Here is a 72,089-nt window from a genome sequence, read left to right as displayed (position 1 = left end):
CTGGCATCGTTCAACTGACCTTGACCTCATTTTCATGGTTCATTGGTCAATGTTTAGTTTTCTTGATAAGGTCTGTTTCTTAGGAACTATAAGCAATAGGTCAACTATATTTAGTGTATTGATTATAAGGTGTACATGTATTTCTTGTTAGGTTTAGATGACCTTGACCTCATTTTCATGAATCATGTTAAGTTTATGTGATAGTTGTAGTAAAGCTTTATATTTAGGACTATCAACATAATATCAATGATTAGTAAAGAAGGCGAGACATTTTAGCGTGTGCAATCTTGTTATCATTATACATCAAAGACTATCTCAAACATTCATGGGATGTTAATAATATTGGACAGCAGCTACTGCATCATCAAAGGAGGCCAAATTGTGAAATATTTTGATTTCAGTTTTCTATATTCTATAAAGACAAACGGGCTTAGTTCGTTTTTTGCAGTAAACTTTCACATAGTGTGACCTTGAATATTTTTACACATCTATAACTCAGAAATTACTTTATACATCTTATGCATCCAAAGAGATTTACTGATTTATCATCAACAACGCTTCATAAGGACAATTAGTAGATGTACTATATACAATAATAAGGGAAATAATACAGAAAAGTCGGTTAAAAAGCACTTGAAAATGGAACAAGGTCACTTTTGATATAAAAATATAATTGCCTTCTCAATTTCAATATTCACATCGAGCGTATATGCTAACATAATAAAACACCTATAACGTCCACAAATGACTTTCTATGGCAGTGGGTATTTGAAAGGTAAATTAAAAACAATTAAGTTTCTGAAAGGAATACTTGTCACTCACCTCAGATACGAAGTTGTCATTCCCTTTCTTTTTCCATGCAACTTTTGGTTCTGGAACACCGGAAGCTACACATTGCACATGAAGCGCGAGACCATCATTCAAAAATAGTCTATCATAATCAAATGCGTATGTACGATCAACTATCAAATCTTCTATATCGGGCATAGCTGAAAAATATATTAGTGTCGTCTTTTTGAATAAAATCTGTCTGACGATTTTGCGTAAAAGGTTAGCATTGATGGTAATGAGAGCCACAACTATATTTAATTTTTACATCCTTCAATTTTTCAGTCTGTGTCAACGTATATTTGTTAATACCAGCAGAAGTACCTTTGATTACTTTGTTTGAAGCGTGATGTACATTTTATAGCTATTCCTGTTGGAAAAAAAATTGATATCCCGTAATTTGTCAGGAACAAATACTGTAATACTTTTTCCCAGTGGAAGCAATATTTCAAAATAGATCCGCCATTTGGAATTTAAATTATAAAGGAATCTCTACCTAATGACATTTGCTCGATTCAACAACCTATTTTAAACAGTAAGTTATAAAAACACAATAAACTATATGCTAAATATCATCACGTGATAAGTTGATAATCTTATGATGTTTATAATTCACAACCCGTTCGCTATGCCTGTGTATGTAGTGATATTCTGAATTTCAAAGGACGTAATCTATATATAATAGGCAAACTATTGATTCAAGGATTTCGTTACTATTAAATTATTTAAACCTTTTTAATACATTCTTCCATAGATAGAAAGATTTTGTTTGAAAATTAGGCTGTACCCGTAGAAGACGTATAACAAACGGAATAGCACATCCTAATTTTCACGGTGATGTTGTTTACCAAGCTCTAACATTTAAATAGTTTAGTCTTATATGCATAATTTGTTTTGTAAGTTATAATTAGCTTTGAATTGGCTTTCAGAAACTGCGAGTACTCTCAGATTTGCAATTTGTATTTTTAATGTTATTGTAAGTCTCGATCTGAGGAGTTACGCCCTTTTCAATTGATTTTGCGAGCTTGCTCTTATGTCGTACTACACCACCGTTGAAGGTTATTAGGAGGGTTTGACAAACATGTTTAAACCCTTCAAATTCTGTATATGCAGGTTTCAAGTCTGGTATGTAATACAGTGGTTGTCATTTGTTGCAGCAGCTGTATCTCATTTTTTTTTCTTATTGTTTTGTGAATACATCAGGTCGTTAGATTTTCTCGTTTAATTGATTTACATTGAAGGCCTTATATCTACGCGGTATTGGTTTTGTTCATTGTTGAAGGACGTACGCATACTTATAGTTGCTGACCTTCTGAGTCTTTAAGTTTTTGTTGGAGGGATGTCTCAATTGCAATCTTAGCACATCTTCCTTTTGTATAATGACATAATAATCGTCTGTAACGGTCGTTTATCGATTTTTTTTTATTTCTTTTTAAAAAAAATCATTTGCAGCCATTGCGAATATCTTTTTTAAACAAATTAAAACTCTATCATTTCGTATTCGAAATAATATACATGAAATGATTAAGCCTTACTAGTACATTAACATTTCTTACTTGTATACTTCAGATAGACAGACTTTGAAGACCATTCCAATAGATCATCATCTGTATTTTCACGAACCACACATTGGTATTGTCCTTCATAATGAGGAATGAAATTGTTGAATACAACAGTAACATTACTGTCTGCATCATACCGGACTGTATACCAGAAATCTTCATTAGAGTCACCTGTGAAATCTAAGCATACATCATCATTACTAGTTTCGTAACGTTTACATCTGAATTGAACTATTTTGTTTGTTTGTTTGTTGGTGTTTAACTCAACTCAAGGAAGTCAATTAAGGTCAGAGTCGAAAAAAACACGTGAACACGAGTGTGGTTCGAACTTACAACCTCAAGGGTTAACAGGCTAGTGATTCAAACATTGCAAGTTTGTTTTGATAGTTATGACTGTAACTTCGAAGAAATTTAAGAATGTGAGAAATCAATATGTAGAGAACTTAATGTAATGTTTGTTAGTGTAAATCGGAGGTTGGAACTCACAACCCCAAGAGTTGAAAGGCTAGTGATACAAACAATAAAATAAAATGTTAGTGTAAAGCTGAGTTTACATATTTACATGTATCAAGTGCTCATGAAGGCTGATTAGAAAGTAATATTTGTAAATATTTTATTAATATCCTTTTGGCGTGGTACGGTACTTATGTCTTGCCAATGTGTTGTGCTGTGGTCTTTTTTTGTATTTTTGTCTTTCAGTTTTGCTTATGTGCTTTGTCTATATACCGTTTTTTTTTTTTTGGTGACAAACATGTGTCAAGAAGATGTGGTATGACGGCCAAATAGACAACTCTCTTTCCAAATAAGTTAAAAGTAAAACCATTATAAGGTAAAGTATGGCCTTCAACACAGAGCCTTGGCTATAATATCCCCCAAATGACAGGTGTAAAAGACTTTAAACAAGAAAACCAACGGTCTTATCTCTTTTAAAAAACGACAAACGAGAAACCCTTCTAAGTTGTTTTTAATAGTGATTAAGATTATAACACAATATTGACTGCTGTACCCCTGTTTTTGATATTTTATTTGTTATGTTCGTTTGTTTTGTTCACACATTGTTGTCAAGATAATGGAACTGACTCGACTGTCATCGAAGTCAGAGATTAAGCTAGCTATAAAACAAGATATAATTCACCATTTTCTATCAAAGTAATTGCCTGTACCAAGTCAGGAATATGACAGTTGTTTTACATTTGTTTGATGTATTTGAGCTTTTGATTTTAGCATTTAATAAGGGATTTTCCGATTTGTATTAAGCTTGAATCGGTATTTTTGTTATTTTACTTGTTACTCGTAATCAACCAAATAATGAAATATTCGGGTGGATTAATTAGTTCTTAATTTAGTATCAAATCGAGTGAAAATTTTAAACTGTTTTTGTGTGGATCGTATTAGCGTTGATAATTCTTTATGTTTTAATAAAGTGTTTTGTAAACGCTTGCCTGCTTAGGTTTGGTTACCATGTATTTGCCTGGTGTTTTTGAATTATGATGTTTGAAACTAAACTTGGCATTTTTGACATATTCCCCATTTCCATTCTCAATTAAATGATCGTTTCCCCCTTTTAACAAAGATTTGTTATATCTTACATATCCGCCGGCTGTAGAAATCATTGAAAGCCATAACTACAAGGAATTAGGTGTGGAAGATATATAATAAAGATAAATTTGTATATGTTCATAGATTATATAGTTTTACCCATTAAAGAAGTCGAAACCTGCTTAAACAATATTATTTGATATGAACTGATGAAGCCTTAACATTGCTTGGTTTCAAATGTCACTGATAAATCTGATGCTGACGTAACGCACGTATGATGTATTTTATCATAAGCCTGGTATCTTTTTAATCTATACTTCTAACCATTTTTCATATTGCACAAAAACTATAGTGTAATATATATGTCAAGTTGGAATGAAAAAAATGATATTAGGCTCAATATCGGACTTTAAAAATTTACATTTTACAAAGAGCTATCTATACCGATTGCGTCGAATTACTATGATTGATGATCATATTGATCAATTTGATTGTATTGTGCCGTTCACATTTATCATAAAAAAACGCCAAAGATACTGAAGAAATATTCAAACTAATAAGTCGAAAACAAACTGATAATGCCATAGCAAAACACGAAAAACGACGAAAGACAAACAACAGTACACAAAAAAAACCAAAAAAAAACAACACATATTTGAAAATAAAAGACTAAGAAAAATGAATTTTTTGAATATTTTCGACTTATGAATGTCGCTCTGGTATCTCTCAACTCTCGTTTGCATGAATGTCGCTGCAAACAGTATAAAGACATTTCTTAATACTCATGGTATTATCTAGAGCTCCTTTATTAGTAGTATACGTCTTTTATCTAAACAGCGCGAATTATCAATCATTTACTTTATAAGAAACACGATAAATGGACTACAAATTGGACTTTTTATCTAATTATTTACGATATGTTGATATTTTGAATTATATTTTCTAATTCATATTTCATGTTATAATATCTTTTATGTGTCAACTAATTACCATAGTTACAAAGCTATAGCCATTACAAATGTAGAGTCAGTTCAAAACTGTATGATTCTTATTTAAAATCATTATTTGCAATCAATACAATTATGTATCATCTTATATAAAATCTTATAAATATATATATATATATACCCAGACGTACATTGGAATTAACAGGCATATCTGTTACAGAGCATGTTATGGAATAAAGAGTTGTTTTAAATAATGGATGACGACGGGCTACTTCTTCATATGATATTTCAACTGCTGGTTCAGTTCCCTCAACTGCAATTGAAGGATATCATATATAAAAGACACTTTTAATATATTAAAATAATGTTTGTAATGGTACTTTACATGTCTAACTTGGATATGTAGTTTGTCGACGTCTGCGCTCTATGTTTCCTGGTCCTAAATTTGGCTGAAAAAACTAGTACTTCTCTTCGATTTTAGTTAACTGTATTTGCATTACCTGTTCATATGCGTATTAATTATTTTTGATCTGTTTTGATTACACAGTCTTCTGTACTTCATTGTATGACTACTCCAACTTTGATCTAGGTGGTTTGAGCTCTATCAATGATGTATATATAATTTTGTGTTTTAGATAGAACTATGATCAAATTCGTATCACCATTTTTGAAATCCGTTTGAATTTTGAGAGAAATTAAAGAACTCTCATTGTTAAAAGTAAAATCATATTCAGAGCCTTCCCTTTTCACTGAACGTAAACAAGGGCCTATATCAGATTAAAATGGTGTCCCTGTACCGATTTATTATACATATTTATACGATTTTACATTTATCAAGTCATAATTTAAAATGCTAATTATATACTGATGGACAATTTACAAATGAAATTACAAATATGCCACTTATCTAAGAACGAAGTAGACAGATGTAACCATCATTGTTCAATATTCAGTAATGTTGATCATTATATTATAATAATGGAAATGTAGAATATGTCAAAGAGATAACAACCCGACCAAAGAGCAGAAAACAGCCGAGGGCCGTCAATGGGTCTTCAACGCAACGAGAAAATCTCGCACCCGGAGGCGGGCCTCAGCTGGCTCCTACATAAAAATGTGTACTAATTCAGTGAAAATGGACATAATACTAAACTCTAAAACAATTAAATGAAGTAAAATTAGCTAGAACACATATAAGATTAACAAAGGCTAGAAGCATCTGACTTGGGACAGGCGCAAAAATGCAGCTGGGTTAAACATGCTTTTGAGATCAAATGTATGTTTGCCGTATGCTGACCTATGGTTGTATACTTCCTTGTTCTGTGTCTCTTACTAGTTAATAAGTTTTATCACTGGCGATCACATCATTTTAGTGTTAGATGCATGATTTTTTATTACTTCTTATTGGTTATGAACTAGCTGTCAGTAACTGCGAGTACTCTCGGATCTGTACAAATGCTGTACTTTGTGTCTTTTTGTTGCAAGGAATTTTAAGTACGCTGTCACGTCCACTTTTTGATTTTGTTAGATGTATTTCTGCTTTATATCTATCTGATGAGTTAAGCCTTTTTCAACTGGTTTTTAAAGTTTGTTCTTATGTTGCACTGGTTCACTTATGTCCCAGGTCAGGTGAAGGTTGGCGCCTTCAAACTAGTTAAATCCAGCTCAATTCTATATGTGACTGTCCGAAGTTAGGAGCCTCTTATTCAGTGGTAGTGGTTTGTTGCTGAATATCATATTTGTTTTTCGTTCGTTACTTTAGTATTTGGTTTGTACGTTTTTTCATTTAGGTGACTATGCGGTGTTGGTTTTACGCATTGTTGAAGGCTATACGGAGACATATAGTTGCTAATGGCTGTGTCATTCGGTTTCTTGTGGTTAGTTTTTTCATTGGCAATCATACAAAATCTTCGTATTTTTAAATCACATCTCCTTTTTTTTTTTACTAACTCGTTTTCAGGACCTAAATACCGATATTTTTTTCCTTTCTGATCGTTCTTATATGGCATACTAGTGTACCTATCACAGTAAAACAGATCCCAAGGAGGAATTTCTAAACACGTCTTTTCCCTGTTATTTTCACAATATTAAATTTAAGTTTTCTGTGTCGTTTGGAATATGTTTATTTATCACTTATTTGTTACGACAGATTTGCCCTAGTCATGTTTCTGTCCGGGGCAAATAACCAGTTATTGTGCTCTGTTGTGACGTCATAAGCAGTTACGGTGCGGTGCCCTGTAATGACGTCATAAGCTTTTGGAACAATGACGGACGGAGAACGTTTTTTAAAATTTTGGACAGCGAATTTGTTAAAGAAATAAAGAACATTAAAATTAGATGAATATAAAAGAAAACTGACTTTGACATTACACTGAATATTTTAGGACTACAGTTTTGAACGGTTGGGGAGCTTCGTGATTAGGAGGTTATCTTATATTAAGTAGATAAATTTTTTGCGATAATTATAAAAAAAATTTGAGAATTAAAAACTTTAAAGCACACACTGAGAATAAAAAAATACAAACTGAGATATAAAAACACACACTGAGAATAAAAATTTACACACTGAGAATTAAAAATTACAAACTGAGATAAACATCACACTGAGAAACAAAAATTATAACGAGAATTGAAAATTACACACTGAGATAAAAAATAATGCACTCTGAGAATTGAAAATTCGATACATACTGAGATTATAAAAAGACACGCTGAGATTAAATTTAACCGAAAAGCATACAATGAGAATTAAAAAATTATACACTCAAAATTAAAAATTACATACTGAGATTTCAAAAAATTTATAACATTGGTCTGTTTTCTCTTTTTTTAATCGGTCAAAATTTAGTACACTTATCCAAAATAAAAGCTTTATTGTATGATAATGACCAAACTGCTTTTGTTTTTTAGAAATGATATTTCGATAGATAGTAGAATGTCTAAAACCCAGTGAGAGGATCTGGATAGGTGTCCTTCATATCTTTCTTGGCTCATTTTTCTCTATTTTTTCTTACCCTTATTCACTGTTCTTTATGTTTGACCACGTCCTTATTCTCTATTTGCCTCTATTTCCTATATTTTTGCCTTTTATTCTGCACTTTTTGCCCATTATTCTTTATTCTACAAATCTCTTCAAGCCCGCAGTGGAACTTCATTCATTTTTTTCCAATCGTTAGTTGCCGTGCCAACATTTTGAATGGAGACAGATATGAAAGAAATGTTTTATCTATGAGTAATGTTATCTATTATTATTTTAAAATAACCAATTATTTCTATATGTTAGTAGATGTTCTACCATTTTTATACTCTTGTGTGAAAATATAATCCAAGTACTAGCACTACTGGACGAAAAACCAACTGTCCATACCAGGAACAGTCGTTATACGACTGTCTTGGTCACTCTGTGGAAAACTGAAAATGACTATCAAATCAACTGATAATAAATGTTAGGGTTGTGACAGTTGCCTTATTTCGTTGTAACAGCTAATTTATGTCCATCCCAACACTTTTAGGGGTTGTGAAAAACAAAAATTACTATCCACAGTCATTTGAGGACTGTTGCAGTGGTTTACGGCGTTGGCACAGTCAAATACTATTTGTTACAGTCTTTCCAAAAGTTGTGGCAGTTGTATATTGTTTGTCCCTATTTTTTAATAATTGGGACAGTTGAAATTTGTTTGTGTCAAATTTTCAGACTTTAATGCAGCCAAAAAATGTTTGCTACAACGTTTTTAGAGTTGGGACAAGTGTAAAATGTTTGTTACAACGTTTTTAGAGTTGGGACAGTTGTAAAATGTTTGTTACAACTTTTTAAAGGTTGTCACAGTTGTTGAATGTTTAAATAAAACATTTTATAGGTTGTTACAGTCGGTAAATGTTTAATACAGATATTTTAGCGTTAATGTTGCAGACGTTTAAAAAATGTTTTCACGTCTCATCCTCTCAAGGTTTGGTATAGTTGTGAAATGACCATTGAATAATATTATTATCATCTATTGTGGGTTTTTTTTATTATTATTTATTTACTTTGCGATCTTTGTTTATCTTTTTGTCGTTTCCCGTTTATTGCCAGGGCATTGCCACGGTCCGTTCATTTTCGACTTGTGCGTTTGACTATCCTTTTTGTATCTTTATCTTTTATTCTGTCTAATCAGAGTTGTTCATAACTTGCTTCATCATATGAGAAGCCTCCGTTTAACAAAGAGGTTTAAAATTATTGCAGAAGATGCTAATGACGCTAATGAATTCATTTTAATTCATATTTGTAATTGTTGTGATAAATTATGCAGAAGTGTAACGTTACGACAATGTACCTGATTACTACCTATTCTATACAACATAATAACTGGTTTTATTTGAAATGCTATCCATGAGGGACATTTGTCGATGAATATTAATCAAATCTGTCAAGTTTGATCAAAAACAGATAAAAATCTTCACCGTAAACGATTTACACTCTTTATTTTTGTGTTGCATTCCTGTCGGCAGACCGACCGCGGTCGTCAAACTACATTTTACACAAAATCGTAGAAAGGAAGCTATACAGTTGTTAGACCACGATATAAGCTGAGCGTGAAATTGCATTCGGTGAGTAGAAATGAACAATATTTTTAAGCAAGTCTATCATCATCATCATAGATTTTGAAGGGAAAAATGTACAAATTCTTTCTTTTTACAGGTAAGAATCGACTTTCTATATCGCCGCACTACTGCATAGTAGCATGTTCCACGGCAGTTAGGATTTATGCTTGTAAAAAGTTTATGCTTCGTTGAAAACAAGAAAAGAATCAGTTGGTTTGAAAAAATGCCTGGCCATACACTTGAAACTATGAATAAAGTCATAGCAGAATACATAGGAACTTATCCTATTGAAATAGTTAATAAGCATGATAATGCTAAAATAACAAATCAAGAATATACCAGAACTTCACCTGAGACTAAATCGCAAGTTAGATCAGAGATAGAAGCTGGTAAATCAGTTAAACACATTTCTACTGATAACTTTGACTCTGAACATCAGCCACGTGACTCAAAATATGTTAAGAACGTAAAGTATAATGTAAATAATGACAAAAAAATCCTTTTAACAAACAAAATATTGCTGATGATATGCAAACTGTCATCAATATGAATTCTGCCAAATTTCCTTTTTTGAAAGAAATTGTTCAGACCACGAGCAAACCACCAAGTGTTGTCTGCTATACAGATTTCCAAATGAAACATTTTGCCAGTGCCTGTAGGTCATCAATAGTTGGTGTTGACAGAACCTTCAATTTGGGCGCATGCTTTGTTACGACAACTGTTTTCCAAGAAAACAAACTTAAACGTTAAAAGAAAAACACAAACCCAATAATAATGGGACCAATTTATTTTCAATGGGATGATGCTTGCCACACTTACCAACGTTTCTTTACGCACATTGCCTCAGTGCTTGATACCACAATTACAGATACCTTTCTAGCTATAGCAATCTTGTGATTGATTCAGACGAGGAAAAGGCATTAGTTAAAGCTATCAAATACAGTTTTCCAACATCTGAACTAACATTGTGCACAAGACACTTGAGTGAAAATGTGACTAGGCATTTGCGAAGAAAGGTTGGCGTAAATGATAATAACGCAAAACAAATTTTATCAGACTTGTTTGGGGAAAGTGGTCTGATAGAAGCAGATACTACGGTAGATTTTACCACGAAGGTAACTGAAATAGAAAGAAAATATGAAGACCTCGTTGGTCCATACCTTTCGAAAAATGTTATTCCTACTATTAAGGAATACGTGTACAATGCACGAAAAACAGAGTCAAGAATTCCATTGCAATATCTTGAAACTAAATCAAGATTGGAAGCCTTAAAAACTGCCAGAGTTGATTAATAAAATTCACAAAGAAATAAAGTTGCAAGAAAGTCTTGTCAATGGAGCACTTTATCGACATGGAGACTTTGAGCTAAGCTCCTCAGTTAGCCATTTGCAATGTACAAAATCTCTCTGGCAGATTAAATCGGAGAAAGAAAAGGCATTTGCATTGCAAAAGTTCTTGACTTATGGGAGAAAGGTAAACAAAAATCCTGAGTCCAACACTTCAACAGATGGTGGGCTGACAATCCCAAAAACAAGTGTATGTGGACGTAAGCCTTGTCAAAGGAAACGTACGAACAGTGCAAAAACTACATCTGCAAAAAGGGCTAAAATACAGTAAGCCTTAGTGGTAAAAATGTCTACGGCTCATCAAAATTGGATCACCATGTACAAAATGTATAAAGATTATGTTAGATATGAATGTAAATATTACTATAATGAATAAAATAAAATAAAACAAAATAAAACAAAATATGGACTTCAAGGAAGAACCACGTCCTCGTCGTGGGGTTTGGAAACACGCTTAAACAATAAAGACGGCAAAGCGTGGCTGAGAGTTCTACAAATAAAGCATCTTCAAAAATTGGCAAACCACCATGTACATAGCGTATAATGATTGTATTAGAAATGAATGTAAATATAAATATAATAAAACAAAAATATAGAGAACTCAAGATAGAACCACATCCTTGTCGTTTTGTATAGAATCACGCTTACAAAGTAACAAAGCGTATCTGAACGTTCTACAAATAAAGCATCGCTTTAATATAACAAGAGTACAGTTATAGCATATCATTAATAAGATAAAATGAATAAAGAGATTATATTCTATTATGCAGACTCCATATTTATCTTCATTCGTTTATTCATACTCTGACTTTGCTGAAAACAGTACATACATTATCATGATTATCTTTAGCATATTCTTTATATTTAATAAAAACTAAGACCCGCTTTCAGTGTATTCAACTAGGTAGCTCAGGGGTCAGGGCATCTCTTTATGAGAAGGTCTTTGGTTCAAATCCTAACTTAGTTACACTGAAACAGTAAATACTATAAATGGAATCATAACATGTTTTACATGTATTAATCATTTAATATTTTGCCTTCTTCTGTCTATCTCATGTGAATTATCAATGTATATATAGCCAATATATATGATTTACACCCGTTTTCACAACCAAAACATTAAATTGTGACTTTTTTGTGGAATATTTCAGGATACCAATTCAATATGCAGTGAACATGATACTAAATTGTTGTATGTGTGCTTTTAAGAAACAATTATTTTTCTTTGTTTTACAAGCAATTTGAGAAAACTTGGTACATGTAATTCAGGCTCAAATAATTTGACATTAGTGATACATGATCTCAGTGTATTTAACTAGGTAGCTCAGGGGCCAGAGCAGCTCTTAATGAGAAGGTTTTATGTTCAAATCCTAACCTAGTTACACTGAAAAAGTGTTGCGTTCAGTCTCCAAACAACAGGTTCACATTGTAACTTGCAGCTGATATTTTATATCAATATGTAGAAAACCTGACAAATTATACGTATATACATGCAAATTGATAATCATAGAAACCAAGTCAGGTGAACATTCAATTATTTATTAATGTATTGATATCACTTCAATTTCAGATTTGAACGAGTATTTTAAATTATCAGTTTTTATATTGATGCATAAATGAAATATAAAATATAGTAAAATCCAATGTTCGTGAATGATTTAGGTTTTATTTATCACTATCACTGTCAATAATGGAAGTACGTTTTCGTTTGTTCAATTTGTTCTTATCAGAGGGTTGCTGATCGGATGATGTTCCATTGTTGAAGGTAAAGTTAAAATTTCCACCATGGAAGGTTGCATTTGTAAAAAGACCACTCATTGCAGGATGCAAGTTAGGAAAATTAAAATTCCCATGATAGATAGACTGATTACTGTTACTGTTACAAATAATTTCTGTTGACTGAGACTGTGTTATTGTTTCTACAGGTTTAGTATTTATTTTACTGTTTGATATTTTTGGATGATTTGTCGGGTCACTTGTTGTTGATAGCATTAATGATGTCTTTTTCTGCGGCTCTAAGCTAGTTTAAGAAAAAGATAAGAGACTGTTCACATTTTTATGTCCTGTCCTTTGAACGATTTCAGTGTCCTGAACTCCTGCATCGTTTTGTTTTTGTATTGACCCTTTCCTTGCACTGTTACCTGTGAGCCTCTTGTCGTTGTTAGGCAGTGCTTCAGTTGCCATACTTTTTATTATTTTAGATATTGATTCTGTACCAAGTCTTTGACCTTTATACCACAGTAACTTTGGTCCATAATTATCATCTTGAAATGTTGTTGCTTGAATGTAAAAAGGGGAATCATCTTGTTTCATTGTTTCTGGTCTTTTCTGTCTAAACAGTTTGTATGCAAATACTGGACATCGTGTGTGGTCATTCTTGTTCTCCATTGCAATGGGTCCTGCTCTCCGTAAATTGGAAAGATTGTCACCCTGCCTTATTTTTGTTTGTCGTTCACGACAATACTGGAGATATTCATCTCCATTTGTGTCCACCTTCAATGTAATATCCCCCAACATAAATTGTAATGTTCTGTAACTCCTCGTAGACCAAAGTGGTAGTTGTTATTTATATATATTGTATTTATTAGAGAGCGCTGACTCATCGCACCCATTACATTTTTAGAGTAAAACTCGTTTATGTCATCATCTGTTAATGGGTCAGTGGCATTTGGTTTATTTCCTAATCCAAGAGACTTTAAATTTTTAAATTTTGCACTCAATGTTTGACGGCTTTTATAAAATTCGTCATCGGTCATGATGTTGCATTGGTAATTGCTATCTTTTAGATACCGACTGATACTTTGTTGAATGGATTTCAGTGATGTTGGTTCGTACTCCATTGTACCATTTGTTTGTCTTTCTTTTGTTGCACTGATGAAAAAGAAACCTAAATAGCGGTCTAATTCCTGAGGAGGGATTTCATCAATATTTCTCGTTTCATTATATTTAGTTTTCATATATGATTGAAAGATGTTTAGATCAGATTTAGTTTTTCTGGATGTATTTTTGCTTTCTTGTTCCTTTATGAATGATTCTAAATCAGCGTCTGTCACACATCTGAATCTTTCATGGTCTGTTGATGTATTGGTTGCTTTTTTTTTTGGTTAGATTTTTTGCGATATCTTCAACTTGATTGTCTGAGTGTTCGTTATCATCTTGCTGTTTTTGTGTAATTTGATTGGATTGGAAGTTTACAGGGAGATTCTGATACCGGTCGCTAGATCTTGGTTTTGAAAAGTCCCAGTAAGTGCAACAAGGGCTATCCATTTCACTTAAGAGTTCATTTGTGTCATTTTCTGATTCACATATTGCATCATTATCAGTTTTACTTTGACTTAAGCTTTCATTTGCTGAATTTCCCCCAAATTGAAGTAAAAAAAATGTCTGTTTGATTGGTCTTTAAAAGCATTATCTTTGTCAGTGACCATTTTGTATGTTTGTTTTGTTTTGTTTTGTTTTAGTAGACGAAATAAGTACTTTAGACTTGTCAGAAAGAGGGTTGTTGTATTGTGGTAGACAAATGTTTCCTATTTTATTATTTAAAATGAAATGTTTAATCTAGAGTGTATAATACATGTACATTTAATTAATCAATTTTTATAATTAGGTTTACTGTGAATTTTATGTTCACTATAATTGTTTTTAATCATTTAAACTGCCACCCCCCCCCCCCCCCCCCCCCCCCGCATTGTTGACATTTGTATCGATAGATTGATCTCGATTCATGTCAGATCAAGAGTTCAAATTAGGTCAAATAGTTCAGTTCTGAAAAAAAGTAGTCCTGGCAGAACTTACCAAGACTGCGGTCGACACCATTTTATCAACATCTCGTTTCAAAATGTAAAGTAATTTTAGGAAAAAAGAAATGGTTCATCGAAAAATATGTACTGCAAGTGTAATTTGTTTTATTAAAAGAATTTATTTGGTGACTTATCACCATCACAATACAAGGCAATATGTTGGGGGAAAAGTCCTGCTCACTTGATAATGTCTCATCACTGCACGCGCTAACTTGATACGAGTTTTATGGATATGTTGAGGAAGCTGATATAACGGTAGGGAATGACGTATATGTTAGTTACACGTCCTTGAGTCTGTCAAGCATGCGTGTTGTTTGTTTTTTCTTTACGTTTAGTTGCATAACTTTGCTAAGCAATAAATCCATGGAATACATATGCAGTTATCACTTTTATTGAGAATGTTGGTATTATTAATTTCAATTTTAAAAACGTGTTTGTTTATGAGTTTATGTCAAATACCATATCACTGGAAAACTGTTCCTTTTAGTTTAGATAAATGGACAGGGTATAAAAATTGCCCAATTAAACATTATAACGGTCAGAAATAAAGATGATTTATTTGTCTATATTTATTTTTATTAAACAAAAGATCTTTGTATTATTGGATTTATTTATTGATTATCCCTGAAATTATATCAGAGAATTTGTAAACTAATTCTTAAAATTTTCCGTGATTATGTAAAATCACTGGTAATTTTCAGGGATTATGTATAATTACTAATGATTTTAGTGAGTAATAATATGCATAATCCCTGAAAAATCAGGGATTCTTCATAATCCCTGATTATACAAATTCACTGTAACATATATACGCGTACATTTTATATAGTTGCCAAATAAATTATCGATCCGCGTATATTTCTACCACGCGTACATTTATAAAATATACGAAATACAATATATAGCAAAATTATTCGCTTATGTACATGTATGTTTAATTGGTCCACGCGTTTGTTATCCCACCAGTGATATGAATGGCTACTTATAAACTATGCGTAGGATATATATACTTTCAATTTGTAGACACAAAAGTTTGTGTCTGTCAGCTGTCTAAATAATAAATATCAAGGTTAAAATCTAAATATAAATTGGTTTTATCTGAATATAACATGTATAAACAGATAAAACACAACTATACAAAGCAATGATTTATAACTTGTGCAAATATCTGGAGGAATTTAGCGTAGCCAGGTAAAAAGGTAGGCCTATATAGACTCTTTGTTCGGATCCTAATGTTTTGTCTATAAAGTTGATTTTTTTATTATTTTGACAAATGTAAGCTGTCATTTATAATGCTTAAAACACGAAAGGTCAACTTCCCTGCATGGTCAACTTAACCGAAATTTCAAGTTTTTAAAACTAATGCGTATACCATTCATGTCATTATCACGACGGAAATGTTAAATGATATGTGGATTTGCTACCAAATTCAAAGGAAGGTTTAGGGTCATTAAAGCTGAGCTAGATACAAACCAATAGAAAGCATTCACAGACATGTTCAACCCGCAACATTTTATATGTGGCTGTTCAAAAAAATTCAGTGGCTTTCGTTGGTTGCTGTTTGTAGTATTTTTGTTTTTCGTTTCATGATTATTTTGTCATATCTGTATCTGTATACGTAATTCTGCCAAGCAATGCACACCTCCATATGGAGGAAAGTAGTTCCACCACCGATATTCCTCCACCACTATTTACACATTTCTATATTCAATCCTCATTGTCTATACTTTTATTCAGATTTTTTCATTTAAATATATATATGTACGTCTCGACAGTGTTAAAATTAAACAATTACATTTAATATTATAAAAAAATATGTTAAAAGTATGAGACAAAAAAAATATAATACAATACAATCAAATATTGTTTTATAACACTGTTAAATGAAAATTAAAAAATGGAATAATTATGGAATCTTAAAGCAGGCCGTTGTTTTTTGTTTTTGTTTAAATTGTTTCACATCTTGTCATGTTGGTACCTTTTATCGCTGACTATACGGTATGGGTTTTTGCTCATTATTGGTGGCCGTACGGTGACCTATAGTTGTTTAAATCCGCTTCATTTAGATTCGTTTTGATATAGTTGTCTCATTGGTAATCATACAACATCTCCTTATTTTATGTAGACCACCACAGAGTTCACGATTGATATTGAAAACCCTTCTATTCTTCCATTCTGCATATCATTTGACTGACCCCTCCAGAATTTTTGAAGAAATTATTTGTCATTAATTGTGATTTCGATATATATAATATTTACTCTTTTGTAATTATTACCCACTGAATCTAGTTTATCTGATCTGATATTTGACAAACTTAATGTTTAGATCATGACCAATTCCTTGAAGCAGCACGCCTGTACTAACTATAAATCTTTACACATGTTAAATAAGAAGAAAAATAATACTATATCATCACTTCAAAAACATAAATTTTCTAATTGTTGTATCCACGTGCACTCCATGTCCTGTTTTGCTCGATTGTGACATTACCGAATGCGATTTATCACCGAAACTTCACTTGCCATGAACATCACGATAGGTCTCCCTAGTGATACAGACAATTTTCGAATCCGCCACTACATTTTATGATGACAGATTACGGTTAAATTTGTGCTTGAGTCAAGAACATAGCAAATACAAGTAACAGAGGGGAATATGTCAGTTCTAACTCATTGAATTTGAAAGAAGATAAAAAAAAAAGATGATGTAACATCGACTATATTTTACAAATGAACTGCGTTGGTCATACTTTACCTTTCGGTCCGGATTCAAATATATTTACTGTTACTTCAATAACACAAAGAGTTGTCATAAATTCGATCTTTACATTTGTATCATAATTACGTTAACTTTTGCATATTTCAAATGTTACAAAGGGAAGACTTCATTTCATCCATTAACTTTTTTCATATATGACCGATACGATGTGTCTCATTTTATCGAAATATATTCAATTACACTAAGAAAAAAAGTTTTTGGAAACAAGTTAGTACAGTAACTTTAGAAAAAATAATAAATGAAAAAAAGTCGACTTGCTTATAAAGACAACCACCAGTCCTTTTTAAGGTCTTTCCCCTACGTGAGGAAAGACCTTACTATTTAAGTTCATTATCTATGTTCTTATTCTTTCATATATAAACATAAAATTACCTATATTAATAGTTACATGGTGTGTTATTGACCTAATACGATATATATATATATATCGTATTAGGTCACTAGCACACCGTGTAACGAATTTATCTTACCGACTATCTTCACATGTGGTATTTAGACTAGCGGCCTATCAAAGTGATTAAGTCTTCAATACTTAGTATTAAGAACCTACTTCCATTTGTCTATACAAAAATAAATGCCAACAATAACAACTTGTTAGCTTTAAATTTGTTTTATGAATTTATTTCAATCGTTCATTATCAATTTCTTCGTCTGTTGAAACCTTTCAGATTTCTTTTTTGTTTTGAAAGGGAAGTAACGCCTTACTAACCCCATATGGTTACTAACCCCATATGGTATTTTAGGACACCCTATATCATATATATGTAGCCACCACGTGTAGTCCTTTAACCAATCATATCCCCAGAAATCTATAGGAGGTAAGATAAATATATATAGGAAGCCATAGAATTTTTTTATACTTTAAAATCAACTTTTCATGCTTTTGTCATCTAAATCAGTGCTGTTCTGATTTTTATGTTGAAATGAAAATATTCAGTTTTTGAAAATAAACAATTATAAAAAATCAAAATCAAAAGTCTAATGTAGCTTTTTTTTTCGACAACTCGATCCAGTTCTTTATATTTCAAGGTTCTTATATATATTTGCGGTCTTACATATACATGATTTTTTTTACATTGAATTTCAGCAATGGTTTTCAGCACTTACATATTCAGATCTTTACTTGTTATCTTCATTACGTACCTACTATGGAAAATCAGAGCATTTATTATAAAATACAGACAGTGGCGAACAGCAACATTTCGACAAAGTATAACAACTCTTGGTCCGATTCATCCTATATGGGGCTCTCTTCATTTGGTAAGTGCAAATGTATAAAAGGCAAAAAAAGACTTAAAGAATATATAGATTAGACCGGTGGTTTTCCTGTTTGAATTGTTTTACACTTGTTATTTTGGAGCCCTTTATAGCTTGCTGTTCGGTGAAAGCCAAGGCTCCGTGTTGAAGGCCGTACTTTGACCTATACATGTTAATTTTTTATACATTGTGACTTGGATGGAGAGTTGTCTCATTGGCACTCATACCACATCTTCTTATTTATATGAGCAATGTGATGTGGGTATGTGTCAATGAGACAGCAATCAAACAACAAATAATAACCAAAGAGATCTAGAAGGCAACATACAGTTATCAATAGACAGTTGTAAATACAATATGGCATATAAATCATCAACATAAAACTAAGAAGATGTGGTATGATTGCCAAAGAGACAACTATCCATCAAAGTTCAAATGAAGTGTGTGTAAGTCTATTACACCAGGGTTTTTGATATCACAAACTAGTCAAAACATTTACTAAATTTTTTCATCGGTACAAGGACATCATTCGTAAATATAAAACAACATGCAAAATCTTATACGTTCAGGTATTCCACATCCAATCATTTATGGTAATATTCTATACAAAGCACAAAAATGTCGTCATTCACCTCAATAGCTAACCAAACCTTTAAACAGATTTATACAGAAGGGATATAGTTACGATACTGTTGTTAGGTCATTAAAGATGTCATTTTTTTGGAATTAATATTGGTTCAAGCATAGGGTCTTTGAATCGGAAATAAACACATTTATTCTAAAACCAGTTGTTGGCATGATACGGGTTATGTTCTTCTCATATATTTTATGATGATATGATACTAAACCCCTAACGGGAGGGATTGTGCTTGATTTTCATATGATGAAGACATAATCTTTCAATCAGTTCAACTGAGGTATGGAGCTGGCATGTCAGTTACTGCTAGAAGTCCTTTGTTAATTTATGTATCACTTTCATTTTGCTTAGTTTCTTCTGTTACATATTCTGACATCGGACTCGGACTTCTTTTAAACTGAGTTTTACTGTGTGTATTGGTGTGTGTTTTTTATTCTACATTGGCTAGAGGTATAGGGGCAGGGTTGAGATCTCACAAAACATGTTTAACCCCGCCGCATTTTTGGGAGCCTCTGTCCTTTGTTAGTCGTGTATGTTTTTTAAAAATTTTAGTTCATTAATATGTTTCAGAGTTTAGTGTGACGTTCATTTTCACTGAACTAGTACACATTTTTAGGGGCCATCAGAAGCTCGCCTCCGGGTGCGGGATTCTCTCGCTGTGTTGAAGACCCATTGGTGGCCTTGGGCTGTTTTCTGCTCTTTGGTCGGGTTGTTGTCTCTTTGACACATTCCCCATTTCCATTCTCAATTTTATCTATTAACGTTATAATTACTTGGAAAAATGAATCATGCCTTTCCTCATATTTAACTGAAAGATTAAACAAAGAATGAAAGAAAAGAAAGAAAAAACACCCTGTCTTAATCCTGATTTTTTGTACTGCTCTTGCCTTGCCAATCCCTGTTGACTTTATTTTCTAATAAAAAAATTATGATATTTATCCACACAGAAACGACATTTTTTGTGTTGCATGTCGATTCATAAACATGTTTGTCATACATGTATTAAATTTTGTTTATCCTTTCGAAGAATTTGTTTTCGTCATTATTTGACTGATGTCGTTTTTTTGTAAATGAAATCATCGATAAAATCGCAACCCTCAGGTAAAAGACCTAAGTTTGTTTTTGAAAAGCAGGACAGATGGAGAGACAAATATTACCCACTCTGCCCAAATGATAAAGTTTGATTAAGGTTTTGCAGTGACTTTGTTACTGTTTCGTGCGAGAGAGAAAATAATAAAAGCGGAATAATTTCGATTCATTGCACTTTTTTAAAACTTCATAATGATAAAATCAAAAATGATAATTATTTTCTTTTCTGTTTATAGTTTCATGATCTTGCTTCATATTTCAAACTCCTTGGAAAGATTGTTGAAAAGGAAAGACCAAAGGTTTATGTTTCTTGGATTCTGTTTTTCTATCCGATTTTTGGAGTCTGTCATCCGGACTCGGCACAGATACTGTATAAATCATCAGCACCAAAAGCGTTTGCTGTCGGAGGGACCTACAGATATCTAAGAGATTGGATAGGTAAGAATTCTGTCAGAGGGGCATACAGATATCTAAGAAATTGGATAGTTAAGAATACTGTCGGAGGGGGCCTAAAGATATCCAAGAGATTAAATAGGTGTGAATGCTGTTGGAGAGCCCTACATATATGTAAGAAATTGGATAGGTAAACTTATACTGTCTGAGGGGCCAAAGGTTTATGTTGCTTGGATTATGTTTTTCTATCCGATTTTTGGAGTATGTCATCCCGACTCAGCACAGATACTGGATAAATCATCAGCACCAAAACCGTATGCTGTATTACATATATCTAAGAGATTGTATAGGTAAGAATGCTGTCGGAGGGGCCTACAGATATCTAAGAAATTGGATAGGTAAGCTTATACTGTTGGAGGGGACTACAGATATCTAAGATTTTGGATAGGTAAGTTTATACTGTCTGAGGGGCCTACAGAAATTAAGGAGACTGGAAAGGTAGGCTTGTACTATCGGGGGGGGGGGGGGGGGGGGGGGGGGGGGCTACAGATATCCAAGAGATTGGATAGGTAAGCTTATATTGTTGGAGGGGCCTAGAGATATCTAAGAGATTGGAAAGGTAAGAAAAGCATATAAATTCCTTACACTCGGTAGCAAAGACTCAATCTGTGAGGACATAAATTGTAAAACTTGGGAAATTGATATACATGATATATGAGAATAGATGCTAAAAATCCCACACTTGGTAAGAAAGACCAACACTGTTTGAATGACCAATGCATGTCAGTATGATAAGATATTAGAAAATAAATATCTCAAAATCCTTAACGAAATGGGTTTTTTTTGCTTCGCGTGTTTCGCGATTTAGCCTATACGACATTTCGTATCTACTCAGGTATGCGTATAAATGCAGTGTTCATTTTGTTTAAAAGATTGGAAAAGTTGAATGTAGTTTTTTATCAGTCAATTTCTGGTTCTCAAAATTTATTTTTTGTTTTTGTTTTATTTAAACACCCATGCAACCACGCATCCCATATTGCCTGATAGGACCAGACACATATTTAATGTTTCGCGATTAGAGCTTGGGATAGCCATTGAGAGATAGATAACTTTGTTATCTCTAGAATATATAAATCATTCACATGTATCAATATGTTCATTATTAAATTCTTCATCAATATATATTATGACAGATCTGCGATCAACAGGCCCAACTGTCACATTAATATAATAGACTAATCTACAATTTTGAATTAGTAAGCATGTCACCTGATCTCCTACGATTGCTATACAAAACTGTTTGTTCACCGTCAGAATCTTTACACAGTTTTCGTCAAACTGCAATAAATGTCATTATTCCATGTTGGTACTATTTTAAAATTTTTTTCTAAATGAATTGCATTTTGAATAAAACAGCATACTCATCGGAAAAAGGTGATAATTGATAATCACCTCGCTAAATATACGTGCATTTATATGCAAAGTTATGGTAAAATGGAAAAAAAATGGTTTACAATTGGTTTAGGTAAATAATTGTCATTATCTATTTTGTTTTCTGTCAGAATATGTTGTTTTATTGACTTTAAAAAAATGATATTCACGGATATTAATTTAGTAAATAAAACCACATTTACCGCAGAAAAGACAGTAATTGTAAAGCGATTCAAAATACGCTTTTATTTTACGTTTATATGGGCATATTTAGTTATAAAAACCAAAAGAATATTTTCTTTTTCCTTCGAATTTCAATACTGTAATAATTTAAAGCATACGTAAAACTACATTATTATGATGACAATGGTAGGAGGGGGAGACGGGAAGGAGACAACGATGATGATGATGATGATGATGATGATGATGATGATGATGATGATAATGACGATGATGACGAGAACGATATCGACGGCGACAGTGATGACGATGAAGATGACGATAACAATGACCATGATTAACGTAGTCACTCTATAAGTCAATGAAATGCAATTAGTATTTATTAAAAATTCAACGTTTAGAAATTTTGTCTATCTAGGCGATGGTTTGTTGATATCTGATGGAAAGAAATGGGAACGGAATAGACGACTTTTGACCCCAGGCTTCCATTTTGAAATACTTAAACCATACGTTAAAGTGTATAACAGTGTTACAGATGTATTCCTTGTAAGTATAGCAGTAAGTTGTGATATAATCTGGCATATTTGTTAAAATTGAACCAATGTAAAAACAGGCAATACCGAAGAACAAGTGATCACAATATAAGAGTTTCTTATTGACAACACATTTGTTGAGTTTTGAGGTAGCATTTCCCAGTTATCCTATCGGAACCAATTGTGTGCCTCTCCTTGCAAAGCGTCTTATATTGATATGAGTCGGAGTTACATTAGACAATGCCAAAAAGAAAGATCCCTCTCCATTTTTATCCTCGATCAGAAGATTGACAAGTATCTCAAAAACAATAATGTAAAACTCAGCATGAGAAAAGCAATTAACTCTATGCTTACGCTATTATAGAGTATTAACTCAGACGGACTATAATACTGTATCAATCAATGCTCGCACTAACTTCGTTTTTAAATGTTTTCCTTTACTCGTTTTGTGCTGCTCTAGAAGCAGCGGATCTTAAATTGGCAAAATATACAACGGCAGAATGTAAAACTATAAGTCAAAGTATGGCTAAAAGAAAATCGCAAGAAAAAAAACCCCAAATAACAATCTACAAGACACTACAAAGAACACTAAAGATTACGAATAGAACTGTAAAGAAGAAACTACTAGTATCAAAAAACGAAGGATGCTTTTCATTCTACGGAAAGTGAGCAGTTTATTCCCCACCGGTGGCAAGTAAAAACTCAGGGATGAATTGCATTCGGTAATATCACAATAGTTATATATTTCATAAATGCCCAATTGTAGAACAAAATGGGCAACATGTAACTGGATACCGCTGTAAATTGCATCCGATGTCAAATTCGAAAATGTCTATAAAAATCTGACTTCTTTTGCATGATTTAATAGGAAAAACTGAAGGTGTATGCTAAAAGTGGTGAGGCAATAGATATATTCCCGCGTGTAGCTCTAGCAACTTTGGAAACTATATTAAGATGTGCCTTTTCATACCGAGGAAATATACAAGATCAGGGGTGAGTAGTTATTAAAAGAAAATATAACCAGAGCAAGTGATAAGCTATACACAAACGACAAGATGCAAAGCAATATTGAATTATGAAATGATTAAAGCAGAATATGATTAACCAGTTTGACAAATAATAACATTATCATATCTATACTACTAAAGGAAGAGACCGATTTCATTGAACCGCAACTCCTCTGGACCATACAAAGTCGGAAATATTTGTGATATGACGTATAAATGTAGTGTTTTGTACTTCCTAAATTTGTATTTGAAACAATATTCTATACAAAGCACAAAAATGTCGTCATTCACCTCAATAGCTAACCAAACCTTTAAACAGATTTATACAGAAGGGATATAGTTACGATACTGTTGTTAGGTCATTAAAGATGTCATTTTTTTGGAATTAATATTGGTTCAAGCATAGGGTCTTTGAATCGGAAATAAACACATTTATTCTAAAACCAGTTGTTGGCATGATACGGGTTATGTTCTTCTCATATATTTTATGATGATATGATACTAAACCCCTAACGGGAGGGATTGTGCTTGATTTTCATATGATGAAGACATAATCTTTCAATCAGTTCAACTGAGGTATGGAGCTGGCATGTCAGTTACTGCTAGAAGTCCTTTGTTAATTTATGTATCACTTTCATTTTGCTTAGTTTCTTCTGTTACATATTCTGACATCGGACTCGGACTTCTTTTAAACTGAGTTATACTGTGTGTATTGGTGTGTGTTTTTTATTCTACATTGGCTAGAGGTATAGGGGCAGGGTTGAGATCTCACAAAACATGTTTAACCCCGCCGCATTTTTGGGAGCCTCTGTCCTTTGTTAGTCGTGTATGTTTTTTAAAAATTTTAGTTCATTAATATGTTTCAGAGTTTAGTGTGACGTTCATTTTCACTGAACTAGTACACATTTTTAGGGGCCATCAGAAGCTCGCCTCCGGGTGCGGGATTCTCTCGCTGTGTTGAAGACCCATTGGTGGCCTTGGGCTGTTTTCTGCTCTTTGGTCGGGTTGTTGTCTCTTTGACACATTCCCCATTTCCATTCTCAATTTTATCTATTAACGTTATAATTACTTGGAAAAATGAATCATGCCTTTCCTCATATTTAACTGAAAGATTAAACAAAGAATGAAAGAAAAGAAAGAAAAAACACCCTGTCTTAATCCTGATTTTTTGTACTGCTCTTGCCTTGCCAATCCCTGTTGACTTTATTTTCTAATAAAAAAATTATGATATTTATCCACACAGAAACGACATTTTTTGTGTTGCATGTCGATTCATAAACATGTTTGTCATACATGTATTAAATTTTGTTTATCCTTTCGAAGAATTTGTTTTCGTCATTATTTGACTGATGTCGTTTTTTTGTAAATGAAATCATCGATAAAATCGCAACCCTCAGGTAAAAGACCTAAGTTTGTTTTTGAAAAGCAGGACAGATGGAGAGACAAATATTACCCACTCTGCCCAAATGATAAAGTTTGATTAAGGTTTTGCAGTGACTTTGTTACTGTTTCGTGCGAGAGAGAAAATAATAAAAGCGGAATAATTTCGATTCATTGCACTTTTTTAAAACTTCATAATGATAAAATCAAAAATGATAATTATTTTCTTTTCTGTTTATAGTTTCATGATCTTGCTTCATATTTCAAACTCCTTGGAAAGATTGTTGAAAAGGAAAGACCAAAGGTTTATGTTTCTTGGATTCTGTTTTTCTATCCGATTTTTGGAGTCTGTCATCCGGACTCGGCACAGATACTGTATAAATCATCAGCACCAAAAGCGTTTGCTGTCGGAGGGACCTACAGATATCTAAGAGATTGGATAGGTAAGAATTCTGTCAGAGGGGCATACAGATATCTAAGAAATTGGATAGTTAAGAATACTGTCGGAGGGGGCCTAAAGATATCCAAGAGATTAAATAGGTGTGAATGCTGTTGGAGAGCCCTACATATATGTAAGAAATTGGATAGGTAAACTTATACTGTCTGAGGGGCCAAAGGTTTATGTTGCTTGGATTATGTTTTTCTATCCGATTTTTGGAGTATGTCATCCCGACTCAGCACAGATATACTGGATAAATCATCAGCACCAAAACCGTATGCTGTATTACATATATCTAAGAGATTGTATAGGTAAGAATGCTGTCGGAGGGGCCTACAGATATCTAAGAAATTGGATAGGTAAGCTTATACTGTTGGAGGGGACTACAGATATCTAAGATTTTGGATAGGTAAGTTTATACTGTCTGAGGGGCCTACAGAAATTAAGGAGACTGGAAAGGTAGGCTTGTACTATCGGGGGGGGGGGGCCTACAGATATCCAAGAGATTGGATAGGTAAGCTTATATTGTTGGAGGGGCCTAGAGATATCTAAGAGATTGGAAAGGTAAGAAAAGCATATAAATTCCTTACACTCGGTAGCAAAGACTCAATCTGTGAGGACATAAATTGTAAAACTTGGGAAATTGATATACATGATATATGAGAATAGATGCTAAAAATCCCACACTTGGTAAGAAAGACCAACACTGTTTGAATGACCAATGCATGTCAGTATGATAAGATATTAGAAAATAAATATCTCAAAATCCTTAACGAAATGGGTTTTTTTTGCTTCGCGTGTTTCGCGATTTAGCCTATACGACATTTCGTATCTACTCAGGTATGCGTATAAATGCAGTGTTCATTTTGTTTAAAAGATTGGAAAAGTTGAATGTAGTTTTTTATCAGTCAATTTCTGGTTCTCAAAATTTATTTTTTGTTTTTGTTTTATTTAAACACCCATGCAACCACGCATCCCATATTGCCTGATAGGACCAGACACATATTTAATGTTTCGCGATTAGAGCTTGGGATAGCCATTGAGAGATAGATAACTTTGTTATCTCTAGAATATTTAAATCATTCACATGTATCAATATGTTCATTATTAAATTCTTCATCAATATATATTATGACAGATCTGCGATCAACAGGCCCAACTGTCACATTAATATAATAGACTAATCTACAATTTTGAATTAGTAAGCATGTCACCTGATCTCCTACGATTGCTATACAAAACTGTTTGTTCACCGTCAGAATCTTTACACAGTTTTCGTCAAACTGCAATAAATGTCATTATTCCATGTTGGTACTATTTTAAAATTTTTTTCTAAATGAATTGCATTTTGAATAAAACAGCATACTCATCGGAAAAAGGTGATAATTGATAATCACCTCGCTAAATATACGTGCATTTATATGCAAAGTTATGGTAAAATGGAAAAAAAATGGTTTACAATTGGTTTAGGTAAATAATTGTCATTATCTATTTTGTTTTCTGTCAGAATATGTTGTTTTATTGACTTTAAAAAAATGATATTCACGGATATTAATTTAGTAAATAAAACCACATTTACCGCAGAAAAGACAGTAATTGTAAAGCGATTCAAAATACGCTTTTATTTTACGTTTATATGGGCATATTTAGTTATAAAAACCAAAAGAATATTTTCTTTTTCCTTCGAATTTCAATACTGTAATAATTTAAAGCATACGTAAAACTACATTATTATGATGACAATGGTAGGAGGGGGAGACGGGAAGGAGACAACGATGATGATGATGATGATGATGATGATGATGATGATGATGATGATAATGACGATGATGACGAGAACAATATCGACGGCGACAGTGATGACGATGAAGATGACGATAACAATGACCATGATTAACGTAGTCACTCTATAAGTCAATGAAATGCAATTAGTATTTATTAAAAATTCAACGTTTAGAAATTTTGTCTATCTAGGCGATGGTTTGTTGATATCTGATGGAAAGAAATGGGAACGGAATAGACGACTTTTGACCCCAGGCTTCCATTTTGAAATACTTAAACCATACGTTAAAGTGTATAACAGTGTTACAGATGTATTCCTTGTAAGTATAGCAGTAAGTTGTGATATAATCTGGCATATTTGTTAAAATTGAACCAATGTAAAAACAGGCAATACCGAAGAACAAGTGATCACAATATAAGAGTTTCTTATTGACAACACATTTGTTGAGTTTTGAGGTAGCATTTCCCAGTTATCCTATCGGAACCAATTGTGTGCCTCTCCTTGCAAAGCGTCTTATATTGATATGAGTCGGAGTTACATTAGACAATGCCAAAAAGAAAGATCCCTCTCCATTTTTATCCTCGATCAGAAGATTGACAAGTATCTCAAAAACAATAATGTAAAACTCAGCATGAGAAAAGCAATTAACTCTATGCTTACGCTATTATAGAGTATAAACTCAGACGGACTATAATACTGTATCAATCAATGCTCGCACTAACTTCGTTTTTAAATGTTTTCCTTTACTCGTTTTGTGCTGCTCTAGAAGCAGCGGATCTTAAATTGGCAAAATATACAACGGCAGAATGTAAAACTATAAGTCAAAGTATGGCTAAAAGAAAATCGCAAGAAAAAAAACCCCAAATAACAATCTACAAGACACTACAAAGAACACTAAAGATTACGAATAGAACTGTAAAGAAGAAACTACTAGTATCAAAAAACGAAGGATGCTTTTCATTCTACGGAAAGTGAGCAGTTTATTCCCCACCGGTGGCAAGTAAAAACTCAGGGATGAATTGCATTCGGTAATATCACAATAGTTATATATTTCATAAATGCCCAATTGTAGAACAAAATGGGCAACATGTAACTGGATACCGCTGTAAATTGCATCCGATGTCAAATTCGAAAATGTCTATAAAAATCTGACTTCTTTTGCATGATTTAATAGGAAAAACTGAAGGTGTATGCTAAAAGTGGTGAGGCAATAGATATATTCCCGCGTGTAGCTCTAGCAACTTTGGAAACTATATTAAGATGTGCCTTTTCATACCGAGGAAATATACAAGATCAGGGGTGAGTAGTTATTAAAAGAAAATATAACCAGAGCAAGTGATAAGCTATACACAAACGACAAGATGCAAAGCAATATTGAATTATGAAATGATTAAAGCAGAATATGATTAACCAGTTTGACAAATAATAACATTATCATATCTATACTACTAAAGGAAGAGACCGATTTCATTGAACCGCAACTCCTCTGGACCATACAAAGTCGGAAATATTTGTGATATGACGTATAAATGTAGTGTTTTGTACTTCCTAAATTTGTATTTGAAACAATATTTTTTCCACAGAAAACGCCAATTTTTGAGAAAATATCCAAATTTGGAGACCGTTATCGATCCGTGTCTTATACGCTTTCGCGCATGCTCAGTCGACGTACTGCCCGTGAAATCTATTTTACCTTATCTGTACGCCGTATCTGTCAGGTGCACCACCAAACGGTGTATTTGGGATTTGCTATATACACGGGTCATTATACAGGGTTGACACTACTAAATTCAATCATTGTCACATTGATTCCTATTGTAGTATTTTATTCAGCATAACGTAATAAGATGAAAATACTAATACTAAAAAAGTAAAAATCCAGACTTAAAATAAGGCATAGGTACAGTTTCCAATTTGTTAGCCGGTATAACTTAAAAACCGCGAATCAAATAATTCATATTTATATATAACTAATATAGGACAATGGTGTTGATTGAAAATTACAGAATTCCAAGCCTCTTTGTTTTCCAAATAATTAATATTATCAATAATTAATAAGTTCCAGGTCCACGGGTTCAAGCAGAAAGATTTTGAAAGCAGAGAAAACTGTGCATCTTATAATCACATTGACAATAGCAATACTAAAATGTGTTCTAGTACATTGTAAAACTAACCGGACAACTGCATAATAAGAATCAATACAAACACTTATTATTAAGAATTTATTCGGTTAAGTAGCGATTAAAAGTAGCCAAGAGGAGGTGAAAAGTAATAAGACGTGGGCATCGTCGAGGTAAAGATTACCACATAAGAAAGAGCATATAACAACAATCTAACAGTCTATATACTTTGCAATGAATACTTTGATTATTTTAGTTTAATTAACGACTCCGAACTCTACATATTGGATAGACACCTGCCTATTGTTGAAGACCGTATTTTGAAGTCTAGATGTCTTTTGAGATTTTTGGTAGTAGTATTGCTGTTTAATTGACTTATACCCACTCCTTCTTTTATTCACACTGTTTGTTCACCTGTTTACAAGAAATAAAGGAGCGACAGCTTATAATTCTCTCAGTTTTTATCGTTACAGATCGAAACATCCCTACGTAAATGCTGTTAACAGATTATCATATTTAACGTTGTCTAGGTGCTTGTAAGTATATATGTGTCGTTCATTTATACCCCGAGTTGCTCATCCTGCCTTTTTGTTAACTCAAAACTCCTGTCCTGCTTTTTTTCAAATTTCATCCTAGTCCCCCCATACAAATCAAATGGTACCTTCATAAAGGACAATTCCTAAATTTCCTTTTTTATACAAATATGTACGATTGTCTATAATTGCTTATATCTTAGTCATTTCAACTCTGGTGGATAGTTGTCTCATTTGTAATCATACCACATCTCTTTATATTTATATTTTACCGTAATAATGTTAAGACTGAACTACATTTCTATCAAACTCCTGTAGCTAGAATCAGTAGAAGTTTTTATCAAATCAATTTCCACTTTTACTGTGCATATTAGAAAGGCCTTGTTTTTTCACAATATACCAATTATCTTTAAAGTTTCTCTGAAGTTACAGTTTGAAATCATCTCATTAAACTGATCAACTTGTGTTAAACAAAATACAAAATTGAATAAAAAATAACTCAGAAGCTTATCTTAAAAAAACAAACAAAAACAACCCAAAAACACACACATCCACACACATCGATGACAAACTAAACATTCTTTTTCAGAAATCCTTGGTATCAAATTGATTTTATATATCGATTTTCTAATGAAGGGAAAGAATTGAAGCAGCTATGTGATTATTCACACGAATTTTCGAATGGAATTATAAAAGAAAGACAACAAACTCTGGTAGGTAGCACAATTACGTTATACAACAGAAAAGAAAGAATTCGGTGTATCCAGCCATGTCACAAAATCAATACATGCACAGCAAACAACACAAAAAAGCGAAGGAACGTCGTTTTTATTGATGTTCTTCGTCACAAAGTCACAGTGAGGCCTTCAACACGAAGCAGAAAAACTCACACCTCAGTGCAAGTTTAAGACGACCCCTAGCACCGGTTTGAGGGGGTAATACATCATTTTTTTTGTCGTAGATAATCATTTGGGCGAGAAAATGATACTACCATCGCTAGTTGCAAAAAGAAGAAAAACAAAAAGACAAACAACACGAAAAGTAAAATAGAATAACGATTGAACGACATAAACTCCTTCCTGAGTCCTTGACTTCGTCCAAAAGTTGTTATTGAAACCATCACAGGTAACCTACGATCCAGTATCAAAACAAAAATGTCAATCAATGCAAGATGTATCACAATTGCAGTCGACAGCCAAGGTTTAGAAATGTTCTGTCATTGACACTTAATGTTAAGCTATTTCAAAGAAATAGACAATATACCACTAAAATGTATGAACATATTATTGCAGTTTTGAGTATCCCATTGGTATCTGCCGCCTCTTCTATTGATATACGGTTATGAACTTTCTTAATAAATGACAATAACACTTTATAAATTTGGCGCGTCCGAATTAAACACTTTCATGGCGTGATCACCACGAGGGATGCACTAACTCAACGACTTATCTACATTGCAGAAAAAAGAAGGAAAACCTACAAAGCGTCATCTTGATTTCCTAGATATACTTCTTACAGCCAAAGATGACAATGGAATAGGACTTTCTGATGAAGATGTAAGAGCTGAAGTGGATACGTTTTTGTTTGAAGGTGAACGTCTTGAGATGAACAATTTATATTTGAATTTAAACTGGTAGAAAAAAAGTAAATAGCATAAGACCAGTTATAAATTACATGACAATTGAGGTAAAACAAACAATACAATGATCTGCAAAATGCAATATGACAATATATTACAAAAAGTAAAATAACAAAAATACCGAACTCCAAGGGAAATTCGAAACGGAAAGTTCTTTATAAAATGGCAAAATCAAAAGCTCAAACACATCTATCAAATGGAAAACAACTGTCATATTCCTGACTTGGTTCATGTATTTCCTCATGTAGAAAATTGTTGATTAAACCTGGTCCACAAAAGAGGTCTGGTTTGATAAGAGCCTAGATACATTAAACTCGTGTAACGGATTCATTTAGACGAAGTTAACTTCAACCAAAGGTAATTTCATTAGCGAACCTGCAAAAATGAACTTTTTTAACAGTTAAAAATAAGTCATAAGATCAGTAAGAGTCAACTGTAGTCTACCGCTCGATGTTCAAACCTTAGAAATCCATTTAAAACATACGCATCATGGTTAAAACTTAATATGAAGGAATGTAATGAACTCCAAAAGGAACGAGACAACGTGGGTTGACATGGTAATCGTCTAATGATAAGCGTGCATCACCCGCTATGCGAATACACATATCAAAATATCAAAATCGGAAAAGTACACAATTGGTAAATTTACAGGTCAGAGGACTATTCCGGCATCTGAAGATCTAAGATCGCGAAAACATTTTGTTATCGAGTTTAGAATAGACGCAGCTTATCGACCAACCAATTCGTGATGTTGACCATATCACTTAAATATGTAGTGTTAATGTCAGTCGGTCTCCCTCTAAACCCATTTGGATCAGTTTTTGTGTTAGGAGCACATCTTTTTTTAATGAGGTCCGTATTATGTGAATATGAACGAGCGTAACATATCAATACGATGGGGCAGGGTTATTGTACTGCTGCGAAAGGGGGTTGGCAATGAGAAAGTTGCAATCATCACTTTTGTCATATATTCTAGTTTGAAGTCGTCCATTTGTGACAATATCCCCGCAAAAGATCAAGATATGATGCAGATATTTTAGTTTCGGTAGTATCATTTATTTCTAGGTCACTGGGAAATATGAGTAGCTAGCACTCACTGAATGTGGAATAATTGAGTGACAGGACATCATTAACATATTTTGAGGTGAACATACAGAAATTGGCAAGACGTTGATGTTTTGGCTTTGAAAAGCTTCATTATCAAGTCTGCTTCTCATTTAAATTTGAATTTTGTTCTAGGAACAGTCTGATCTGTTAACACATTCTATTACAATTTTATTTAGACCAGTCAAAATGTCAGGTCATCAAGTTAACGTGCTGTACAAGCTATCTTTAAATGTACGTGTAAGACTTTTTTGCATACTAGTTCTTTGTAGGTCATGATACCACTGCGTCTGCAATTAGCTGGACTATATACTGTTTAGGAAAATATACCGAAGAGCAGGAAAAAGTATATACAGAAATATCAAAGTTATTAGTAGATAAATCAGAGGTAACTTGGTACGTTAATTTAAAAATTATAGAAGGTTGTGGATTATATTTAACAATAGAAACAAAACAAAAATACTATTAGATAATAATTTAGCCTCTGATGATTTCTTATCATAAAGCAAGACGACGGGTGTCACGTGTGGAGCAGGATCTGCTTACCCTTCGGTTTTTGGTTGGGTTTTATGTACTGTTGATTGTCTTTACGTCGTTTTTAGTTTTTTGCCATGGCATTGTCAGTTTGTTTTAGACTTATCAGTTTTTATATCCCTTTGGAATCTTTCGCCACTCTTTTGCAGAGCAAACGAGTTTACTGGTGTATAATTTTTATTCTATAGTTTCCAGAGTAAGAAAATGTTTGGACCTTTTCTTTTATAGCCATTTCACTATATGTACTTCTTTGACTTATGATTGATATCTTTTCATTTTCAATGCTATTCATTCTTTATACTCAGAACATAGAACTATACTTTATCATACGGTGCGATTTATGTCAAGAACAGAACTGTGTATGGCTTGTTGATAAAAAATTATTACTTTTACACTGGCTGATCCCGTATGCAGATAAAGTTGACACTTCTGACTGTCAAGTTGCCAGGATTTGTTAACTAAGATTCGCAGTTAATCTATCTGTCTGGAATACATATGTTCAAAATGAAAGAAGATCGACATAATTTTCCCCCTTACATTACAAATACTGTAAACGTTACTTGTTCCTTGAAAAACGTTATTGTAAATGAACATGGTGAAATAGTTAGTTTAGTACAGAATGATTTTAGTTTGTGGCAAATTATCCATCGCATTTTTTTTTTTCGTATCAAAAAAGTTTGACGCACTGAAGAAAATATATGAGATGAAATGCAATATAATTTACATCTAGCAGAAAATTGACGTGTGAACATCTGCAGAACGTTATCCCATAGAACTACGTATCATACTTTGTGCTAAAAGTGTTGTTGACCCATAAAACATTTTTTGTATAATTCAGGGAAAATCTGCAGGAGATGCCGCGCCTTACATCATTTGTAAAAGAATCTATGAGGATGTTTGCACCAGTGCCGGTAACAGCACGACTATTGATGTCGCTAATGAAGTTTGGTGACATAGTTGTACCTGCTGGTGTTCATATAGATATTAATATTCACTCGATTCATCATCATCCAGATGTTTGGCCTGAACATGAGGTAAATTCATAACCTATTTCCGGTTTTATTTTAAAAGGTTAGGGTTAAAAAAGGAAAATGGAAACCCTTTTATTCCTCTAGTTACAAAATATTACACAGCCCGTTTTTTTTAAAACAAATGGTTAAATAAGTCAAAGGTTATTCGGGGAATATAAAATAACTCACCACTGAAGAAAATACAGCAGTATGTACTAAAAGAACAGACAAATAGAGAAATAACAGTCTACAAAGAATTCGCATAAAGCCCAAGGATGCATGAGCAACAAAAACAGAGCTGTGTCGAACTCGAATGAGCACTGGAAAGGGCAAGCTGTTTTTCATCCGCTCAATTAATCTTTTCAAATCTTACACAACGTAATTCTAGAGTTAGTACTTGCTTATCAGTATGGACAAACCGTTCATTTCCAAATTTTTTCAACGTTGTTACAGATCAAGGTACGACACACCGACAGCAGGACTTCTTTTAAAATGAGTTTTACTGTACGTATTGCTGTGTTTGTTTATTCTACACTGGGAGGGTTGAGATCTCACAAAACATGTTTAACCCGGCTGCATTGATGCACCTGTCACAAGCCAGGAACCTCTGGCCTTAGGTAGTCTTGTATGTTTGTTTTTTTAAATTTTGGTTCATTTATATATTTCGGAGTTTAATGTGACGTCCATCTTCGCTGAACTAGTATACATTTTTTAGGGGTCAGCTGCAGCCCGTATCTGGGTGCGGGATTTTCTCGCTGTGATGAAGACGCTTTGGTTGCCTTCGGCTGTTTTCTGCTGATTGGTCGTGTTGTTGTCTTTTTAGCACATTTCCCGTTTTCATTCTCAATTTTAGTAATAGCAAAAAGTTACATTAGTGTTACCATCGTGTTTAAAGTATTGCCAATTTGATTGGCAGGAATCTAGTTTAGAATTGGTAATATGGGGTTTTGCTTCGTTTCATAATGTCGGAATGTTGATGATGTTATGTAAAACATTTAAGCACGATTTCAATAAAATTTTTGATTATGGAAAAAGTAAAATAACAAAAAAAAAAATCAAATGGCAAAATCAAAAACTCAAAAACATTAAACGAATGGAAAACAACTGTCATATTCCTGACTTGGTACAGGCATTTCCTTATGTAGAAAATGGTGGATTAAACCTGGTTTTATAGCTAGCTAAACTTCTCACTTGTATGACAGTCACATAAAATTCCATTATATTGACAACTATGTGTAAGCAAAACAAACAGACATAATAGGTTACAATGGCAAAAATTGGAGTACAGCAGTAATTATTTTGTTATAATCTTATCTTCCCTATAAAAACAAATAACTATTTCAACAACAAAAATGGCATATAGACACTCTTTAGACAAAGTACATGAGCAAAAATGAAAGACAAGAATACAAAAATGACCATTCCACAATAACAAAATGGCGGGATGTATAAATATCGAGTCACATCAAAAGTATATTACCAAAAATGGACTAAACAGTAAAGGTTAAAAATACCCTAAGACAAATAAAAAGAACAATATAACGCAGAATTCAGATGATAAACAACGTCAGTACCTAGAATCTACACTTCAAGACCATCATGTATTATTTGTGAAGTTGATACAGAATATTTATCAACAATGTCTTGGTATCTTCCAATAAACGTTTTTTTTTAGAAAAAGGACAAGACGTTCTTTGGCATTACCCTGGTTCATCAACTTTCTGCTCAGACACTGGTGACGTTTTATAAAGTTTGAGTAGCAACTGCAAGCTCCAAATTAAAATCGCCTCGTTTGTCATAAATGCTGGTACTGAGATGACCACTCATGTCAAATTCGAGATATAAGTCTAAAAATGAGGAGGAGGAAGCCGTGTCTGCTGTTTCTTTGATTTCTAGTTCTGGAGAATATATTAATGGAATTGGTTTTGAAAAACAATTTCTGCATTAATAAATATGGTGCATTTTGAGTGATCATTTGATGAAAGCAACTGTTTGTTCTATCTCACCACCATTTTAATTACTAAGATTTAAGTATACTACCATTCTTGTATTTGCATCGGTTGACTTCTCGGAAGCGTGGTATTTCCGGGAATTACAAAATTGAGCTAAGTATCAATACATGTATCATATATGGCATATTGGTTAATATCTTAAGCTACCTTCCCTCGAATATCGACTCGAATCATTGCAAATAGTTTTCTGAAAGATCACATTCAATATTTCTCTCACGGATTCCTTCAGAATCACAGTAGTTTTGTTTACTATCACTTCGAACTTTTGATTTTATTTGCAATGGAATCCAATTCTATACTTAAGGCTTTTTTGTAACTGCATTGCTAAACTGTACTTTATTTTGCTTATTTTTTTTTCATTAAGGCGTACTCAGAGTCTTTTGAAGACGAAACGCGCGTCTTGTGTACCAAATTATAAGCTTTAAATCGTTAATGCGTTTTGTTCCGTCTTTGAAATAAGTGAGTTTTTAATAAAATGAGACGTCTCTGATTTGTTATTCCCGTATGGAATAGATATATAATACATCACTCATGGGAAGACAAAATATTTTTATTGGTATCTTTATTATTACTTTTTCTAATGTTTGATGTCATAATACAGGTATTTAGACCGGAGAGATTTTTACAGGAAGACATAACTGACAGACATCCTTACAGCTACATACATTTTGCTGCTGGATCAAGGTAAGTGAGATATATAGATTTCACCACTGCATCAAGTGTTTTACGATATTTCTCCACTGAAGACAGTTTAATTTTGACATTTAAAGCGCGAGGCTTGCCGAGCTTTTTAAATAATTAAAATCTAGCTGTTGAGAGTGGAGAAATATCGTAATACACAAGTTATAGTGGTGGAAAATCTTCTCTGATGATTTTTAGACGATATCTAAACAAAGTTTATTCTTCCTTTTCAAAGATTTGCAGAAAGTTATGTTCTTTATATGTGACGTCATCAGACAGGGTCGCCTTTTTTATGACGCCACAATAGCAAATTTAGAAGACACACAAAAAAAAAATTGACGTCATAGTTGAATTTTGACAAATCATTTGCCGAGAACAAAGTTTTCTTTAGAGATGAGAAATATTTTTCTCGCACCGACCGATAAATGTGAAAAATGCATGTAAATTAGAGAAAAAATACGACATATTCGTTATATTAAGTAATATGTGAGAATTCGATGAATATGAATGATTGAATTATATGATAATCCATAGTTTTATCCTTTATCGTGAATGTTTGTGCACTAAACAAATATGGACTCGTGCCAATAATAGTTCAAAGTAAAATAAATTACATAGACTTATGCTTTGGGAGTTCGATTGCGAGAAGAAATAAAACCCTTTTATTCGTAGATTGCGAAAGAAATTATTAAACTGTAATTTTGTTGCTTTTCTTTGTTTGTATTGGACTACTAGGATTTCTGACCCCCTAGGTATCTTTTCAGTATCTGTTAAACTTTTTCACATCTTTTTCTAGATTCGATTTGATTTCAAATTTAGTGCCTCGCCTTGATATATTGCTCTGGCCCTTGTCTATCGTTTATTGCTTGATTGTCGCTATCTTAACATCCAAAGTAATCGTTGAAGTCCTCAAGTTAAATCAAATGCCATTTGTTTGTGTCCTTACATTTATGCTGTTGGTTCGTTTACTTATACCCCCATCATTTTTATAATGCTTATTCATATTGCAGGAATTGTATTGGACAGAATTTTGCAATGAACGAAATAAAGGTTATCATCAGTAGATTAGTTCAGAGGTTTGTAATTGTTAATAATCAATAAAAAAAAACGTATGTTGATAATATTTTATTTCATTTTATAGTACGGATTTGGATAAAAAGAAATAAACAAACACACAAAAAAAACCTAACAAAAAAAAAAAAAAAAAAAAAAAAAAAACCCCAAAAAAAAACAATTATAAATAAGACAGATGTTTATCTGTGCAATATCAAAATTATTAAACCCCACGCCACACTGACACTTTTAAAGTAAATACTTTATTTGGTAAGTATAGAGTATATTAAGATTTTCAATACCGTTCTATAATACTTTAATGTTAAATGGGGATACAAATTCCCCTACCTTCTTTTCCCCTTGTTATTCAAATATACTGAATCAGTTCTTGTCCAAATACCACTCAGTAAATTGGATTCGTTTTGAATAAAACCTGCTGTGCTATAGTTAAGATAAAGATATCGTGCATCTCAAGTTGTTATCGTAAGTGGGTATAGCAACATGTGAATTAATAAACGACCTTTTGTATTGCTTTTTCAGATACAAAGTATCACTATTAGATGGTCATAATTATGATATCAATCCAGAACTTGTTATGAGGGCAACACATGGAATCAAAGTAATATTGGGAAATCGGTAAATGGAGAATTGTGGCAAATCGGTAGATGGAGAGGAGTGGCAAATCGCAAAAAGCTATAGGAATTTTAAACAAAAATATTTTTACTCAAATGAAGTACCAAAACATAGTTTGATAATCATCAGAAATACTTACAATGTTTGCAGAAAATGTATTATTTTAAAACTAATTTATCAGAAATTCTTATGTTAAATGTAAAATTGTAGCATTAAATTTTCTAAATTTTTATCTAGGATATTTTAGTTTAGTTCTTCCCAAGTCATTTGGTTACTTTGTCACCTTTTTTTCAAGAGTTAAGTTCTATGTGAAGTGTATTATAAAAGAATCACAAATATTTGTTCAGGCATTTGGGACCCTCAAGGGGAATAGAAGTGAAAGAGAAGACTATTGTTTGGAAATAACTTCTTCTAACCCTGACATATGATACTATTACCTCAATTATTCAAATGTGTTTATAAATGGAACGTTTGTAGAAATAGGTTAGGAATATCTTAACGGATAAAAAACCAAAAGAAAAACAACAGACATCTAAAGGTAAACCGGTGTAGGACATTTAAGCGATTAAATGAAAACTACTAAAATGTACTAGTGGACATTTTATGGCTCACAGTAAACTATTTTGGCGTAGGATAGATCCTTTCAATTGTATTTTTGTTAACCTACTTTAGTAAAAACTTACCTAGTTGAACAATACTCACCTTGGTTTCGTTTAAATTGAAATAAAAATTGTTAAAACAAATGAAATTGTGATATTCCAGCGTCGAATCGACAAATTAATAAAATTTAGACACAAACAAGAGAATGTACATTTATTACTGCAATTCTATGATTTGTATTGTAGATGGGATATAAGAGCCAATTATGGAGGATCACTAGAAAGTAAGTTCCAAGACACAACGGAGATGTTATATCTAAATTTAGAAACGCATAGTGTAAATTAGATCATTGGTTTTATTGTGCTAAGTATTCGGACTTTTTGTGCTGCATTTTAATGAAAACCACAATTCAATATTATGGTGTTTTCACATTATAAAATGTGATTCTACTATTTCATATAATAAAAGTGTAAAAATGTATAATTTTTTGTCGCTTTGATCATTGATTTTTTTAGTTTTCGCTAAAATGGGCTATTCTTCGGCGCTAAAATTTCATTTTCCGATGAAATGTTCTATCGATTCGATAAAATGTTCTTCCCTGAGGTCAACGTACAGTATTTCGGAAAGTTATCAAACAGTATGTAAATTTCTTAGTTGCCTCTGGTCTGGAAAGTTATAAATAAGTTGAACATACTATAAAAGACCTGTCCGTCAACATCACAAATCTCGTAAAGAACAATCACTAGATTCAAATATTAGTAATGGTATAAAGATACATAAATCGACCAAAAAACAGGAATTAATTGAGGAGGTAAAATTTCCTTTCTGTTATTTGATAAACAGATATTTGTTTGGGGCAATGTTATTCATCAAGCAAATAAGGAAAAAAGAACTGTCCTTCAAAACTTTTTTGTGAGTTTTGATATAGGTTAACAATTGGTAATTCTTGTTTCTCGATAATTCGATTTTCTAATTTAAACATTGAAAGAAACGACTTGCAATACGATATCATAAAACTGTTATTTTTTACTAAATTGATCTGAGTCTTTTGCAAAATTCTAACAGATGTTATATCAAATCACATAACAGTAGCATATACATATAAAGACTTGCACACTTCAGCCAAAATAAAAACGTATAATGTATCAATACATACAGTACGTGTTTTCTGGGGGAAATGAGCATAAAGTAAGCTCAAAACATATTTTTCGGGTATTCAAATGCAAAAAAACAACATAAAAAAACAAACAATCGTGAACAAACTAACTTAAAGGGTCTAAGGAGAGAAGTTCAAACCGTCTAAAGTCGTTATTCCTAAATGTCGTGTCAATCTTACGTTAAGTGCAATCCCATGATTTATAAACTGAAATTAAACTCTCAAAATGTATCATTTACACTATTCCAGTGACAAAACACTGGCTACCTGACGTATGATATTCTGATTATGATTATGGGAAACTTAAAATGAAATGAAGAGAAACACCACCCTTAACGAATGCTATAGGGTTAGCTAGAACGATTCAAAACATGTTATTTACGTTTATATACATTTGAAATTAAAATTTGCTTATCTAAAGATGACAGGTTTGCATCATACAAATGAACTTAATCTTAGTTGAAGGCCTCACTGTGACTTTAAGATGAAGAACAGTACTAAAAGCGCTGTTCCTTTGATTTTTGTGTGTTTTTTTTTTGCTGTGCATGTACTGATTTTGTGTCATGGATGGATACCCCGTATCCTTTGTTTTTCTATGAAATAAATGTACTTTTTCAATGAAATATCTGTCCGCAATTTTTTTTTATAGAATTAGCTAGATAAGATTTACCAAATACACTTTTTAAAAATGTTTATTTCAAGTTAAAACATGTCACCAATCGAAAGGGACATGAAATATCAATGATATTGGACATAGGGTACTTAGGTCAAATAAAAAGAAAAAAATCGAACTATGGCAAATTATGAATCATTTATCCATCTGGAGTAATGTTTATTTATTTTATTTACATGTGATAAGGTGCATGTCCATACTCTTATCTCTGTATTACAGTCCCAGCAGCTAAAAAAAAAAAAAAAAGTATTGATAAATATGATAGCACTATCTTTTTAAAAGATAAACGTCGTTTTTATTCAATGATAAAACAAAACTCATCAAAGATTTCGGGTTTATTATTTGGTACGCAAGTTGTGCGTTTCGTTTACATAAGATTCATCAGCTGCGCTCGAATCAAAACAGTTGGAAGGTCAAATCAAATACAAAGTTGAAGGGCATAGAAAACAAAATCCCTTAAAGTTGTGCCAGAAAGGCTAAGTTAATCTATGCTTGGGAGTAGATAAAACTTTAGTATTTCGAATGTTTTAACATTTTATAAACAGTAAATTTACAGAAAATAAACATATAAATAAACTGTTATCTCCTTACAAAAGATGCTGACTACTGAATAAAATTCCTAACGCTTCAATTTCAATTATTATCCATTTATATTTAATCTTACCATTTATTGTAAAATTTAATTCAGCAACACCAAGACTATTTTCTGCCTTAGCAACATAGGTGCCTAGCTGGAACTCCTTGAGGCCTTCTATTATCAGCTTGTGATCTGTCTCGGTCTCAGGATAAGAGAAAAAACCCTCATAAATTAGATTACGATGATTAGAAGTACTTTCTCGCATAATCCGCTCTCTTCCGCTTTCAGTCTCCTTCCACCATGTGACGGTTGGGGGAGGTAGACCTACAAAGAAATAATTATTGGATACATATACAGAAACTAGAGGTTATATGATATCTAAATGACTATAGTTTGAATCTAATCACAATTTGCATGCTTATTTTCAATAGACACCTATCTATTGTTGAAGATCATATGCTGATTTCTAGATATCTGGGGTTTCGGTCGTATGGAGATTAGCCCCACGTCTCCTTTTAGTTACAGTAGTTAATTTGTGTTGTATGATTGCTGTCGCACCGATGTTTACCAAATGACCAATTTGATTAATAAATAAAATGGCTAGATGATATACACAACAAGACATTCTGGTTCTTTGTCATTGAGACAGTAACCTGACAAAAGTCCAAGTAAACGGACGTTAATACGCAGGGTCTTAACCATCCACGAAATAAAGGCATCTTAAAAATTTATATTCAGAGGCTTACTGTGGGATGTTTATTATACATTTGTCAATTTTTAACCGGATTTTCGAAGAAAATATCGGTTATTGATTTGGGGATGTACGGCGGGCGGGCGGGCTGTCGGGCGGCTGCCAAACAGTGTCTCTTCAATAACATGAAAACGCTGTGATGATTTTTTTCAAATTTAGATATGTTGTTTCTTGTGACTAAATGAAGGTCAAGTTCAATTTTCATGATTTTAGTATTTCTCCTTTTTGAGTAATCGCCTTTTTTAATATCCAAAAGTGGTATTTTTAAATATTTTTCTCTTGTTATCATATTATGACTTAGCGTATGGTAAATGTCTTATCTCACAATAAAAATTGGAGTGACAGATTTATTTTAAAATTTTCTATTTCCTAAGTGGTGAAGATTATAAGCTATATTATTAGACATTTTCAGTATGATTTTCATTATTAATTAGATCTGGGAAATATCTTAGCATATGATAATCATTGGAGTGACAGATTTATTTGAAAATTTTCTGTTTCCTGATCTGTAGGACTGTATGTATAAAATTTTAAATTTACTAGTAGGACTGTATAAATGAAGTTTGAAATTTACTGTTCATTATATGACATTTTGTAGATAATTAAGTCTCCCTAAACCATATATAATCTTACCCCCATTCCGTTCAATTTGAGAATGTGCTTTTATCTTGTAAACGGTCTAGATCCCCACCCCTAAACCATATATATTCCTGTATGGGACAATAAAACAAATCAAATGATATATTGGGGGAGTTCCCGATTTCACCCCCACCCCCCCTTCTTTTTGAAAATTGGTAAACGGTCAAGATCCCCACCCTGAAACCATATATATTCTTGTATGGGACAATAAAACAAATCAAATGAAATCAAAGGCGAGTCCCCGGGGTTACCCCCACCCCCTCCTGTTTGAGAACTTGTAATCGGTCGAGATCCCCACCCCTAATCCATATATATTCTTGTATGGGACAATAAAACAAATCAAATGAAATATAGGGGAAGTCCACGGGGTAACCCCCACCCCCTTTTTTTTGAAAACTTGTAAACGGTCGAGATCCCCACCCCTAAACCATATATATTCTTGAATGGGACAATAAAACAAATCAAATGAAATTTAGGGGAACTCCCCTGGGGTAACCCCTACACCCCTTCTTTTTGAAAACTTGTTAACGGTCAAGATCCCCACCCAGAAACTATATATATTCTTGTATGAGACAATAAAACAAATCAAATGAAATAAAAGGCGAGTCCCCTTGGGTCACCCCCACCCCCTCCTGTTTATGAACTTGTAAATGGTCAAGATCCCCACCCCAAAACCATGTATATATTCTTGTATGGGGGAATAAAACAAATCAAATGAAATAAAAGGCGAGTCCCCTTGGGTCACCCCCACCCCCTCCTGTTTAATAACTTGTAAACGGTCGAGATCCCCACCCCTAAACCATATATATTCTTGTATAGGACATAAAAAAAATGAAATATAGGGCGAGTCCCCTGGGGATCACCCCCCCCTTTTGAGAACTTGTTAACGGTCGAGATCTCTACCACTAAACCATATATATTCCTGTTTGTCATTTCAAGAAGATTTGAATGACATACAGGGTCAATCCATAGGCGTCATTTATGCATATCACAAACCAATTTGTACTGGACTTTGCCCAATGTCAGGCGACTATGGGAATGACGAATTATTGGAGCTTTGTTTGGGAGACGTAACAGCATCCTCTTCGTAACAGCATCCTGTTACAATTATTTCTTGTTACTCATAAGTTTTATAGATTTTGAAAAGACATTGTATTAATGATAAATAAAATTTTGGATTTTTTCTTCTTTTCTTTGGTAAATTGTTTGAAGAATTTTGTGGCAAGTTTGTTTGTTATTCTGTAAAAACTAATTTTCTGAATGCTATATTTTTTTTTTGATGAAGTTAACTCCTTTAAAAACTAAGCTTTTATTGTCTATTAATAAACATATATTTAGATTTCTGATTATGGGCCCAGTTTTCAAGTTAGTCCAAATCGGGCTCCAAAATTAAACTGTTTGATTTCAACATAAATTAAATATATATAGGGTATTTGAAATGCTTAATCTAAACCTGTATTTCTTTTCATTATAAATAAGATTGAGGTCCAAAGGGTCCTAAATTAAACTTTTGTTTAATTTCATCAAAAATTGAATTCCTTGGTTCTTTGATATGCTGATTCTAACAATGTTTGAGTGTTAAATCATATATAATTTTAGAGAACTTAGTCATCACTGGTTGTTGTTATTATATTATTGATTATGATTTGAAAAATTGCATCATATCTTTTTTTAGAGAACTATTTATCCAGTTTGAGATATTTCCCTTTGCACAGAAAATAATAGATAAAATTAACCTGTGTTTCATTTCAACATAAATTAAATATATGTAGGGTTCTTTCAAATGCTGAATCTAAACCTGTATTTAAATATTAGATTTTTGGGCCCAGTTTTCAAGTTGGTCCAAATCAGGGTCCAAAATTAAACTTTGTTTGATTCAACAAAAATTGAATTATGGGGTTCTTTGAAATGCTGAATCTAACCATGTATTGTGAGATTTTGGATTGTGGGCTCCTTTATCAAATTGGTCCACATTGAGGTCCAAAGGGTCCTAAATTAAACTTTTGTCTGATTTCATCAAATATTGAATTCTTAGGGTTCTTTGATATGCTGATTCTAAAATGTACTTAGATTTTGGATATTGGACCCTAATAGGTAAATGTCCAATTTCAAATGTTTCAGTTCTTTAATCACATTCATTTTGTGTCACAAACCTGTGCTGTGTCAAATATTCAATCACAATCCAAATTCAGAGCTGTTTTAAGCTTAAATGTAGTGTCCATACTTGCTCAACTATTCAGGGTTCGACCTCTGCAGGAAAATCCGGTTTGCTGTCACTCTGACAGCCTCTTGTTTAATCATTGGTTTATCTATATAACTTAAAAAATAATCGTAACCATTTCGTTTCAATTAGTGGCTGTTCGTGTATGTACTTTCATAATTTATAATCCTGGAATTTCCAACAAAGTTGAAATGAAATCATGCCGAACACAAAGAACCCCTGATTACCCCCCCCCCCCCCCCATATCCCCCCCCTTTTCCCCCCGAAAAAAGAAACCCGCCACCCCGCATACCAGAAATGCATATAAAACTTTTTGAAACTCATCAAATCACCAGGCTTACTCTACTTGTGCGTAAAACTGAAATAATTTACGCGTCTGGCGTATCAAATCATAAGCCTGGTACCTTTGATAACTATCAACTTTGAATAAAATGAAATGTGGGATATACCTTAGGAAGACAGGATCTAAGCAACAAAATAAAACCAGAAAAAAAAAACATTTAATCGTTTACTGTAAATTAATTGTTAGTTGATTGAGAACATTTCAGTATATTGATTGTTATTACGCAACTGTAAGAAAATGCATCTCAAAAAAGAGGACTGATCGATTAATTGTTGTTTTTTTACGCAACTTTCAGCACGCTTAGCTATATCCCGGTGGAAGTGGTGGAGGAAGCCGGAGTTCCCGGAGAGAAACACCGATCTACGGTAGGAAAACTGACAATCCTAGTCAATTAAGATAGGAGTCAAAAGCAGCTGCCACGAGCGGGGTTCGAACTTACAACCTCAGTGTTTACAGGCTAGTGAAAGATGAACTACAAAGACCAGACCCCCCTCAGTGCTTGTGTGTTTCATTTGTGGTTTATTATATGCCATATACTATTAATTTACCATTAACCAAGACCTCCATTTCGGTAACCACTTTCGTCCAGTAATGGTTTAATTCTTCTGTTATTGTTATAACTGGTTCCGAAGTATACTTCATTTTTGGTGGAAAGAATTCCAATACCTTAACTTCTAATTCTGTACTTATCACTGGATCGCCTATACCATTGTCAGCTTCACAAAAATAAAACCCACTATCAGATTTGGTCACTGATGGCACATCCAAAACAGAACCCTGAATCATACAGTTAAAAATTTATCCTTAATTTCTGTCTTCCTTTATTGAGATAAATGAAATGTTTTTATCTGAACGCTTGTATTTGTCTTGCTTCTTAGCTTGATAGGGGATTCATTTGGATTAACTCATTTACAGTTTCAAACACGACTAAAATATTTGTGTTTTAGTTAACTTTAATTCTGAATCGATGTTGACTTTTGGAAATGCACAAGAAAATATTTTTTCCTGTACTGTTCATTATTTTGACAAAATACATTTTTACGTACAACGACCGATATAAGAGTAATCATAGGCAAGATACCAAGTAAGGCAAATATAATACACTTAGCTTATATATAGTAACTACTAGTATTCTTTGATAAAAGCGAAAGCGAGACATATCAATCCTACATCCCGTCGGCATCATCAACATTTAGGTTCAGTGTGTGGTCAATTTTCTTTTATTGTTATTCACCAAAGACTATGCCAAACATTCATCTGATTTTAAGAATCTTGAACAGCATGATCAAAGGAGCCAAATTGTGAAACTATTTGTTTTCTGTTTTCTTTATTTTTTACAGATCAATGAGTTTAGTGTATTTTTGCAGTTAACTTGCACACTGTTTGGGGTTATCTATTATGAATTTTTGACAGAAGCTTTTTATAATACAGATATAAGATCTCAAGCAAAGTTTTGAAAACGTATGAGGCTGAGGTATATCAGGAATACGTCGAAAATAGACGAATGGAAAGAGCTTTTAATTAGCTTTCTATGCTATAGTATTTGCACATTTTTAAATCAATATGCATCAAACATATTCAGTTGTACAAAAAATAGTGCATAGTACATCCAATGCATTTGTCTTGATAATGATTTAAACCAAGGAAATCTACAAGTACGCAAATGTAACACTCATATTTGAAGTACGCAGATAAACGATGCAAGTTAGATAAATTTTATAATCATGATTTCCTAACAACATTCAGCAGTAAATAAAAGATTGAATACCAAAAATTAAAATAAAACAATTTGAATTTTTTAGAATAATATTAAAGCGGTATCGACACAGCGATAGAAATAACGCTTGATAAATCTGATGCATCCGAAGAGATTTTCTCAATTTACCACCAACGTTCCATGAGGACAATAAGAAATATACATATCATTACTGGATTGTTTGTCACGTAATGTCTTTGTTATTCAATAGAAAAATACAGGAAGAAGAAATAAATTGTAGCTATAATAATAATGAGGGAAATAATAAAGAAAAATCTGTTAAAAAGCACCCGAAAATGGAACAAGGTTAATTTTGATGTATAATTGATTGGCTGCGACATTTTAATATTCACGTCGAGCGTGTATGCATGATATACTAAAAAAAAAACTATTAGGTCCGCAAATGATTTTTCATGGCATTGGGTATTTTGAAAGTAAAATAAAAACAATATAGTGTCTAAATGAACAGTTGGCATTCACCTCAGATACATAGTTGTCATTCCCTGTCTTTTTCCATACAATTTTTGGTTCTGGAACACCGGAAGCCATACATTGCAACTGAAGTGCAGCACCATCATTCAAAAATAGTCGCCTATCATAATTAAATGTGTATGCACGATCATATATCAGATCTTGTATTTCGGACATAGCTGCAAAATATATTAGTCTTTTTAAAATAAATTTCTCTAAAGGTTGTGCGTAAAAAGGTTAGTATTGACAGTAATGAGAACCAAAAATATATTTCGTTTTTACTTGTTTTAATATTTAAGCCTTTGTCAACGTATAATTGTTTATCCAAACAGAAATTTCTCTGGAAACTTTGTTAAAAACAATGATATACATTGTAATAGCTATTTCTGTTGAAACAAATATTGATACCCTGTATTCCGTCAACAAACACTGTAATATTTTGTCCAAGTTGAAACAATATGTCAGAATAGATCTTCCATTTGGAACTAAAACTATAAAGGAATTTCTACTCAATGACATTTGCTCGATTTAACCACCGATTTTAAATAGTAAGTTATAAAACACAATAAACTGTATGCTGGTCTCTACTAAATATCATTACGTGTATTGTGGATAATCTTACAGTGTTTATATTTCACAACCCCTTCGCTATGTCTGTGTCTGCAGTGATATTTTTGATTTCAATGAACTAATCTATGTATTACTGGTAAATTATTGAATCAAGGATTTCGTTACTACAAATTACTTTAACCTTTTACTAAATTCTTCCATAGATACAAAGATTTGGTTTTGGAAGTTAGGCTGTACCTGTAGAAGCGAGATAGCACATTCTATTTTTACGGTGATGTTGTTTACCGAGTCCGTAAAATTTAATGTAGATATTTTAGTCTTAGATACATGAGTTTTTATAAGTTGCTAATGGCTTTGAATTAGCTTTCAGAAACTGCGAGTACTCTCACATTTGTACTATGTATCTTTTTTGTTATTGTTAGTATCGATCTGAGGAGTTAAGCCCTTTTCAATTGATTTTTATAGCTTGCTCTTATGTCGTACTGTTACTACACTGTTCAAGGTTAGGAGGAGGGTTTGGCAAACATGTTTAAACCCGCCAAATTATGTATATGACTGTCCCAAGTCATGGTATGTAATTCTGTGCTTGTCGTTTGTTGCAGCAGCTGTATCTCATATTTGTTTTTTCGTTTATTGTTTTGTGCATAAATCGGAAAGAATGTGAAAACTCATGTTTAGAGAACTTAATGTAAAGTTTGTAAGTATTAAGCGGATATTGCGACTCACAACCCCAAGAGTTGTCAGGCTAGAAATATAAAAAATACAAGTTTGTATTACAGTTATAACAGTTAATTAGAAGACATTTTTATAATGTGAAAAACTCGACGTGTAGTATACTTAATGTAAAGTTTGTAAGTATAAAGCGGGGTTTACATATCAATCAAGTGCGCATGAAGGTTGAGTAAAATTTATCATCTTCTTATTCATATTTGTTAATTTTTTGGTAATACCCTTTTGGCGAGGCTCGGTAATTATGCATCTCACCATTGTGTTGTTGTGCTGTGGTCATTTTTTGTATGCTTGTCTTTTATTTGTGCTCATGTGCTGTGTCTATATGCCATTTTGTTTTCCTTTGTTGACATATTTGTTTGTTTTTATAGTGATTAAGATTATAACACAATGTTGACTGCCCTGTTTTTGACATTTTTACCTGTTATGTCTGTTTGTTTTGTTCACAAATTGTTGTCAATATAATGGAATTGATGGGACTGTCATACAAGTGGGAGATTTAGCTACATGTAGCTATAAAAACAAGGTTTAATCCACCATTTTTTATATAAGGAATTGCCTGTACCAAATCAGGAATATGACAGTTGTTTTCCATTCGTTTGATGTGCTTGAGCTTTTGATTTTGCCATTTGATAATGAATTTTCCGATTTGAATTAAGCTTGGAGTTCGGTAGTTTTGTTATTTTACTTTTTACTTATTATTAAACAAATATTCGGAGGATTAATTACTTAATTTAGTATCAAAGAAATAGAAATTTTCAGAACTGTTTTTGTGTGGATCGTGTTAACTTTGCTTATTCTTTATGTGTTTGTAAAGTGTTTTGTGAACTGTTGTTTGTCTGCTCAGGTTTTGTTTCCATGGATTTGCCTGATGTCTTTGACTGATGATTTTTGAAACTACACTTAGCATCTTTTCTCCCTTTTAAAAAAAAACTTGCTCTATCTTACATTCGACATACCCGCCGGCTGAAGGAATCATCGAAAGCCATAACTGCAATAAAAATTAGGTGTAGAAGATATATAGTAAAGATAAATTGGTATAGTATTACCCATTTAAGAATGTCATTCTGAAGGCATTAACTTGAATCAACAATATTATTTTATATGAACTGATGAAGCCTTCAAACTGCTTTGTTTCAATTGTCACTGCTGATTCTAATGCTGACGAAACGCGTGTATGATGTACTTTATTATAAGCCTGGTATCGGTTTAAATTTAACTTTTAACTATTGTTCATATTGCACAAGTGTGATATATCTGGTTGGAACGAAATAACAATTTAAGACTCATTATCGGACTTTAAAAAATTACGTTTTACAAAGAGCTATCAATCCAAATTGCGATCAATTATCATGTTTTATTATCATATTGATATGACCAAACTTAAACATTATCCATTTGATGGTAGTGTGCTGTTTACATTTATTATAATGAATTAACAAAGAATCGAACGATACCAAAGGGTTATTCAAACTCATAAGTCGAAAACAAACTGATAAAGCTGTAGCAAAACACGAAAAACGACCATAATACAAACAACAGTACACAAAACACAACTTTGAAAACAAGACTGAGAAACACGAACAACTACAAAAACTGCGGTGATCTCAGGGGCTTTGGAAGAGTAAGCAGATCCTGCTCCACAAGTGGCATCAGTCGTGTTGCTCATGTAAGTTCAAACCTGTTGATGATTCTAATTAGGTAACCCTGCTTTTGGTCTTAAATCATGTAAATTTTTTGTACACAATGATCATATTCCAAAAACAACAAAGAAAAACAATTCTATTGCTTCTCTAATTTATTATTCTATTTTTTGAAACATTATTATAATTATAATTTAAAAAATAAATAGTAAGAATTCAAAATCTTTTTTGTTGAAAAGTTAGTTTTTTTCGTATATTTGAATGGTTGCCTGTATGTCGCTTCAAACTGTACGAGGACCTTTTGAAATACTCCTGATATAATCTAGAACGCCTATATTAGTATACGTGTTTTACCTAAACAGCGTGAATTATTAATGGCACCTTTAAGTTTTTTGGTTTACTATACATGAAAAACCGATATATTGGCTGCCAATTGCATTTTTATCTAATTATTTACAATATGTTGAAATTGTGTATTCTATTTTCTTTTTCATATTTCAAGTTATTTTATGTTTTATGTTTCAACCAATTACCATGATTACCATAGTTACATAGCTAGAGCCGTCACAAGTGCAGAGTAATTTCAAAACTGTATGATTCTTATTCAAATATCCTTATCTTCAATCAATACAATAATGTGTAATATTATCATTTTATATCAAAATTATATATATATACCAAGACGTACGTCGGAATTAACAGGCATATCTGTTACCGAGCATTTAATGGCATAAAGAGTTGTTCTAAATAATGAATGACGGGCTACTTCTTCATATGATATTTCAACTGCTGGTTCAGTTCCCTCAACTGAAAATGAAGGATATCATATAAAGAAAAAATTACATATTACCATTGTAATTTTAGCGAAATCTGAAACAAACTTACCAACTGTTTCATATATTGAAACAATAAACGCGAATGGGTGTATATTCAATTACAAAGGAGTCTATTTCTTTCGGAATATTGTTGCGATATATTTTCAAAGAGATGTCTTACAATTGGAAGATGTGATTTAACACGAAAAAAAAAGAACCATAGAGTTGTCAAAATGACTTATACATGTTATAAGCCAAAAATAAACTAACAACGCCATGGCTAAAAAAGAAAAAAGACCAACAGACAAACAACAGTACACAAAACACGAACCCTATGAAAAACCGGTGGAATCTCATGATCAGGTGTTCTGGAAGAGTAAGCAGATCCTGCTCCATCACACTATATACATATATTAAAGAAATAAATTAAGACAAAGAGTTACTGAATGAACATCAGTTCCCAAGATAGCAGTTTGTCAAACATCAGTATTCATTGTTTGCATTTTCTCTTACACTTTTGTTTTTAGGGTTTTAAACATGTTTAAGTAGTTGCATTCGATGAAGATCGAAAAACTTAAACATGGCGTCATTTAAGACCTTGTCATTAATGTAAAATATTAGACAGGACCTTAAAACAAAAAGATAGTATGCTACAAGATGTCATAAACAAACATCTTATTTTGGTAAAATGTAATTTGATTAAGGAACATATTTTGTAACACTCCCCCTCCTGACAAAAAAGTAACTGTAAAATAGCAGTTTTAGTGCGAGTTGATCAATTCTGACATGTTCATGACATCATTGTTACACCACAAATGACATTGTTACCCTAAAGTGTCAGGATTATATATATCATCCGATTCATTTTTCATTAAAGGAACACAATTTTGAAGGATTGAGGAGTTTTACTGTTTTAGCAATCGCAGGGACCACGTCATGGCTCTAATCATACCTCCTGCTTTATAATAGTGTTTTAATTGCGGTCCCTGGTTATAACAAAATCAAAACGTAGGACTGTTCTATTATCCACACACCTATCCCTCATTTGAAAATAAAAGATAGTCTTTGTCTTCTCATTAAACATGTTTCATATTCACAAACCTTCAACGCATATACCAGTTGTTTGTCATAGGTTTGGACAATATAACTTTGATGAGAACTAAGCTGTTGTAAAAAATCGTACAAAGAGGTTTGGGAAATATCAATAAGCTAGCCATTTTAATCCAAAATGCATGTGTTGACTTTTAAAGTGTGACATTCCAACAATTGTTCGATATTCCAGTAAATACTTAACAGTCCTTCCGATCAACTATGTGTCTTTCTTTTTGTTTTAAACATTTTTGGTGTAACAGTCTTATATACTGACATACGATATATATGAAGGCAACAGTAGTATACCGCTGTTCGACATTCCTTAAAATGAATTATTCGTATAACAGTACACGCGTTTTCCTCACTTTTTACCGTGAAAAAAAAATAGTACTTCTTACCACTTTTAGTTTACATATTTAATTTTGCTGTTCGTCGGCTTATTAATTGCTTTTGATCTGTTCTGTACGTTCACAGTCTTCTGTACTTCATTGTATGACTCCTCTATCTTTGACCTAGGTGGTTTGAGCTCTAACACTGGTGATTATACAATTTGTGTTTGAGGTAGAAATATTATCAATGCATTTATGATATTCGTATTATCATTTTTGAAATCCGTTTGAATATTGAGAACTTAGGCATTAATTAAAATATTACTTACCTATATGAAAAATTCCCATCGTTAAAAGTAAAAGTAAAAGTAAAAGTAAAATCATCTTCAGAGCTTTCATTTTTCACAGTACGTAACTAAGGACCTGCATCAATTTGAAATGGTGTCCCTGTACTGATTTTTTTTTTAAATATTTATACGATTTTATATTTACATCCTCGTCAGTTAGTATCTAATAGATACTTGTCTAGTTTGAAATAACACCACATCTCCATACTTTTATGTTTATAAATAGACGACCCGTTACAAGAATCAAATTAGAATATCGATATTTTTCTTCCTTCATATCGGTTGTACATGGCGTACTAGTGTTGATTGATAGCGTTTGATTTTTTCAGTTGGTATGGACTTCCACTTTTGAATTTGCTTTGGAGTTCGGTATTTTTGTTATACTTTTTTGTCTTAAAGAAACGACATTCCCATAAATAGTAGGACATATAAGCCCCAGTTTAGAGGGTCGAGATAGGGGTCCCTCATTTCTCTATTCTTTAACTTTTGAACATTTTTCTCTATTTTTTTTTTATTCTCTTCCTTATTCACTTTTTTATATATTTTAGCACCCCATTATTCTCTATTCCTTTTTTTGAATCTATTTTTCTCTATACCTTACATTTGCACTTTATTCTGCACTATTTGTCCCTTGTTCTATATTCCGTAAACCTCGTTCGGACCCTCAGTTGAACGTCATTTATTTTGTCCAATCGTTTGTTGCCGTGCAAACATTTTTTATGGAGACAGATATAAACGAAGCGGTTTTTTTTATGACAAGTAATGTAATCTAAGAATTATTAGAAATACTTATTATTGCTATGTTAGTAGATATACCGCCATTTTTATACTCTTGAGGGAAACTATAATCCAAGTACTGGAGTCCCCAACTTCAGTCTTTTAACACCATTATATCATTTCACACACATGTTATTTTTTACAAATAACCTTGAAATTGGCAATCGATATATTCTAAAGTTCAGAAATGAAGGTAATTATTTTAATTTGAAAGATAGCTGGGAAATATTTTAATGATTTGAAGGTTGGTAGTTAGGCAACTTTCTTTCGCTAGAGAACCGTGGTTGGATCAAATTCATTAAGTACTATAATAAAAATGATAAAATGTTTATTTTCCCCATTTCAACATTATCATTGGACACTTGAAGTTTCATCGTACTTTTCAAGTTCATTTTTCAGATATGTATTATAACAACATATGAAATGATTTCTTTGCAAATTTCTGGAATATTATTTATGATCTTTCTTTTTAATTAAAAAGAGATTTCGTGGGTAAATGTCCATTAGACAGCAATCTAACAGTATGATAAAGACATCTACTTTTAAAGACGGTATGATGACATCTAGATTCCTTTTTTTCCTTTGTGTTATTTTGCGTTGCTATCTTATTGACATTTACCCACACATACTATTTTCATCTAGAGGTCTACATATGAGAGTTTAGTTTTCTATTTCGTGTTTTGTGTACTGTTGTTTGCCTGTTGGAATATTTCTTTTTTTAGCCATGGCGTTGGGATGTGAGTAATAAAAGTTGGAAATGGGGTATATAGGGGTAAAAAAATATCTGGGATAAAGGAGGAAGAAAGTAGGAGGTTGTGAAAAATTACAAAAAAAGATAGATTTGGGAAATGAGCATCCCCGTGTTACTCCCTCATATCAAACTAAGTCAGACATCACGTGACTTTTGTGACGTATACTAGCCGCCATTTTGTATTATATTGCCCCATATAAAATGCATAGGTGCTTCAATAAAGTTGAGTTTTCTCATGAACCTGACCCGTTTTCTAACTTTTGCAAATCAATCCTTGATATTCAAACATATTTCTATCAAACAATGTTGGTCCTAACAGTTTAATTTTTGATTAAATTCTGTCACTGGAGAATCGTAAAAACATGTACTTTTTCTCGTTATTTCTCCGTTGACTCAATGCTAAATTACCGATACCCATGTCTACTTGTATAACAAATAAAGAAATTCCGTTAATAAAAATAAAACTTTGCAACTCGATTAAGTATTTTCAAACATATATCTGGCGAAAAATACTATTTAAAACAGTTTAATTTCTGGGCAATTTCGGTCAAAAATCGATTTAAAAAAGTGAATATTTCGGGATTTTTCAAAATGGCGGATGATGTATATGGAAATGTTGCATCAAATCGAGGATTTGTATAGTAAGACTTTCGTTGATTTAATTTAATTTTCATGTAGAATCTCTGATGTTTCTGTTATTTTCTTTGGTGATATTTCGATATGATTGATTTCAAAATTTATTGATTAAAAAAATATTATTTTAAGTGTGACACGGGAAAATTTTATTTTGACAGATATCCAGGATATACTGTTACCAGAAAATAGTTAACAATAAAATTTATAATAAAATTTTTTCTCTTCTTTTTTTAAAAGGTTTTTTTCCTGTTTTCTGTATAATTTATCTTTCTTTAGAAATATATTTATACATTCCTTTTAGAACAAAAAAATATTTACGTCCCAAGAGAGAAAAAAATCCCTACAATTATTATAGATAAATATTCCATACCTTCAAAATCCCATCACTTGACGAACAGGTGAACTCTGACTTTGGATGTAATGTTACATAACAATATATTGTCAGGTAGACGTGCAAACCAAAAGCAACCAGGTGACATTAAACATCCTGTGTATACATGTATTACCAGAGTTTAAATTTTGTGATATACAAAAGTTTTCATAACTGTACAAATAAATATCTTCTCTTCCCCGTGTCAAACCAGAAGAAGTATGTATCATAATAAACTTAAAGAAAATATGAATATTATAATAAAAAATCTTTAAAAAAATAATTTTTGCTTTAAAAGATAATCAAACTAATATTTATGTTTCTATAATTATTTTAAAGAAATATTTTGATTCAAATTTTAATTTAAATGGATTTTGTATTATTTCGTAAAAAATTAAACGAGATTTCATTGAATATGATTTTATTATTTATTTTTTTAATTCAATATTTTAAGCAAAATCCAGGCATTCAATAAATCGATATAAAGTTAAACTTGTGTAAAAAAATTTGTTATTGTATACATTTCAACAGAGACATATAATACAATTGCTCTGATTTCAACAACATTGTATACCCGACAATATTTATCGACAGAGTTATCGGTCCTGAATAGGACTGATATAGTTGGGTATGCATATTTGTTCCAACTATGCATACATATACTCATAAACGACTTTGACTGTTTTACTTATGTCCTTCTGATTTTGCTCAGTTTTTGACTTTTTTCCTTGAGGTTCTGCTGAGGGTTATTTAAGTAACATATGTCATGCACAATGTAATTAAAATCAAATTCGTATATCAAAGCGAAAGCGGGAGCCTCGATGGCCGAGCGGTTTAAGTGGTCAAACTATTGTATCACTAGCAACAATAAAAACTAACCGCCACGAAATAGCACAATAGCCCTGAAGCCGCGTTAAAAATCAATCAATCAATCAGAGCTAAAACCAAAGCCAAAATAATATTATTGAAAAGGAAAGACACAACTGTAAACACCATCTATAAATAAGAAACGTTTAACGCGTTCTGGATCAAATAGTGCGCGAGGTTTTATTGGTCAGTAACTTAAATATATTCGGAAGCTTATTTAGTTAAATTAGTTCTGATACAAAACTTGGGGACTTGCTGTACATTACGTGCGGTATCATGACTTCGACATCATATTATTCACGGTGTGTAAGGTTGTCCTGCGAGAGAACGTTCTGCGCTGGTGATTAGGTCCTGATCGGTGTTGGTGATCGTTCAAAAATCTTAACAAAGACGAAAATGATGATTTTTTACGATTTATTGAATAACGGATGAAAATAAATAGGAACATGTAAGATGTTTCAAATTTGTTTCTTATTGGTTCAAAAGCTAGCAACCAAAACATAAGCCGTCTACACTGCTGTAGTATGATAAACACAAAAGTGCTCATTTTCAAAACATTTGGAACAGAAAAACAAAAACAAAAACAAAAGTGCGTTTTACTATACCCAGAACTGTTTGGCATAATAATTTTGCAAAAAACTGTAGCGCTCTCTTACAATTGCACATTTTTATAGATTATTCATGTCCTGATTGTGTGCTGGTGGGTCCTGACATTGTGCTGGTGGGTCCTGATACCAAGCTGGTGATTTTTCACAAGATGTTAATATCATTATGATTCAAACTTTGCTAAATCAACTATCTTTTGTACAGACTTATGTTAAAACTTATTTATGACACCTATTTTAACCCTGGACATGTCTTTTGATTGTAGTATTAGCGTTTTAAAATAATCGTAATTACATATTACTTTTAACGACAAAATCTTTAGTTCAATATCAGATGAAAGCATTTTTAATTCTAGTATTTTATTAAATCTATAAGATACCTTTAACATGTTTATTTCAATTAACATTGGATGCTTTCTACAGACTGTTTAAAAAGGTATCCAAATACATTTAAAGCAACACTTTGAACGACAATGATTTTTGGCTCTTCTTTAATTTATTTTTTTCAATAAATTTGATCAAATCGTGAGACAGATGAAAATACAATACTGTCAAAATGTATGTTTCATTTTCTGTAAATTTACGTAATATGTATAAAATGATGAATCCTTCATAACACCCAGGTTTTTCTACCCAAATTTAGATTGCCGTAGCTGAAATTGGCACAACCTTTTGGAAAACTCTACAAGTTCGTATTTTGTCTACCAACTGATTCAATTCGAACGCCACTGATGAGTCATGTGTAGATGAAACGTGCGTCTGGCGCACACAGCTATAACATGTATAAGCCTGGTATCTTTGATGAGCTTTTATGTCATTACCATGCCGAAACACTGGTTACCTGGCGTAGGGTATCTCTGTAGAATTAAAAATGTAAGAACTTGATTAACAAATGATATTAGGGCAAGGTACAGCGATTCGCTGTTGTCTGAACATATTATTTTCAAAAATAACTTTCCTGTACAAACGATGAAAAAGTTGCAACAAATAAATGAACATTACGTTCTTTTTAAACAAAATTTCTCTCTGTAATTTTTAATAGAATAAGACGGTGAAAAAGATTTAAAAAATACACATATTACAAAATCAGACTCCTTTTTAGTTCAAACCGACACCCACATTGTCACAAAGAAACATGACAGACGTATTACATTGTATATAAGGAACATACGTACTTAGGCCATAATAGCAGAGAAATTTGAACTATAGCAAATTTTCAATCATTTATTAATCTGAAGAAATGTTTATTTACTACATGTATCTTTAAATGTGGTAGGCTACAAATCCATTTTCCATCTATCTTCATTAGTTGCTGTAGCTAAAAGACAGAAAAGGAAGCATTCAACAAACACTATTTTACCATCTGAGGACGCACGTCGTCTTCATTTCACGACCGATAAGAAATATAAAAAAAACAATTTGATCACTCCATTTTCATGATTTTCAATTATTCTCTAAATATATTTAAAAAAAAAGTGGTAAACAAATATAACTGTCTTTAGATAAGCGTTGTCTTCAATTCATGACAAATATGAAATATCAAATATCATGCAAACAGGATAATTTCAATTATTGTCCCTTATATTTAGACTTATCTTACCATTTATTGTAAAATTTAATTCAGCGATACCAAGACTGTTTTCAGCCTTAGCATAATAAGTGTCTACATTTTGTATCTCTTTTATTGTCAGCATGTGTTTTGTCTCGGTCTCAGGATAATAGGCAAAACCTTCAGCAATTCTGAAACGACTGTATTCTCCCTGAATTCGCACTCATTTGAATTTAATCTCATTCTGCCCTATGTTGTTTGGACGAAACTGAATATCTCTCCACCACGAGACGGTTGGAGGAGGGAAACCTTTAAAGAAAAAGATGCACTATTGTCAGAAACATATGACATGTATGAAGATAATAGAGGTTATATGATAAATGACTTTGGTTTAAATCTATTTACCACTGTTTGACTTTTATCGACAACTTTCTATTGTTGAGTATCATATGTATATTTTTTATATCATATGTCTTTGTGTTGCTGTTTAATGAATGTTGAGTATCATATGTTTCTGTTTTATGAAAGTATGAATCTCGTCTTTAAAAAAAATTAGAATGGTAAACATGAGATGTGTTATTTCTGTCGTGCCGATGTCTATCAAACAACTCGTTAGATTTTATGAATTAATTGGGTAGATGATATACATAAGACAGACACGATGGCTCCTAGTCAATGAGACAAATTAACCAATCAAAGTCCAAGCAAACGTTCAAAATTTTCTAAAGTTCGCATGCACACACAAGGTCAAAATCATCCACGACTTTAAGTTATGTTAGAAATTTTACATTCAGAGGCTTACTGTTTCAGTTATGATTCTACCTCGTATAAATTACACACATATTTTTTTCAATCATGTAAATTCAAAATAATTGGCTGATTGGTTGTTACGATGAATATCGGAAAGTTAAAAAAAAAAGAACTTAAAAAATCTATTTCGATATTTTGTGGAATGGCAGACTAGAAATTTTCAGAGGTTGAGGACTAATAGACACGGAAAATGAAATTTCTTTGAAGCTGTGCATCTTACATTTCAATAAGAGTTTGACGTAACGGACAATTAGTTAAAAAAATAGTTGTCTCTTCACTGTCTTATTTTGATAAGATTAATGCCCATGTTTAGTATTTGATGTTGTGGTTGCCAAAGGTAAATTATTATTTTTCTGTTGCTTTTTGTTCGGTAGAATTTATGCTTGTGTATCTACAAGATCCAAAGCTATAAATTTCAGCTACCATTATTTGCTGTATTGTGATAATTTGGCTTTAACTAAAAAGTTTAAAAATATCTCTAAGAACAATACTTTAATTTGAGTATTGGCACGCAAATCAATGTACATGTATATAAGATGCAAAAAATCATAATTTTTGCTCCTACATTAAATATAAAAAAAGGATATGGTGTAAAGTTGGCCATAGAAACAGATGTAAACAATTTCAATATAAGGACTCGGCCATTTTTACTTTCTTTAATAAAGAGTTCTATTTTGGGGGGTTTAATTACAAATGAACATTAGCCTGGTTTTATCTAATGTTTGTAATTAATATGGCTTATGTGTCCATTTAAAAACAAAGGTTTATTCTATATATTTTGTAATCTTTGTTTTTTTATTGTGTTGTTTTTCTTTACTGTTAGAATAATCACACTAAGATTATAATCATGTCTAATATAAATTATAATCTAGTTATTTTTACAAAGTTGAAATCATACAGAGTAAACGAACACACCCAAAACTTGATTCCAATTGTGATTTCAACTATAGTTTTATGAGTCTCGGCTGGTAACTATCGTACCGACTGTGCGAGAATCTAATTGGTAGTCAATTTTGTTAAACACCACCCTAGTGGCAGTACTATAGTTTTGCTAAAAATTTGAAAAAACAAAATAATTTTGAAAAAAAAGTTTATGTGGTTTAATGTCACATAGACAGGATTTAAGCAACAAAATAGAACCAAAAAAAATCAGTAGGAAACTGTTTGCAAAATTTCATTATAGTGATTGTTATGACGCTCCTATACTGTTAGATAAATGCAACTAGAAAATATACAATGCTTTTTAGGTTTCAGTTTACACGTGTGATTAACATTGAGTGATGTTGTAAAAATACACCAAAGAAATAGCGACAGAAGAAGTGTGAGGGATATCAAAGCGATTTTTCTTCAATTCTTTAAGTTGCAAAATTTGTTTCCGCGATGTACAAATAACCTGTATGACTAGTTAATGATTTTGTTACTTTAAAAGATACGGTCATTTGATTGTTTTCATCGTTTAAAGAAATAAGTAGTGCTTGTTCGTTTCATTTTTTTGTTCATTATATAAACTATACTGTTAATTTACCATTAACCAGGACTTCCATTTTTGCAACAACATCTGACCCAAACATGTTTAATTCTTCTGTTATTGTCACCAATGGTTCCGAATTATACTTGATTGTTGGTGGAAAGTAGTGGACAATATTAACTTCTATTTCTGAACTTTTCGCTGGATTGCCTATACCATTGTCAGCTTCGCAAAAATAAAATCCACTATCAGCTTTTGTCACTGATGGTACCTCCAACAAGGGACCCTGATTTATACAGTTGCAGAATAATATTTTATTTTTGTCTTTATTAATTGAAATGATTACAAACGTTATCTATACACTTGTCTTTCCTCATGCTTTTTCGCTGGATGGGGGATATATGGTGATTAACTCATTTACAGCATAAAACACAACTGAAATGAGGGTTGTGCTGTTGATTGTATATCTGTAAAAATTAAGGCTAAGTCTGTGGTTAAAGGTTTTTTTTGAGAACATCAATATCAGTTTCAAGCCTTTATGAACTTTTACGAGTCATGGGCAGGAGCTCCCTTATGATAAAAAGAAACACCAAAACTGTAAAATCATGTTTTTTCTTTTCCTCTCGTATTTTACACACAAACGGATTTAATTTTTTTGCAGTGACCTTGCATACAAATATTGGGTAAAAGTTTTGTACACATCATCCATATTTTTCCATATTTGAATTCTTCAATTAGTTATTCTACAATTAGATATTGGCAGTTTATTACACTTTACCATATACATTAGCAAACGTAGGCAAGATTGCAGATGTTTGTTAATTTTTATTGGGCTAGAAAGGAGGGAATATGCTAGACCTTGAAGTATTGTACGGATATTTGTTAATAGTAATGATATAATACATAAATTCATTTTTAGAACTAAGATTCTGATACTGGAATGTAAATCTGCACCATTTCTTTATGTACAGTTTAAGCTAACATTCATTAACTGCAACGTTGTTGGTGGCATTGCTTACAATGGTACATGTATTTGCATTTTGTCGTTTATAACACATAGTATACTATATAGTACGTTTTGAACAATACCTATAGTCATAAATCTTCCGACTATAGCTAAGGGGGAAATAAGATGTTAGAACCCTTACAACACCTACACAATCCCTCAATACAGTTGTAGGCATCTCTAAAGCCATGACAGACTCTTTTATTCTTAACTACTTGCCAGAACTTGCACATGGTATGGACACGTTTTATCATTGACAATGATATGTTGAACTCTAGATTATCATGTAATTGATATGCCGATTTATTACCAATACATGCCTCCATGAAAGCCTTCGACAAAATACTACACAGTAGACTCGAAGAGAATATTGAAAACAAAATGGGATGGCTAATCCAATCTAAGACTGGATTACGGATGTTCTTACATATAGAAAACAAAGAGTGTCTGTGAATGGTGAAACTTTTGACTGGAAGGAGATAACATCAGGAATACACCACTATTTACTGAAGACACTGAAATTTTCAGGATCATAGAAGATAAAACTGACCAAGATATAGTCTATGTATAGAAAAATGTTAACCTATAAATATACGTAGAACTTCAAGGGAAGATAGCACTACAAACAACCCATTAGGTCAAAAGATTGGCAGATGCAAAGAATAGAGGGATGTAGGTGTGGTCATATATGAAGATCTATGATTTGACAAACATTTATGCAAAAAGGTCAGTAGAGCCAATTCAATTTTAGCTGCACTAAGAAAGTCTTTTAAAAATCTAAATTCTGAAATCTTCCTTCCACTATATACAAAACATTAGTGAGAACACACTTAGACTATGCTAGCTCAGTATGGGCACCTTTGAATGAAAAAGAAATATATATATAAAATCTAGAATGAACAAAAACGAACTACGCGACAGATACCAGGTTTAACAAATTAAGTTACCCGGAAAGATTGAAGAAGCTTTGACTATCGACGTTATCATATAGAAGAATCAGATGAGACATATAAGATTATAAATGGAGTCTGGTGAAGAGGAACCGTGAGGATCCTCTATCGGAAAATAACATTAAGTAACATTAAGTAAGTATATTTCTTATTCATATGAATCATTTGACATTTGAGCTTGTATTTGGAGAGGGGAACCACACAAGGACAACTTTTATTCTAAATTCTCTATACTTTATACAAGAGATTCAAAGCTTATTGCACATAAGTCCGTACAACATTCAAATGTAACTTTATAGTTTTTCGGTATTTGATATACCATATATTGATTGGTTGGTGTTAAATGTCATTTTCAGCACAATTGGCTTATAGTTACGTTTGGTTTTTATTGGTGTATGAAGCCGAAAAGCCTGTAATATCTAAATATACACAAAATTTTATGTTGCAGGCATATTTTGCATGCAGAATATACTTTAATTCTGAAATCGTGGTATCCAAATAGGTTACAAACCAGGGGACACCACTCGTCAGTCTAGATTAAACTTTTATCAGTACAGTCATGATTCTACTTCGTCAAAATTATCTCCCAATTACGCCACCTAATTTTTATAATCATAAACACGGAAGCCATTGTAGTGATGAAGCGCTGTCAGTTTAGCTCTTAAAAACCGATAAATTTATCTACATAGCATCATTATGATCCGTATATGCCAGTTGATTTTTAAAAGACAAATGTATCTACTAGCTATTTATCATCTTTTAATGTACTTTTATGCATTTGGTCAACTATTGTCTGATCGGTCGTCAGGCTGAATTTTCGAAAGTTCAAAAATATTTTAAAAAATCTAATTGAATATTCGTAGAAGGGCAGACTAAACAATTTCAGAGGTTGAAGATTAATACTGGTTCTCTGTAACAATTTAAACTCTTATATAGGGAGTGTGGCACGCATGGTCATGGATTTTCTTCAAACGTCACACACTTACTAGTCTTGATGAAACAAACAAAAAATGGCAAAATTTTGGTTGCTAAGCATATCGGTTGCCATAGCAAACGATGACCAGTTTTACCTCTTCTGAATATCTATGATTTTAAGCTGAAAAAGGCTATTTTCAACATAATTTTTCATAATAAATAATTAAGATAATGAATATTGTTTTATGATTTTATTAAATATATGCATTTTATTAATGTAATTTAATAACTGATATTTTCATATTCCATTTCAATCATTATCACATATACCCCCCTTTTTATGTGGTTTGCATTAGGTAAAAAATACCCTTTTGAGGTCATTTTTGAATGCTCACCATAATTGTTTGCGGACACCTGAGTTAATGTCAACCATGAATTCATAAATATCATAGTCTTATCTTATCAATGATGCGAAAAAGTAATGGGGAAGTATGTCTCAATATTTTGTTACCATGGATACAAAATGCTGAGTTTTCACTTTTTCAGATGAAAATTTTGAAAAAAAATGTTTTAAAACCTAATTCTGCAGTCAGAAAAAAATAAATAAATATACAATATGTAGAAATTATTGTGATCATAAAAATTTTAAACATACTCATATATAACGGTATTATAGTTTTAACTGTGTTGCTATGGAAACAACTTCATTTTGATACACAAGTTTAAAACAATTTTGAAAAAAGTTTCAGTTAGTTTCTTAAATGTGCACAAAAGTAGGAAAACTAAAACACTTAAATTCACTGTATACACACATGTGTATATATAAATGATTTTGCTAGTATAGTATTTCGATAATGGTGTTACCACTTGAAGGAAACAAACACAATTTCTCTATTCTGGATAAAAGTGCTGATTATAAAGAAATTTCAGTCTGTTTTCATGATCATGAAAAATATACAAGAAAAACAATTACTCAATCTAGAAAAAAACAAATAAAATCATGTAAAAAATTACATATTCAATTGTACAATATTTGCCATTGAATGTGTTGCCATGGAAACAAGTAGTTCATTTGCAAAAATACAAAAAGTACTATTTTTTACAAATGCGTTTTAATGAACTTCGATACATATAACAATGAATGTATACAGTTTTGCTTACATAAGCAGGTTTTCTTGTATTTGAGAAATATTAATAATATTCCAGGCATTATTAGTGATAGTGTTGCCATAGAAACAACAAATTACATGTATATGCATAAAACGCTTGAAAATAGACTAAATCTCTCATACAAAAACTCTCTTCTGTAAGTTTTCAATTTAATGCAGTGTCAAAGAATGATGGATTTTACAAGTCAGTCCATCAACTAGTATTCAAATGCTGTAGTGAAGATTAAAGATCAAAGTGCCACTTGGTGTTGACACTTTGGAATTTTAGCTACTAGCTCCTAACTATTTATACATAAGATTAAGAAGATACAATCAGAACATTGACAGTTCAAGAAAGGCCAAGCTTAAAATTGTTTGTGTGAGGCACAGAAATAAATACTTATCACAAATGAAAATAATCGATATCGTTGGGGGGGGGGGGGGGGGGGGTAATATTTTGTAAAAATGAAATGATTGATTAGTTATGGTTTGCTTTGTGTCCAGTGTCAAATACATCATGCATATTTGAGAAGAGAACAAAATCAATAAATTTAATAGGAACATTGTTGATCCAGTGCTAGTCTACTGACCCAAAATTAATTAAAGGTAATAATTTGATACACTTCAACACAATAAAAAATAGAACAAAAAGAGTCAGACGTTGGTCCTCTAAGTAAATGATAATTGACCATCTAACCTTTCTTTCTATAAAGGAAATAATACCTATATTATGAGCTGTTTATTTTTCTTATTCATTATTAAACTCGATGTTGAAATGGCAAAGCATGTATAGCTATACGTTTTGAATATTATTGTATTATTGGATGATGAGTATCTACATGAAGATCATTTTTGAGGTGAAATTGAAAAAAATAAACAATTTCAAAAAGATCCGGAAATATGGGTAGGCTGGGATGAAGGCGGACAATTTGAAATATTACTGGAAATCGGGATCAATTGGACAAGGACAGAAATTTCAATAGGTCAACTTTGGTGCCCCTAAAAGAATTAACACAAGGGTTCTTTAGCAAACAAAGGTCGTAACCAACAAGGGCGGGTACTGTCGGCCGTTGACCCAATGGTCCCTGCTATCCATCCGACACATTTCTTGTTTGCCGTTCTGGCCGGGCAGGAATTTTCGAGATTTTCCAAAAAGATTCGTTTTCCTACGAGGACCCGCGGAAAATCTGTCAGATGGTGGCTGCGGGTCTTTAAACGGGCAGTGGGGGGAAATATACCATCTGGACAATTTTCATATAACGGGTCCCACTGACTGCCTAAAGTGATGGCCCGCTACATTTATGCTTCAGTGATTCCATATGTAATCAACCAAATATTTCCAATAAATAAAAAGGGGACTGGCCCTCAGGGCCCCTGGATCCGCCTATGGTAGCACTATCTTAACATTAGTATTAGGCATTGGATTATTGAAATTTGAGAAAATAACAATTATCTTAAGTTTATGGATTTTTAGCAGCAAATTAAAAAATATTGACCATAAATTATGATAACTCTTTACCGTGAAAGGGTAACTTTAAAAGAATTATATACATGCACATATAATTTGATTTTCACTGAACATGCTGAAAGCCCATTACAGAAAGATGTTTCTCAAAATTAGTATATTGTCTTTCTTTTAACAAAAAAAAATTAGATTTTACTTTGAAACAGGACTCAATGTTTATAACATATAATACATGTGACTTTTTGTCCTTGACTTTTTGTCCTTGACTTTTTGTCTGTGGCTTTCTGTCCTATATTCTGACCGTTATCATGACCAGCAAAAATGACTTTACACCTATTTTTATGTAATAGGTTTTGCATCAAATTTATAGAAACACTTAGATTGAACCATTAATTTTATCAAATAAGAAAATATAAAATGCTTTTCAAACATATTAGCAAATGATAAATGTATTAACTTTCGAGAACATTTGGCATACCTCAAGTTAAGTCGTTGAATATATTTATTTATATTTTATTAAAATATTTTAAACTACCAAGGTATCGTGCATGCAGGGGCTCGGGCATACCTCAAGTAGTCCGCGAAATGTTTATTCTTTTTATGAAAATATTTAAAACTACCAAGATATCCTACACAAGGCTCGGGCATGCCTTAAGTTGTACGTGGAAATAATTATTTACTGTTATGAAAATATTAAAAAACAATTATATTGGATTTATCAACTTACATGTATTTTTGGCCTACTTCACACCTTTTGTGTGTTACTTTATATTTGTGATCAAACGTGTCAAATTATAACCGGTAATATACAACATAATTTACAACACAGTAAAATACAATATACTACTCAATACCATAAAAATCATTTGATAAAGACTTTACCATTCAATGGAATAGGTATTAAGTAGTACAACGATCAGGACACAGTCAACGTTGGTCAGGTCAAGTTTTTTTTTTACCCAAAAACATATATTTTCCCCCTTTTTTTTTTTAATGATATAAAATAACACAGAAATTTTCATCGGTTAGGTCATTGCTGTTGTTGGTCAGGTCATTGTCAACGTTAGAAGGGTCACGTTTTCGGAATTTTTCGGAATTTTTTTAATATTTTTTTCTATATTTTTTCATATAGTTATATATTAAATGATCAAATTTTATTATATTTCAAATTTAACATAAATCCTTTAAGAAATAAAAAAGTAATGAGCATTTTCATTTGGTCCTGTCATTGTCAGCGTTGGTCAGGTCACATTTTATGAAGATTTAAAAGTTTTCTATATTTTTTCTTATATATATGTATTAAATGGACTAAATTTATAGCAATTCAAATTTGACAAAAATTTTAAGAAATAAAAAAGTTATTAGCATTTTCGTTTTGGTCCAGTCATTAGTGTAACCCGTCAAAGGGAGATAATTCGTATTGTTAGGAATATTGCACAATGACCATTTTTTAGAAATTAATTTCAGATGTTTCTAAGTAGATTCCCCATAACTTTTTTTGATTTTTGATAAAAACAAGGCTGAAATTAATTGTTTTTGTGTTTCTTTTTAATAGATGTAGCCGCATAATTTCACAACACTACACCAAATATTGTATTTTTCTCAAAATTCCCAACTTTCTCCGCTGTTACCATGGTAACCAACCAATATATATATCGGTTGGCATTATTTCTCTGACTAGGCTAATAGGATATACATATCAGCCCATTTTCAGAAAGATCGGTGACTATGTGTGCCGAAAAAGTTTAAGTGGTTACAGAGAATGAGTATTAATTATCCTAGATAACACACACAAAAAGTGAAGTTGTTTTAAAGCATTTTTGAAATCCACTTGAAAAGTTTGTCGTCAAGTACTTGTAGTAAAAAATAGTTTTTCGAACACAACTATACTGTTGTTATGACTTATTAGAAAGGTATTTCACTTAACCCATATATTTCAATTTTAGTCCTGTAATTTTTTAATGTTATTATATCAACCTAGAGCCTAAATATATAAAAATGATAGAATATGAAGCGAGATGAGGTATCAAATATTTTTTCTTTTATACTATTTCATGATACAATAGTCAACTCAGACACGCCTAAATATAAAAAGGTGTACTCAACTTTCTCTTCTTGATGAAATTATAGCCAATTTTGGGGATTTTTTTCCCCAAAAAACTGTCGACGGGGGTAGAGATTCAATATAATGCTTTTAAAAGATCTATTATCTTTCTTTGAAATTGTTTTCGTCAGAATTTCTGCCTTTGCACAAAAAAGATCCACATGTATTTGCACCTACCACAATCGACTGTTTTGTGAAAATTTGTCTATAATTTAAAAGTTTACAAATATCTCGAAGCTCCATACCATAATTTGAATAAAAACACATATATAGTATGCATAAAATCCTAAATTATACTCTAACTAAAAAGAAGCAAATTTTGGTGTCAAAAATCAATAAATGAAAAGAACAATTTATAACTTTGTTGTATTAGAATGAGCTTTTAGGATTTAGCTTTAATTTACCATGTGGAGCTGGAACTATTGTTTTTTTTTAACAAAGGCGAAAAGTATTTTTTAATCGTGGCATAACCGAATCACTGAATTCTAAGATACTGATACCCTATGGGATACAATCCACCAGAAGCGGTATCCTGTATCGGCACAGTGCTAGAAAATAACACTTTATAAATTTGGTCGAAGGTCCTTATTTTTAGAGTTAACATCATCAACAGTTTATAAGGACAATAAGGACAATAAGTAATATACAAATAATACCTTTTTTCCACATCCAACATTCCTTAATGTTAGATATACATATCGATTATGTGTTACGGGGTATTTTGGGTATTCAACAAAGCAATAATTGAGGAATGATATAAGTTGTAGCTATAATATTAGTGAGGGACAACAAACAGAAGGTTCTGTGAAAAGCAAAGGCACTTGAAAAGGGAACAAAGTCCATTTTCATGTATAATTATTGCTTGCCTGCAAAATTTCATTTTCACGTTGATCGAATATACTAACACAACAACACACTATTCGATCCACAAATGATATTTCATGGCATTTTGGTATTTTGAAAGTAAAATGAAAGCAATGTAAGCCCAAATGAATAGTTGATAATTACAACAGATATGTATTTCCCTTTCTTTTTCCATACAACTTTTGGTTTACGGGACACCGGAAGTTTTACACTCCAACTGAAGCAAAAAACCATCATTCACAAAGAGTCGTCCATCATCATAAAATTCGTACTCGTGGTCATATATCACTTTTTCTATATAGGGCAAAGCTGTAAAATAAATATGCTAAATTTTTGCAAAGATTTCTTTGTGAATGAAATCTCACATAAAGAATTTACTGCGTTACATGTCAAAATTGACAATGAGTGGAAACAAAAAATATATTTCGTGTTTACTAGTTTTAATATATATTGTCAACCTTAGACTCAACAGAAGTTCCTCAGGAAACTTTGTTACAATCAATAATATAATATGTAATACAGTTGGAACACAGATATTCTATACTGTTAACTCCCACAGGAACAAGTCCTGAAACATTGCTTTAAAAGTGGAAACAGTATTCCTGAATGTTTCTTTTATTTGGAACTAAATTATAAAGGAACTTCTTTTCAATGACGTTTTCGAATCTTTAGATAATTTGATCGATGGTTCAAAAATATAAAGTTATAATAAATAATATACTATATCTTAGTATATAAAATTTCATAAAATTTCATCAACTGGATAGTGGAAAATACATGCCAATAGTGTATTATTGTTGATTACTTCTTTTTTTTAGAAATCTAAAAACAATCTCCAGTTTCCATGTTAGGTAAAATATGTTTTGTCGCCATTGTTTATATCTATGATAAACACAGGAAAACGTATCTTTCTACAATGAAAAAAAAAATCAAGGAATTGTTTAACCTCAATAATCCTTGAATATTACTTACAATAATACTTAATATAGACAGGCTTTGAAGACCATACCAATGGATCAATCTTCTTTTCACGAACAACACAAATATATTGTCCTTCCCATATTTGGTTAAAATGGTAAAATTCAACAGTAACTCTGCAGTCTGAATCGTGCCGGGCTGCATACCAGATTTTTGCTCGGTCATTCCAGGTACGGAAATCTAAAAAATCTAAGCATACATCAATATTACTTCTAAAACTTCTTTGTATTAGCTTCTAATGAAATGAACACCTCTTATAACATTAGAGTATAATAGTAATTTTGTTTTTTTTCAAAGACCATTTGTTTTGTTTTTTTAATTACCAGTTTTTTTCGGTTGTTGTATTATATTTCAACATGTTTCATTATTTGTATAACATTTTAAATTGTTTGTGTAAGTGTATTTGTCGGTGTTACCACAAGATTCAGATTTTGTATATCGTTTTTTTTTTTTCGCGTCGGATTTTATTAGAGATTTGGGCTTGAGATGGTACAAAGTCTTCACTATATACAGTATTCTCATCTTCTTTGTCTTAAACCATGAGTTTAAATTCATGGTCAATTTTTCGTCCAGAATGGATTCCATGGCATAATGTATTCCGCGAAAAAAGTGGAAATTAGACTCACGCGAAAATGTCTGTATAACGGTTTCATGACGGTCAGCTTATTTATTGATGGAGGAAGCCGGAGTACTCGTAGACAACCACAATCTTTCGGTATAAAACCTGGAAATACTCGCCCTGACTTGGGTTTGAACTCACAACCTCATAAATTGACAGGCTAGTGATTCTAAAATTGCATGTTTGTTTTATAGTAATAAACATTTTCGAAGCAATATTATCAAATTGCGAAAACTCAATGTGTAGACAAGTTTTTACTTCTAGTCATTGGGTCGGTGGTGAAAAATTCTTATTGGCAATCATACTACATCTTTTTATCTTAGATTACGTGGTATATTACACCCCCCCCCCCCCCCCTTTTCCATCTATCAGTACAGTACAGTAGATGCAACAGGTAACACAGATCAAAATCTGGTGTACACGATTGCAAAATGCAATATACCGCAATGGTAATCATAAACGCAGACAAAATTTTTTGGTATCAAATCAATTGGAAATTTACAGAACTGCAAAAGAATTTGTATTTGGAACGTCACAACATAGAATTTGTCTCATCAATTGTATTTGTCATTCTCATGTACATGACGTTGACAAATAAAATTTTAGCTTTCGTACAACTTGAATAATTTCTTGGGTTAGTGTTCGGACATAGTGGACTTTCCCCT

General features: G+C 32.2%; 2 protein-coding genes across 2 annotated transcripts; one reads left to right on the top strand and one right to left on the bottom strand.

The window, feature by feature from the left end:
• Positions 1-18,895: 18,895 nt before the first annotated feature.
• On the top strand, positions 18,896-39,235 carry LOC127712826 (cytochrome P450 4F4-like). Its single transcript, XM_052219433.1, has 12 exons — positions 18,896-18,901; positions 20,602-20,803; positions 22,788-22,915; positions 23,771-23,895; positions 24,476-24,485; positions 31,625-31,754; positions 33,180-33,303; positions 34,280-34,475; positions 37,065-37,147; positions 38,155-38,220; positions 38,738-38,833; positions 39,178-39,235. The coding sequence occupies exons 1-12, from the start codon at positions 18,896-18,898 to the stop codon at positions 39,233-39,235; spliced, it is 1,224 nt and encodes a 407-aa protein (XP_052075393.1).
• A 2,142-nt stretch (positions 39,236-41,377) lies between these two features.
• On the bottom strand, positions 41,378-48,190 carry LOC127711555 (lachesin-like). Its single transcript, XM_052217641.1, has 4 exons — positions 48,027-48,190; positions 46,339-46,567; positions 41,924-42,160; positions 41,378-41,487 (listed from the first exon to the last, which is right to left on the bottom strand). The coding sequence occupies exons 1-4, from the start codon at positions 48,093-48,095 to the stop codon at positions 41,462-41,464; spliced, it is 561 nt and encodes a 186-aa protein (XP_052073601.1). The 5' UTR covers positions 48,096-48,190; the 3' UTR covers positions 41,378-41,461.
• Between the last annotated feature and the right edge of the window lie 23,899 nt (positions 48,191-72,089).

This window comes from Mytilus californianus, unplaced genomic scaffold (genome assembly GCF_021869535.1).
Source record: "Mytilus californianus isolate M0D057914Y unplaced genomic scaffold, xbMytCali1.0.p SCAF_8, whole genome shotgun sequence".
In the NCBI taxonomy this organism is placed as follows: domain Eukaryota; kingdom Metazoa; phylum Mollusca; class Bivalvia; order Mytilida; family Mytilidae; genus Mytilus; species Mytilus californianus.
The sequence above is the reverse complement of the archived record's forward strand: the minus strand, read 5'-3'. Positions and strand labels throughout refer to the sequence as shown.

Coding starts and splice junctions, on each gene's coding strand:
- LOC127711555 (XM_052217641.1), bottom strand. CDS start 48,095: ATGGCTTCCGGTGTTCCAGAACCAAAAATTGTATGGAAAAAGACAGGG. Junction 42,161..46,338: donor AATGGAGGTCTTGGTTAATG/GTAAATTAATAG, acceptor ATTTCTTTGTAG/GTCTACCTCCCCCAACCGTC. Junction 41,488..41,923: donor ATTAAATTTTACAATAAATG/GTAAGATTAAAT, acceptor TTTTTTTTTTAG/CTGCTGGGACTGTAATACAG.
- LOC127712826 (XM_052219433.1), top strand. Junction 22,916..23,770: donor GTGTTACAGATGTATTCCTT/GTAAGTATAGCA, acceptor ATGATTTAATAG/GAAAAACTGAAGGTGTATGC. Junction 38,834..39,177: donor AAAGTAATATTGGGAAATCG/GTAAATGGAGAA, acceptor ATATTTGTTCAG/GCATTTGGGACCCTCAAGGG.